The 69,765-nt window shown below is 37.8% G+C and overlaps 9 protein-coding genes and 1 long non-coding RNA gene across 12 annotated transcripts in view; 4 read left to right on the forward strand and 6 right to left on the reverse strand.

Annotated features, from left to right (window-relative positions):
- Positions 1-2,230: 2,230 nt before the first annotated feature.
- Positions 2,231-9,606, reverse strand: LOC128680475 (uncharacterized). The gene is made up of 3 exons (XR_008405867.1): positions 9,347-9,606; positions 8,470-8,521; positions 2,231-4,975 (listed from the first exon to the last, which is right to left on the reverse strand). It is a non-coding gene; the product is annotated as an uncharacterized LOC128680475 (long non-coding RNA).
- A 147-nt stretch (positions 9,607-9,753) lies between these two features.
- VhaAC45RP (VhaAC45-related protein) lies at positions 9,754-14,863 on the forward strand. Its single transcript, XM_053763666.2, has 7 exons — positions 9,754-10,126; positions 11,408-11,513; positions 11,846-11,992; positions 12,425-12,594; positions 13,149-13,358; positions 13,720-13,796; positions 13,962-14,863. Exons 1-7 carry the CDS (start codon positions 9,806-9,808, stop codon positions 14,092-14,094), a joined length of 1,164 nt encoding a protein of 387 aa, XP_053619641.1. The 5' UTR covers positions 9,754-9,805; the 3' UTR covers positions 14,095-14,863.
- Positions 14,864-14,931: 68 nt separating this feature from the next.
- Positions 14,932-26,265, reverse strand: Rsod (Related to Sod). Its single transcript, XM_053763665.1, has 17 exons — positions 26,111-26,265; positions 24,138-25,029; positions 23,123-23,388; positions 21,323-21,509; positions 20,784-20,958; positions 20,344-20,561; positions 19,852-20,025; positions 19,229-19,400; positions 18,881-18,986; positions 18,073-18,224; positions 17,638-17,850; positions 17,118-17,252; positions 16,832-16,916; positions 16,375-16,564; positions 16,064-16,225; positions 15,624-15,745; positions 14,932-15,458 (listed from the first exon to the last, which is right to left on the reverse strand). Exons 1-17 carry the CDS (start codon positions 26,169-26,171, stop codon positions 15,337-15,339), a joined length of 3,432 nt encoding a protein of 1,143 aa, XP_053619640.1. The 5' UTR covers positions 26,172-26,265; the 3' UTR covers positions 14,932-15,336.
- Positions 26,266-27,955: 1,690 nt separating this feature from the next.
- On the forward strand, positions 27,956-30,705 carry Mlc2 (Myosin light chain 2). Its single transcript, XM_053763739.1, has 3 exons — positions 27,956-28,089; positions 29,447-29,647; positions 30,018-30,705. The coding sequence occupies exons 1-3, from the start codon at positions 28,087-28,089 to the stop codon at positions 30,435-30,437; spliced, it is 624 nt and encodes a 207-aa protein (XP_053619714.1). The 5' UTR covers positions 27,956-28,086; the 3' UTR covers positions 30,438-30,705.
- A 1,191-nt stretch (positions 30,706-31,896) lies between these two features.
- LOC128680523 (uncharacterized protein) lies at positions 31,897-41,447 on the forward strand. Of its 2 annotated transcripts, none has more exons than XM_053763736.2 (10): positions 31,897-32,157; positions 32,521-32,711; positions 33,036-33,172; positions 33,466-33,675; positions 33,774-33,965; positions 35,637-35,823; positions 36,184-36,322; positions 37,051-37,178; positions 37,529-37,639; positions 38,768-41,447. In XM_053763736.2, exons 1-10 carry the CDS (start codon positions 31,977-31,979, stop codon positions 38,879-38,881), a joined length of 1,590 nt encoding a protein of 529 aa, XP_053619711.1. In that variant the 5' UTR covers positions 31,897-31,976; the 3' UTR covers positions 38,882-41,447. The 2 variants fall into 2 exon arrangements, with proteins under 2 accessions (XP_053619711.1, XP_053619712.1); XM_053763737.2 differs by having other exon boundaries at positions 33,777-33,965.
- On the reverse strand, positions 39,712-53,515 carry LOC128680522 (serine/arginine repetitive matrix protein 2-like). Its single transcript, XM_064436789.1, has 14 exons — positions 53,273-53,515; positions 51,922-52,091; positions 51,515-51,674; positions 51,002-51,163; positions 50,462-50,610; positions 49,606-49,702; positions 49,299-49,417; positions 48,765-48,896; positions 44,973-48,199; positions 43,491-44,790; positions 42,974-43,138; positions 42,566-42,632; positions 41,624-41,706; positions 39,712-41,328 (listed from the first exon to the last, which is right to left on the reverse strand). The coding sequence occupies exons 2-13, from the start codon at positions 52,087-52,089 to the stop codon at positions 41,675-41,677; spliced, it is 5,778 nt and encodes a 1,925-aa protein (XP_064292859.1). The 5' UTR covers positions 52,090-52,091; positions 53,273-53,515; the 3' UTR covers positions 39,712-41,328; positions 41,624-41,674.
- Positions 53,516-53,816: 301 nt separating this feature from the next.
- Positions 53,817-56,812, forward strand: LOC128680524 (uncharacterized). Its single transcript, XM_053763738.1, has 2 exons — positions 53,817-54,280; positions 54,530-56,812. Exons 1-2 carry the CDS (start codon positions 54,178-54,180, stop codon positions 55,963-55,965), a joined length of 1,539 nt encoding a protein of 512 aa, XP_053619713.1. The 5' UTR covers positions 53,817-54,177; the 3' UTR covers positions 55,966-56,812.
- LOC128680526 (nucleoplasmin-like protein) lies at positions 56,800-61,475 on the reverse strand. Of its 2 annotated transcripts, XM_053763740.1 has the most exons (6): positions 61,282-61,438; positions 60,463-60,602; positions 59,812-59,937; positions 59,257-59,382; positions 58,693-58,743; positions 56,800-57,686 (listed from the first exon to the last, which is right to left on the reverse strand). In XM_053763740.1, exons 1-6 carry the CDS (start codon positions 61,301-61,303, stop codon positions 57,585-57,587), a joined length of 567 nt encoding a protein of 188 aa, XP_053619715.1. In that variant the 5' UTR covers positions 61,304-61,438; the 3' UTR covers positions 56,800-57,584. The 2 variants fall into 2 exon arrangements, with proteins under 2 accessions (XP_053619715.1, XP_053619716.1); XM_053763741.1 differs by lacking the exon at positions 58,693-58,743 and having other exon boundaries at positions 61,282-61,475.
- A 943-nt stretch (positions 61,476-62,418) lies between these two features.
- LOC128680421 (uncharacterized) lies at positions 62,419-64,267 on the reverse strand. Its single transcript, XM_053763562.2, has 4 exons — positions 63,912-64,267; positions 63,701-63,821; positions 63,284-63,430; positions 62,419-63,178 (listed from the first exon to the last, which is right to left on the reverse strand). Exons 1-4 carry the CDS (start codon positions 64,166-64,168, stop codon positions 62,789-62,791), a joined length of 915 nt encoding a protein of 304 aa, XP_053619537.1. The 5' UTR covers positions 64,169-64,267; the 3' UTR covers positions 62,419-62,788.
- Positions 64,268-68,354: 4,087 nt separating this feature from the next.
- LOC128680604 (uncharacterized) overlaps positions 68,355-69,765 on the reverse strand; it is a 1,897-nt gene continuing 486 nt past the window's right edge. Inside the window, exon 1 of the mRNA XM_053763860.1 lies at positions 68,355-69,765. This exon is cut by the window's right edge and continues 486 nt beyond it. Within this exon, the coding sequence (XP_053619835.1) occupies positions 68,643-69,765 (1,123 nt within the window). The 3' untranslated portion in view covers positions 68,355-68,642.

The following is a 69,765-nucleotide window of genomic DNA, read 5'->3' on the forward strand; positions in this document are numbered from 1 at the left end:
TTATTTTGCCGAGGTCACAACCACTCTTACCAACAATAGTTATATCATTAAAATGCTTTAATTTGTAATTTTATTTAACATTTTTATGCGTAATTAATCCGTATAACCTTAGTTAATTTAATTTTACTGTGTAATTACCAGAAAAGAGGAGGTAAAATAAAATTAATAAATAACAAACTATCCCAGCACCCAGTTTGTAAAAGAAAATTGTATAGTCCCATCTGTTTTCTCTTATGAATGTAGATTTTCACAACCATAACATGTAAAACGTATGGTAAACTAAAGCGCAGTATGCATTACGACTGCAGGCGAAAGCGAGCGCTTTCTGCTGATGCACAATGTGCAGCGAAATGCACTTGGAATATGCTAGAATAAATTATCCCAACTAATATTATAAATGCGAAAGTAAGTTGGTTACCTCTTCACGCTTTAACTACTTGAAAAGACACACACATAAACATAACTACTTGAAAAGTTACACAACCAAACTACTTGAAAAGTCTCAAATTCAAATTAAAATACTCACACATATAGTTAACATACGGAGAAGGACATAGGTTACTTTTAATTCCAGGAAAAAGTATATTTACCGTGGACAATTCACGCAGGCGAACTCGCATCTAAAAGCTAGAAAATATAATGTACCTATAACGATCCTTATCCTTTACACAGAACACAAACAAATCACACAGATTGAATCCTTCATTGGCCCCAAAGTAATTTCGAGATTATTGTTATAAAAAATCTATACTAAAAAACGATAACGACGTTGCACAATCAAATTTGACGTTAACTTTTACCGGCGCAGAAAAAAATGGCAAAATACGCCATTCTGTCTATCGTTAGCGGCGCGCCGGTTAAAGTCAAGTTGACAGTGCAACGCACTCTATTTGTCTTTATGAGATCTTTAAAAGCATTACGGTCGAGATATCGGTATGATATACTGAGAAACATAAAACTGGTGCACTATCCTTAGTCGTAAAATTTGTACACAGCATAGACAATGCAAAATGTCTAAAGTTCAAAGTCAGTGAACCCGCGCAGAAATCGGACAGCGCCATCTAGCGCTTCCCACCGTTGCGTAATAAAGCTATCGTGCATCCTGCCATACATGGTAAGAAAGTTTAGGTAATGAATGCGTCTAAAAACATAGTACAACAAAAAAAGTAGGCAATCAATTCTACGTCTTCAGAGGGTAGTGGCGGGAGACGTTGTTGATGAAGTCAACATTCAAAGTCACGATCTAGTAGTATTTTTACATCAGCGATAATTTAAAAGTGACTAAATAAATGTAATAACTTCTTCAAAGAATATATGTATAAAGAGCTAGCCAACCAATGAAATTTCTTTCTTTCTTTTTTTCATGCAAATAAGTAACGTTGTTTCCTATCCGGCAAATAAAAACCAAATTGTAGGTACCTACTTACATTTTGCAAGTGTTTGCGTTATCTAAATTGGTACATACATTTTTCTACCATCAAATGATATGAATTAATTCAACAGTTAAGGTACATTTTTCCCTTATACCATGACAGAATCCCAGACAGTTTTGACGGTCAGAGTAATTGAAAAGAACTTGTTTGATTATATAACCGTGAATGTTATTGACAGTCGATTCTAATTAAAATAAATCTTTATTCGCTAGTAAAAGTTATTGTTGGTTTTATGTTTCATTGTCTTCTATACTTTCACTGAGAACACTGTCGCTTGATAAATTAAACTACAATTTTCTGGTACATATGTACTATTTTTTCATAAATAATAATATAATATACAGCGTTTGTTAAATTGACGTATACGAATTAAAAGCTCCGTTGCGGCACTATATTTTTAACGTCACTACACTAGTGTCGAAAATGAAGAATTTAAACGTTGAAGAACACAGATTTGTGTAAAAAGCTTGTTAGATTGGACATACAAATCTTTGAAACTAGCGGTCATATTTGAAAAAATATTGTATATAACAGCCACATTCAAAGGGAAAGATATAGACTAGTAGAATCCTGAAATTTAAAGAAAGCGAAGCCGAGGACTCCTGCCAGCTATGTTTGTAAAGATAAATAATATTCTGATTTGTCGGACGCTGGGAACCAAGTAACAGGGTAAGTTAAATTAAAAGCTTTTTTTTTCTCAATATAAGTATATACTTTATTTATTTATGTATGTACACAACAATCTTAAAGTAATAATTATTTTACATTAAACTACAACTAAAATAAAAAAGAATTAATCGATCAAAATAACAAACTATTCAAAAAAGGAAAAGAATTATCAAAACTTGAAATATTTTTTCGTTATAGTATAACTATCGCAGCTGATGGCTAGGCTGCACTAGTTTCTAATCGTGGTGTCTGTGTGTCTGGTGTCACGTTACTCGTGAACAGGAAGCTGTCACCTCAGTGTTACTGATCGGGCAACGAACTTTCTTACATTCTTTTTCTTATTAATTATATCATTTATTTCTTACGTTATTGCCACAGTAGCATAGACCTTCCTATCGCCTTCTAAAGATCTCACCTGCAGAATAATTATATTTTGTAAAATTCAAAGGTCGCCCGTCCCACAAATTGTCGAACGTTCGCAAGTTGTAACCTTTGGTAATGTTTTAAGAGCCCGGTAATGTTTTTACACCTGGGAACCATTTGTGTAGATTTTTCTGCTGTGGTTATTTTTGATACGTAAAGATATATTTTCATTGCTTTCTTCCTGTCACGATGCATCACAAAGTTTTAATTCACACTGATTGACTGTTTATCAATCAATCTATCAGTTTTGTTATAACACTTTTATTCCAAAATTCCTATATTAAAATCTTACCATATAAAGTTACTAACAACACTTTCGATAAGAAGAAGAAAGTCCCATCCATCGCTTACCACTAAACTAACCACTTATCTGACCAAAGTAATTATTTTTGTCATCACTGTCAGATCCACTTACAAATATAATCTATTTCCAAACACATTAGCGTCTGTCTGATTGTCTGTCTGTGTGATCATCTTGCGCGCATTATCTCCGGAATGCCAGTGAAGCACGAATTGGCCTGTGTCGGCTTTCTCGACCAAGTTCATGATATCCTAAAACTATCGTTCGTTTTACACATATCCCTCTCTCATTCTCACATGTTCTGGCTTTCATGCGCGATCTGAAAGGCTTCGAAACCCCGAGTCGGCGTTTAAATTTGGAACATGCGACTGTGATTTAATTACTGGCCGCATGTCTGACGTCATCACTCTTTGGGGTTATAGTTATTGCCATAGTCTCAATATATAAGTCTGTGGTTATTGCCTATCAGCTAGTTACTTCAGTCACTTGTTAATTCCTTCTAATTATTATTATGGTAACTGACATAAGCTTCAAGTCAAGGCGCTTGACCTGTCCGCCTCAAGTTATCATCACGAATCAATCAGGCTTTCACCATATTCTAATGAGTGTCGCTTTCTCATTGTTACGTCGATGATGTGTATGTATATTGTGACGTATGTTGAGTAATGACTGGGTCGGTGCCCATGTTAAAATGGATTAAAGGTCGCATAAGTTTACAATGAAGCGGTGGTGGTGTAATGGTTAAGACCCCCGCCTGTGGATCGAAAGGTCCCAGATTCGAATCCTACTCGTGCCACATCAGTTTGTATACCAATCTGACTCATGTATAGTAGTTTTTATCGACAACCACTTGCTTCCGGTGAAGGAAAAACATCGTGAGGAAACCTGCACACTTTTTGATTATAAACTTGTGTGTGAAATGGCAATGGCAAACCACTCCATTAATAATGCCAAGAAATTTGTTACGTATGTTTCATTCCATGTAATGACCACGACCCTATGAGGAATACGACTTTGAAGAAGAGAAGTTTACAATTAAGAAGTGGAGAAGAAAAATAATGAAAGGGGTCTCTTGGCTCAGACACTTAAGTTAGTGAGAGAATTCATGTATGAGGTAATAACCATGAAGAGTTCAGTCCCGAGATCCACTCTTGCTGGGAAATTAGGCATATATTTTTATATATACGTAATTTCCCACAACAGGATCTCGTGGTTTATAAATATTACAACCTTTTATTTCACTTGCAATATATGTTAATGTATGTTTGAAAAACAGCTATTTTCGGGTGCAATATCGCAATCAACTTTTGAAGCAGACATCTTTAACCGATTGAACAGAAATGTTGTAAGCATGCACGTCTATAGACAAACAGTTCATTACTGGCGATGGGCATAAAACTTAAACAGAAATTGACTGAGTGGCAATCGGTATAAGTAGGTTACTGTAATATTTCGCTCAGTTCTCAAATCGCACCTGTTCAAGCGACAAAAGGTCGCAATCAACACATCACAGTGCCGATAGCCGTCAATTACAGCTTCAACGACATAATGGCACTTTCTCAGCAGATAATTGCCGATAAATGCCGATCTTCGCCGATGGCCGAGACGATACCATTTCGAGTTCGCACGCACTTTCTTAATGACATATTTGTCATTAGTAATAGATAGGTACCTGTCAGATTTTACCGTATGGTCAACAGAAAAATCACCATCCTCGCGAGTCTTTTTAGCTGCAAGTCCGGGTTACCGTAAGACATAAATCTTACAATTTTAGCCTGACATCAACCCTAAGTACATAAATTATATAAATTATATTAACTAAGTCCCATTAATGTTAGTTATGTGTTCAAAGCGCTTTATTTGTCTTGCGTTTAATGCAACAATTACGTTTTCGCTTATGAAGTTAAACAGACTGGCTATTTAAATAGATTGATCATCACAAAAACACGTCTCCGAACCACAAGCCGCTACTCCGTGCTGTTATGTATGATGACCACACATGTCCAGCAATCGCATACATTTCGATGATGCAGCATAATTTGCCGCAGGTCCGTTGGTCAATCATTGGGACACATTCGATGACACGCTATTTGTGGGATCGTGACTGTATTCAGTCTTGACATCAATACATAATGGTTTTGCGTTTAGTCTGTAAACACGAAATTGTATTAATATTAGTTAAAATGTTCGCTTTATGTCAGTGGTCTACCTCTAAGCATCATCTCCCTTCTAACGGGTCTACTGGAAGAGATCTCTTGTGATATAAGAAGCACCCTAGTAATTTTATCATGTAATCTAAAAAATATATAAGTTTCATCTGTACATAAATAAATAATACTGTACGATTGATGGTACGTCATTAATACAATTTTAAAAAATACAAACAATTCAACATAACTTTTTGTTCGCGATGTAGTACCATTGATCATTATTGAAGTTTGTTGCGCCGCTTCTTCTTCACGTATGTGCCTTGGAGTCCGCAGTTACTCCATACAACGAAAATTTCTCCCAAAGAAACAAGTTACACTCAAAATCATATGACGAGAAGAAGGACAAGGATAAAGAGAAAGAAAAATAACGGAAGAATACGGAAGGAAATTTTATTATGTGACCAAGACCTGGATGAGTTTGATGAATTATCGTAATGGACTTCAAAATCAATGATTATTTCCTGCACGGATATGATTTATGAATGAGCGAACTCAAGAGCGTTGGAAAGCTCGACGTTCTACCTGTTACCTTTCGGACGCCACCCTTTCACGTTGCGTCAGCGGTCAACAGATTAACATCTGGGTATAATTTAATTTGCTGTCAATTATATTTTATTTTGCGTTGCGTTTATATTAGGTACTGTACCTAAATACTGATTATGCTTGGTTTAAAATGGCCGTTTTTATATCACTGTTACACCCAAGTACGTTAACGTTATCGTACGATACACAGTTTCTTATTATTATTGTTATTCGTCCAGCTCTTCTCCTAGTTTATTCAGGGTTGAACACACACACTGTATGCCGTAGGACACACGGTTGACAACTATAGTTAGTTATAGTTCTAGGGTCGTGGTTATTGCGTGGAATGAAACACACACAACAACTTTCTTGGCATTATTAATGGAGTGGTTTGCCATTGCTATCTCCATTTCACACACAAGGTTATAAGAATCAACCAGTGTGCAGGTTTCCTCACGATGTTTTCCTTCACCGGAAGCAAGTGGTGGACGATGAAAACTACTATACATGAATCAGATTGGTATACAAACTCATGTGGCACGAGTAGGATTCGAACCTGGGACCTTTCGATCCACAGGCGGGCGTCTTAACCATTACACCACCACGACTAGTTATATTGATGTACTAGCTATCCCCAGCGGTATCTAAATGCAAAAATTATTTATGTGTTCTTTCTAGTCACAAGTGAACAAAAGAAAGACATTTATTTGCAAAAGATGATACCATAAAACTTTACGACAATTTACCATCACATAATGCAGCAACTAATATATCTAATGTTAAACAATTTTATAGAGCGTGTTAGTAAGGCACTTTAGAAAACGAAACTCGACAACAGACGACATTGTGAACTATGGAAATGACTATATACGGCATACACTTGACCGCCGCGCCGGTCGGATGTGCCACAAGCCCAGAAAGCCCACGCCCAGAAGTGGGCTAACCAATAAAATTTAAATAATCGCCATCTTAACTATTGATAATAAATAAGTGAAAGTCTATCGCTTGGTGGAAACAGGAGATTGTGTCGCACAAGGCATAAGCGGAGCTGGAAATAGACAATCCATACTTCCATACTTATATTATAAATATAAAAGTGTGTTCGTTTGTTTATGTATTTGTTTGTCCTTTAAAACGTATTAACATTGTCACGTCAAAACAGAGCAATGACTTAATATCATGTTTTCTGTGAATATAGATTGTGGAAAGTGACAGAGTCGCGGTAACTACTAGTAAAATATGAAGTATAAAAATAAAGTACTTTTAAAAGGTCTTTTGTACACCATTATTTTTGCACAGGTTTGTTTTTTAACAAATATTTTGAAACTAAAAATGATTAGTAATCCATATCTAACGTTCGTAAGTACATAAAAAAGTTATAATTATATACTTAATTATTACTTATTTTATATACTTATATTAAATAACAAATCTTAACTTAATTTTCGACTTATATCTCAAGAATTATATCTCAAAAAATGTCATCATAAAAACGCTACCTTACGCCACTCGCGCCACAGTACACTCGTCACAAATTCTATCTCCTAACCCCTCCCCATAAGGTCGACATTACGACCACTTTCGCTTTTGTCTCGACTTCCCAAGTTTTTTACATGCATCTTCGGGTGCCGAAGATAAATCAAACGTTCCAATAGTTTTTATTACTGTTCGTGAATCGATGCTTATCATATCACGATTAAGTGTTTGTTTGTTTTGTGTTTTAGAAGTTAAGATTGTATTTGTAATAACTTTATCTGCATTATTCGATCAACCTTACGTTACTTCATTGAATTTATAAATGTTTCCTCGATTTCACCCCCATTTTTCAGAATGCTGGCTTACGCTTGTATAAGTTTTGTTATAACCACTAACTAAATAAGCAGTATACAATTTCCCGTTCTCAATGTAGGGCAGAAATTGGGATAACGTGTGGTTTCCGCCTTAGAATAGGACCACCCATACTCTATGAATGTCTTACGATATGTCTAAGGTATAAGAACTGCATTACAGCTAATGTGCTACAACACCATTCCCAAACAGGGTTGACGTCAGGCAGGAGACCAGTCGTCGAATCAGAACCAAATCTTAAAATATAAAAACTCATATTCCTCCATTTATTTGCTATTCTTTTACGTATTCAGATTAAGATATTATTCGTAATCGCCTATACCCCCTGGGTTATCGGCGTTACATCCGCGAATGTAACCAGGAGCACGCGGGGATGAGAAAGTAGGATAGAAAATGAGATACAACAACAATTCCTCGTCCCTTTCCGTTGTGGTGTTGTGGTATTGATATAACTTATTGTCTGATATTCTTTAACAAAATGCATTATCTACCATATTTTTTTTTTATTTATATTTAAATCGTCAGTCTTTCAATCACAAAACCATTATCAGAGAATGTGTAGATTTGTTACTCATAAAGACACAAAAGCATTGAGATGAATTGTTGAAATATTATGCCTTTTGTCCAAGATTTCGTTACATCGGATGATTGACAGTGTAATTACGCGAAAGACATCAAAATTGTATGAAATGATTAAAATATTTTATTAGAAAACGCCGTGTCTTTGTATATAATTATATCGTGGGAATAAATATTTATTAGTTTTAATTTAAATAGTGTATCCGCAAAATGCTTCGTCAGAAAGTTTGTTAATCTAACAGGCCACCGCGCATCACACCTGTCTCACTAGTTGCCATCATGCTGGCTGCATTGCCGCGCTGTATGGCGATGAAGATTCTTTGAGACTGATACGATACAGAACGCCTATCATTTAGCCTTTCTGATACCCTGATGACGACCTAATTCTCTTATAAATCGTGGGAATCATAGCTACCGAAGGAGATTCTTTTATATGATGAATAGTCAAGACCACTATCAGCCACATAAGATTCTGAATACTTACCTAATTTCATCTTCTTCCCACGTGTTTATGGAATAACTCTGCCATTGTTTTCCTGAAATTGTACAACATGGTGTTCTTTATAAAGGACGTGAATATTTCAGGATCCTACAGACGTTAGGTATTGTGGGCGTGCCACGCTACGGTGACCACATCCCATCGGGCGGACCGCATGCCTGCATGAATGTTTAGTACTTAGTATAAAAACAACTGATTAGTTGCTGTAAACAATTTGACTTACTTAGACCTCCTATAATGGATGTCTGTTAAACATGGAATTTTCACATGATTATGTAATACTATGAACCCAACATACATACGTACTAAATGAAACTTCATAAGTCACAACTATTAATCATTATCATTATATAGTATAAAACAAAGTCGCTGTCTGTCTGTCCCAATCTGCGCTTAAATCTTTAAAACTACGCAACGGATTTTGGTGCGGGATTAGTGTTTCAAGAGGAAGGTTTATATGTATATAAAATGCATAGTATTGCACGGGGCCAGGACATTTATTATAATGAACTCAACTGCCTTCATGATTAGGTTGTGGGTCCAATGAGATAAAATAAAGCACAGAGCCGTTTACCTGCGGCTAATACAATATAATACAATAATACTTACAGCACAAATGAGATACGTACACTATACATAATGTATAAATTGAAAAACTCCGACGTCACATTACTAAATTAAAATATGCATATTGTCTGTCCAAAACAGGTTGCAATTTAGCAAATATGTTAATTATAATTAGCAACCTAGTTTCCAAATTCTGACGAGATCGAAAGTCAACGACAGTCACTATTTCAGATTAACATCGCCATATGAAACAGTATATTAATTGACTTCTCTATTTAATTCGATAGTTACGTACATTTATAAGAAAGAAGGAGACGCAACATGTCTTGATGATTGCAGAACCGATTTCAATAGAACTAAATATTATTAAGACTTGTTTCACCACTTTCTGAAAAAATATAATATTGTAATCTCACAGATACTCTAGATGCTTGATAAATCTGCCAAAAGTGATTGCCCAGTTAATAACACTTGTGAAAAACAAATTTTAAAGCTATCTATTTGATTTGTTAAATTTGGTGTATCTCGTACTTTATCGCAAGCAGTAAAACAGGCGCTTACAATTTTAATCAAATGGATATTCTTTTTTTGGACTGTAATAATATAAAGATCGCAAAAATGCTTAACAATAATAATAACAATAACTATGCATTGAAATAAGAACCTTCCATTTTTGAAGTCGGTTAAACGACTTGACGCCGCGCATGCGCGTCCCAAATCAATACACGCCGCCATTGGTCACACAGTATCCAAAATGCAGGCCAAAATGCATGTTTTTCTCCTGTTTGTCTGCTTTTACCATGTACAAGCGAATTTGGAAGGTCCATTTTTATTTTTCGGTCCGAAATCTTTGGAGAAGTACAAGCGTCCAGCCCTTAGTCCTCTAGAGCAGGATGACTTGATGAAAGTGTACGGGGAACAGGCCGCGATTGTGGTGTTCAATAACCAGGATGCCGTGCCGCTGTCCAGTGGATACTTCCCACGGCTGAGGAAGATGCTGGAAGGCCAGACAATGCTGGTCCTGCCACAGGACTTCTTGGACGTGCATCCGGATTATATTAGCAATGAGACTCAGGTAAGGATTTTCGCTTCTTATTGAATTACAAGCTTTACCTTTAAGCTTCACCTTTCCTATCCCGTCTCTCTGTCGTTCTGTTTGTTATCAAATTTACTTACCGCTTGTCTTACAGAGGAGTTGAAATGTTTACTGTCGCTTCAGTTTCCATGGCAATAACGCATTACAATAATGTTAAACGTGACTTGAGGGAGCATCGGTCCCAACGCGAGAAATCCTCAACGGTTTACAATACGGACACGTTTTTTTTATGCTTAACGACAATGAAAGCTTTTTAATTATAACATTATCATAAAGTTTATTATTCAATCGTTATATTCATTGAAAGTCAGGAGATCGCATTATGTTATATCTAACCCAACTAAAAACTCAAAAATTGTCGTCATCTCATTTCTGATTTGCATATAAATCAGAAAGAAGTATTTGCAATTGGAACATAGATTTTTAATTAAAGGTTTAATCACAAAAATAATCTGTCGTCCGAAGATTAATGAACTGCATTCACAAAAAAAATTACTCTTGTGTTTATGAGTTTGATTACATTTATTGTTATTGGTTTATTCTCTACTATCAGCCTGTCCCGGTTTCGCTCGGGTATTTTATAGGCATATCCTACCCTATATAATCTAAGATCCTACCATAAATAGAATTATTATAATACAATGTTTATTATTTATTTTGATTTGTTCTAATTGTTATTGATTGATTCTGCTCTCTAGCTATTGTCTTCCTTGTTTTCCTAGGTAAAAAATTGTTCAATTCCATTGTCAATTTATAAAAATAAAAATATTTTTAATTACCTATTGTAATCGCCCCGCAATGTTAGCGAGTATGTTGTGTAAATATGAAACGATCAATGGACTACCTATTATTATAAACGGCCAAGAAATTAAGATACTGTGTTTGAAACTTTGTGTACTATGTGGTTTTCATACATCACTTGGTTGATACAACTAAACGTAGCCTTCGTGGTTTGTAACTCTTGGTTCACTTCTCTATCTACCCCTGAAGGTATAAAGACGTGACATCAATGTATGCTTCTGGTCTCTGGTCAAGGACATCTGTATAAAACATGTAAGTACTCCAAGTCGTAAAATCATAACTGAACCGTCGAAATATGCAATGTGTATAAATTTTCGTGAAACCTGGGCTTGGGTACGTGAAGCTCCGTGAAGACGTGAAGACGCGGAAATGAGAGAAAGGTATAGCGAAAATTGCATAAAATCTGACATCAGTGTAAGCATAACACACTCGATATGACGATGATAATTGTGATTCCAGGTGCTGACGCTACAAGGGCCGTGGTCGGAGCGAGACGCGCAGATGACCGAGACTTTCGCGCGGCTCCAGGACATTTATGGACCTGGGAAAGTGCTTGGGATATTAGGTGATTCCATTTCTCAGTAACTAGCTACGCTCCGCGGTGTTTCTCGCAGTATATCATTCATTGTAATTATTTAAATGTTATTTATTAATTTTATAAAAATACTTGATGTTTCGTACGGCCTACATAAGATTGCCTGACGTAATATGCTTGGCAATGCAGAGGATCAACTGTTTGCTATACACAAACAACGAAACACAAATGGCATTTTGTTTAATATTACCTCTTGTTGTTTTATCTACTTAACTAATCTAAGTTAATTAATCTAAATTATGATTTCCTTTGGGAAACGCTTTCGTCGAAGATATGTAATGTTTTCTTTTTCTTCAATAAAGGGAACTCAATGTCACATAGCCAAGCCTACGACGAGCCGTGGGCCCGGGTGAAGCGACAGCTGACTGAGAGCTCCAGCCCCTCTACGACCACGGAAGATGATAGGCCAGCCAAGTCACTGCCTACATTCGCTCTCTACAACGCAACTGGTGAGAATAAAATTATGTTTCAAATCGACTAGACACATTTACAGTAGCTTTATGTCGGTTGGCGTACCGCAGGGTCGCGTTCTAGGCCCAACACCATTTATGCATCTGAGCATAGGCATAAGAGTAGTAGTAAATATTATCATTGACTTTCTCGAAAAACCTAGAAATATATAATACAACACAACCCTGCACATATAACAAAACATTCAGTTACCAACATCAACAATAAGTTGTACGCGCAAAAGGCGGTCTTATCGCTGTGAACATTTTCTTCCAGGCCTTTGCAGATAAAAGAATAAGAGCAACCATATTACAATATTACTTACTTCTGTAGTTCAATTTTCTTCTCCGTGTGGAGGTGAATGTGCAACAACATTTGGTCTCACACAGTTATTACTTGTTAGAACGTGAAATACTAATTTGTGCCTTCAGGTCAGCCGGGGAAAAACGCCCTTCTGTATTCCTCGTCTTGGCCCGAGCTGCGCTGGAAGAACGGCTCGGTGATGGTGTTCGACACGCCGGTGGGAGTCGCCACCGTCAAGCCCACCAGGTTATACACCAATCTGGTGGTAAGATTCGCTGATGGAGACTCTAGGGATAAGGTGAGGTTTTACTACTATCCATAGAATTTAATAAAAGTATTACTTAGTTTACATTATCCAAGGTGAAAGTTACCGGAAAGCGTTTGTATGGATAATGAGGTGCTGTTATGCCGTCTTAACTCAGTGCGAAATCAATGCCCACGTAAGAAGAACATTTTTCTAAAAAAAATTACCCATCATCCAACTCCAACACGTATAATCGTGAAATAAATGAGTAACGAACGTGCTACCTACCTGCTACCTTGTTCCTTTACCTGCTTAAAAAATATTAAGCCTTATTGTAACTGCTTTTAAACTGCCGATTTCAAACCGCTGCCGCTACAGCTACAAATATTAGTTTATACATAAAGTTAAATATAGAAAATACCTTTAAAAATAATTATATTGGCTGAAGACCTTGTGTAAACCAACCTTATTTATTTATGTTCAAGTTCATAATCCGAAATATGACACATAGCAATTATTCATGGAATATCAGTACATCGATGCTGCTTAGATCTAAAGAAACCTTCGGATAGTAATGAAGAAATTACAGAAACGATCACATCTTCCAGATCACCCTCGAGTTCAGCTTCAAAGAAGCAGCTGGTTGGTGGACGGCCGTCGGGGTGGACGTCAAGTTCGGGCTGGAGAGTACCGGCATCAGCCTCAAGGCGCCGGCTGCTCCGGACGCGCCCACTGCTGTTCTCGGCAGGTCGTATCACTGTTCACTGCCGCTGGTGTATACCTCTGAAGAAGCCACGCTCACTTTGTCTGATGTTAAAGTAAGTAACGTTGAAGTAAGCCCAGAAAGGTACTTTTATTTTGTTGACATGGTTCATCACCATTAAACTTTGTGGATGCCATAAAATACTAAGTATTAAATACAAGCTTTATTTACTTTCCTCAAATCTGTTAAGAAGTTGGATAGCAACGACGTCAGTAACGTCTGTGGAATGTCTGAAAGAGTTGAGAGTGCGTTGAGAGTTCTATTTTCTTTCTTTATTTCATTTGTCTATTGCTGACAAATGAAATAAAGAAAGAAAATAGAAATATTCTCTTGTGGTCGAGAATAGAAAATCTCGACAACACGAGAGTTTTATCATTTGGTGCATCATAATTAAATTAAAGAACTTTAACTTTCAGATGCAGCCGTATATGGACAGCACCAATGAGTTTGATGATTCCTTCGACTGCATAGGATTCACCACCGTACCTATTTGGTAAGTCTGAACTATAAATTGTTCTCTATACTGTATTACTTGTATAACTATTCCTATTTTACATAACAAATAAACCTTAAAAGTAAAGTATATCACCTGAACTGTCACAAAGAATATTTTTTTTCTAAAACATTATCTTCTAACTGAAAATGTGACTACTTTCAGGTCTGGCCTAATGGTTTCCTTCATAATGCTGATCGGTTTGGGCATCTCAATCTCCATGATCTGGGACATCAAGACCATGGACCGCTTCGAGAACACCCGCGGCAAGCAGCTCACTATCACCGTCAATGAGTGAAACAACATTACCATCCATATTATTTGGTTCAACTTGTTTACATTCATGAGAAACGTCATCATTTCTTTATTTTTTTACCTTTATCGTCGTTTAGTGTTTTTTGTATTCATTCAACTCGAATCATTAACTAGGAAAGAAATAAATATGTCTACAATGCTGTATTTGAAATGATAGATGGATTGGTAATGAATGATAACGGCATTAGATTAATTGTAGGTTTTGGAACACGCGGAGACTTTCCAAATTAATCAATAACGACATATCATCAATAGTATTCTGATATGACAGATAAAAATATTATTATATACAAGGTTATTTGTACAACACCATTTATCTAGCAAAACTGGGTACCTATCATATAGTTTGCCAATATCAGCTATTTAAATCGGTGCTGGTGTTTTACAAGTAATAATGAATCAATCAACAGCACATTGAGCTATCCAAAACCATACAACGGTTTAATTTTTTCAAATTTCAATTCGTAGATATTTCCATTGCACAGTTTTCATGCAGGGACTTGAGGTGCGGTTCTACATCATGAGCTAGCCCTCAATAATTATACGAATAATGAAATCCAAGATCCAAGACAATATGAAAAGAATCATTTGCAATCTGACTGATGGGGGAATCCCAAACCATGCTCAGAAGGCATTGATATTTATTTATCGTTGTAAATAAGTGATGATATTGTGTATGATATATTCAGTTAAAGGTGTAGATATTTAAGACCTGTTTAGATCGGATGTTCAAAATAAAAAAATACATATCACTGAGCTTTATTTTATCTCGAAAAGATCCAAGCCCCGGGGCGTAGCTAGTTAAAATTAAAACAAACTATTATAACAAACATAATTTATTGTACATTTGGTATAATAACAGCACCTAAATGGAATGAGTATTGCTTACATTACTAAAATGGACATTTACAATGAAAGCTATTTTTCACAATTTCATTAATCAGTCTTTGCATCTTTCTAAATGCACTTGCATTCTATGTTTTTGTGAGAAGCACACATATGTATGAACAAACAAGAATACAATAATTCAGACAATTTTAGCCTAAGGGTATGACAGAATACCTATATGCGTAGAAGTGTTTATAACTTCGCATAGAATTTAACTAAGGCACCATCTTACCACTTTTTGTGTATATAGTTATTTTGTAACACTCTGTATAGCGGAATCATTCATAATTCATTGATTCTCAAAAGCTAAACTTACATAGAACATTTTTAGCCTGCTTCAATTTATTTGTCGAGGTATTATTAACATTGGTATGCTTAACAACACTACTATTATCGTAGCAGTAGCTGACATCCGCACACTTGAAGATGGGTTCAGAGACCGGGAGAAGAAGGAAGTTTCTGAAATAAATATAATGATCATTTTAATTAACAAAACATAAATGGCCCATTAATAACAAATATGGACGTCTTTGCAACCCTTTGCGACTAATGAAGAAACAAAAATACACACAGATGAAAGAAAGAGAGAGGAGTAGATAAATTGTTCATTCAAAAAGTACTTACTTTTCGTTTCGTTGGGGTCGGTGACCCCACACTGTCTGTACGAGGTGGTCTTCTTGCGCTTGGTGTCAACGAACCCTGGGATGAAGATGCTGGGGGATTCCAGACGACCTGATGCCAACAACCTGAAAAACAAATTAGATGAAAAATGCTTCAATGAGCTTAATGCAACCCCAGCTTCGTACGAGTGCAATATTATGCATACATATAAACCTTCCTTTTGAAATATCGCAAATATACCGCAAAGTGCAAAAGTGCCATTTAAAGCTGTTATAAATTTTAAATATCTAAGTAATCAAAAACAACAGAAAGTTTACAAATTCACTTGACGGAACAGCCTCTTTAATATCCATTCTAGGATGTTCTGTAGATTTTTTTCTTCGCGATTCGCCTCTGGTGTTACAATTTGTGAGGACCAGCATATGAAAAGTAACAAAACTTACTTAGTGAAATCCAGTTCTAGCCGGTTCGCCTGCGGTCCGCTGAAGTGCAACAACACTTGGAGACATGCGCCGGAGTGTAATGCTTTAGTTCTTCTTGAGTCCACTCCCACCATCCACTCGGGCACGCCCATCACGCGACGGACTTCTGACAAGAACTGGCCCCTGAAATAATCAGACTTTGTTAAGTGTTTCTTCGATATCGTTCAAGTCGAAGCTTTATAAATTATACAATATATCTTAACGAACGGTTTTTGATGTTGAAGGAGGAAGATCTGACCGATTAAAAGAAGATAATAAGACAGATCTCTTACAAAACGAATCTGGGCGGCTTGTTGATGTTAAAAGTCTTGACAATGTCCTTGTCGGGCTCGATGTTGGCGCACGCGAAGCGCTCGGCGCTGCGCTCGGGCCCGAAGATAACGACCGCGCGCCCCATCGCCGACACCCGGCCCTCCAGCGGCAGGTTGCTGTCCACGAACATCTGTCGGTCGCCGCCGATGTCTGCATTGGAAACATTTATTTAATTTCTACTGTCCTAATGTTTGTTTGTAATAAAATCTGCAAGTTAAAATTCACTTGCATTAAACAACACAGAAACGGACACAACACAAGCAGACAAACATTTATAATCACAAGTTTGCCTACGCTGGAAATTTAACCCAGATAGCGGACTGGCGTAGTGACCATTACGCCACGGAGGTCGTCAATATGTTTCAGTCTTGATGCTAGAATTATATAAATTTACATTTTGTGTAATATTTAACTTACTTATGGTCCCTAATCTTGCAGTGAGGTCTCCTACATCACATCGTAGGGGATTGTCCGCACCACACTCTTGGTTGTAAAGGTCATGCTAGAAAACAAAACATTGTAATTAATCATGATATACTCGTAATGATGACCATATTCTGACGTAATCAACGAAATAGTTGAACAAATTTTTGTCATAGATGCGAGTGAAGAATCCATGCAAACGATCTTGTACTAAAATCTACCTATGGCAAAATGTGATATCCGTTATTTCACTTTAACTTTCTAGAGTTTATACACTCACATTTAGCGGATCAGCCAATTGTGTAAAGTAGGGGTTCCACCGGTAACCGGCCGCTACGCATCGCGTGTTGGTCACCTTCACTGCAGCGTCCACGCCGACCGGGTTGACGAAGACGTTCCAATTGTGGTTCATTGTCTGGAAATTGATGAACATCTCTCAGTTTATTAAGTATTCCAAATTATCAATGACAAAAAACTGAACTATAATTAGAAAGAAGAATGGGTACCTTACTTATATTACAGGTACCATGCGCAGTCAAAATTCTGATTTAATTGACTGGCATAGAATTTCTTATGGCATTAAGTTCATCTTTTGTTAAATTAAAGTTGTGCAATATAGTTTACATACTTCAATAATTTCCTAAACAAAGACAGATATATAAATTCATTTATATATTGGTTACATAATGGAGACAATCGATTACTAAGCACTAGTCTTCTAAAGTTCAATTACACGAACTAAAATGCAAAGCTTTGAGAGACGTAGGAAGACTTTTTATGGTTTAAATGAAGATACTCACAAGATTTCGATCCCTAACTCCAGGGTGCCTCAATTTGACTTCAATAACAGTGTCACTGGCGCTGCCGTCATTGTGTATCAGCTGAGTCATTCTGATGTACCCATACGCAAAGCCGCCAGGGTGGTGGAATGACGCGATGCCTCGGATCTCCCGGGCTTCTGAGGGGCTGTAGCCGCGCTCGACGGAGGAGCAGGCGAAGCGACGATCTTTGCTCTAGAAACGAAAAAGAATGTGCCTACTAATATTATTATTTATAACACATAACGTACAGTATTAATACAGATCTTATGTACCTATCCATACGTGCGTGTTTAATGCGTTAATGAATTGCGAATGTTTAAAATGACAGATTGAGAATGTTTGCAATGTGGTCTAACGGCAGATGAACTTTGCCATACCACATTGCAAACATTTTGAAATCAATTCACGACTAACCTTCTTATGCAACACAACAGAGCGCCCTATAATGCTGTAGGGCCCGTACAGGGAGACCTGTGTCTCGTTGTAAGCAGCCTCGTAACTCTTGAAGTCGTCCAGTAGACCGTACTTGCTGCCGAGGTCGCCGAGCTCGTACTGGTCTGCTGTTCCTAAAATAGTCACACGAATATTTATTTTGTTCTCTTCCCTTCTTTTGAGCGCTTCGCGTGCGCCAACATCTAGCCCGACAAGGACATCGTCAAGACTTTTAACATCAACAAGCCGCCCAGATTCGATATTTGGGAAGGTGTGCTAAGAGCATACTTAATTCTCTCAAGGCCTGGTTAGGTCCCTTGATTGGGCCATTTTTGCGTGAGGAATCTGCACTGCTGCTTAGTTTCGCCAGCCCAGCTCCTTTAGGAAGCGGAGCACCGCACTGGTGACCTCACTCATGTCCCTAAGTTTCTTGGGAATTCTTTCTTGTTGATGTATGGCCATGACACTTCAGAAGGAGGTGGCTTGCAGTTTCATCAACCTCCATGTTTGCTCTGCATAGTAGAAGCCTACAGCAGTTCTGTATAGTACATCGCCTTTTTTCTAAGCTAAGAAATAGCAAATAAGTCTCGTAGATGGCACTACACTGTCACTGACACTACAACATGGCCGATATGTTATTGATTGTCACACATATTGCCTCATATATCGAGAAAGCAAGAGCAGAAAATTAACCAAAGATAGATGGGAGCCAAGACCTTAGATATAGGAATATGTATATAGGATATAGGAATCTAGAATTCTTCTAACATTAGAATGTCGTTTGACCTACCTTTAGTTGGCAGTGGACTGAGCAACTTATTAACATTGAAAGGATTGAAAGCGTCATAAAGTGTAGTCTTCTCGCAAGGAAACTCCAATTCTCTTTCAACTGGCACCTGTAACAATGACAAATATTTTAGATTGTGGATACAGACATTTTATTACAAAATTCATCTACTTACACTATAAAGATCAAGGCACTAGTTATCCGTTCTCAAATGATTAACTACCCTTTTTTTTTTCCACGAGGACTATGTTCTGCCGTAAACCTATATGGACATTACTAAACAGCCTGCACTAAGCAGCTTCTTAATTATCGTATTTCCTCTTCACGGAACTTGTCACAATATTCACTTACCACATGTATCTTATAGTTCTTGACGTCATTCAGGCCGTCGAGCATGACCTGGACGTTGGTGAGGTCGTACTCGGACTGCTGCGTCAGCTCCAGTCTGCCGGAGAGCGCCGTCGGCTCGCCGTTACCGAACCAGTCGCGGACCACGGCTTTGCGGCGGTTGAGGCTGCCCACGCTGAAAATGTTTATTTATTTATTAAACAATTGTTATTGTTATTTTTGACAAATCATCATCGTTTTAATGAAGCGAGTTGCGAAGTTAGGTATTATTTTTATAGTACTTAACGATTTTTTTTTCTATTGTACTGTAAAAACAATACATACTTATAAAAAAATGGTGAACAGAATGCTAAAAGTATTAATACTCGTCTTGGCGGGTGCACTACTGCCCCAGATCTCCCAGTTAATAAGAAAAATAAAGTACAAAAAGCAATTTGTCAATGCTGGTGTCATTTCAGATTGAATTTGAAAATTGTAGCAATATAGTAACAAGTCTAGCCAAAATTTATTATCAAATGTAACTTTAATTTCCAACGTGAATGTCATAAAAATGGTCATCGATAAACTGAAAACGACATAATTTTAAAATTAAGTGTTCTCTCTCACAAGTGCCTAAAAGAACTTACACAGAACAAGCCATCCTCTCTCCCCTGGCGACCGGCCCGTGGTCATCATAAATGACCAGCGACTTCCTCATGATGGAGAACTTTCCCGCCAGAGCTATGACGGTATCCGTGAACAGTCTGCGCGTGAGTCGAGCGCTGTTTGCCTTCTTACCGGCCACGGCCAGCATGCCGTGTCTGTAGCATATGAAAGATCAAAATAAGATCAAAATATATTTAGCACGACCGAGATAGTTAATATACCTTCACAATATATTTTAAAGAGAGACATGTAAAGATTATTTATATGGATCAGGTAGCCCAGTACTGACTGCTCTATCAAATTTATTGTTAAAAAACCCACAGCGAAATGACATTTGGAAATCTTCAGTACAAATCTTAATATTTGTATGGATAGTATGAATGGTGTACGCTAATATAAACCGCATTCCAGAAACTTGTCAGCACCGAGGCAGCAAGCAGTCAGAAATAAAATCCGTACAAAAATTATCGAACCTTGTGGTAAAATCCCCAACTCTGCAAAGACCTTCCAATCCCGGCTTGCAGTAATCATCAGGATGCCTAGTATCAATGTCTATGCCATGTGGCTCGTACACCTTGCCAGCGCTGAGGCACCTTGCCGTCCAATTGTAGAAGTCAGCGCCTGGAGGTTTGTCGTGGATGGCCCAGCGGTGTTCGAAGGTGTTGTTCACATTTGAACCGTCGGCGTGGATCTGTTGACAATTAACGACAAGTAAGAAAAAATAAATACTCAATACTCAATACTCAATACTCAATACTTTATTGCGAACCATAAAGTACATAAGATCACAACAATACATTTTAGAACATTTATGGAAATTAGTGAAGGTTGCAAGGTCAACCCTAAAATGGAAGGTATTAAATAAAGGTAAGTATGAATGCCCAGCTAATTAACATGATCGAATATTACAAACCATGCTCTCGATGATAATCGTGGTGTCTTCCCAGTGCTTGTTCATGGGCTGCCTTAATATGACCCTGCTGACGATGGGGTACCGGAAGATGACCTCAGCTGAGGTTAGCTGCACCTGGTAGTCGGTGCCGTACTGGTAGGGGAGGATCGTGCCGCACAGCTCACGTTTCGATCGCCTGAAAATATGCATATAACAAACAATTGTAAACATTGTAGTAGCTTTCTTTCTTTGTATTAATCTTTGTCGACAATTTTTGTTTCACTTTGATTTGATTGCCTTTTAGTAGTAACTTTTGGATGCCCGTAAGCGGTGTAATGATTTCTTGGGCGTCCATTCAGCCACACCTCTTTTGTAGTTTCATAGATAGCGTTTTACTAAATTGATTCAACCTTGGCACAGTTACAATTGTCAATCGGCTTTCCTACATCTTCTAAAAACAAATAATGTACCAGACAAGGAATGTGGCGGAGACTGACAAGCTGTACTGACCCCACATAGAATGGGATATGGGTAGGCGTATTATGATGATGGGTCCATACCTAACCAACGCTAGTCCCCGATGCACCACACTATGTACCCCCTGAAGAGGCAGGAAGACGTCCCAGTAGGACCCGCTCAGTTCGTTAGCCAACCCTGGCAGCAAGTACTTGTGATTGAGGTACTCTGTCCGGTCCTTGTACTTCCCCAGGAGGTCTCCCACGGGATACTGGTCTTGGGTTCCAAGGCCTGAAAGACAAATTGTATTACATTACACTCCATAACATGACGTAAGGTTTCGTCTAGAATTGGACCAACCCATATCCGTGGATGTCGTACGAGGCGACTAAGGGACATATAACGCTGTCGACTGTAATCGTAAACCACATTGTAAGTGATGGACAGCAATAGCGTTAACCCAGGGAGGGTTGACGGCAAGCTGGTGGCTGGTTGTAAAATCACAGCCGCATCTTCATAATTTTAAATACTACTACATACTATCCATACAAATAATGACGACACAAACACATCCCCGAACGAAAACGAGATACACGAAAATGAGAGATAAATAAAACTCTCCATTCTTTTGAAAATAAACGCCTTTTGAAGTATGATTTCATTTGATGAAATAGAGTTCGCGCTTTTTATAATTTGGTTGTTCAAAAGCTGTAGTTGTTGGTTGTATTTTGTTACAATAAAGTTTATTTTCCTTTGAATATGAGTTTGTAAACCTTATTTATGACTTACTACGCTAAGTTTATGTTTCCGTTTTTTATAAATTTAAACAACATCACTCCTTCAAAACTTCTAAATTTGATAAAGAGTTTACTATAACCGATAAATAAACTAAAAAACTCGAGTAGATAAATTTAAATGTATGAAACACTCCTAAAAAATCGGTTATTCTTCACCAACTAATGAGCCCCGAATAAGATAAAATTAGTGCTACTTTATTTTAGCGATTTGAATTTTGTGTAACTGTTTAGTACATAAGGGTAAGATATAATCATGCAATACGTGTAATAAGTATGCACGTTTCCATCTACGACAATGGTGTCGAGTATCGCTGGCGCACGGCCAGCGATCAAGGCTGAGTTGTGAGATGCGTCATGATGAGAGTTCCGATTGAGGTGTGATGTCGGCCAGAAGCGGACCCTGGCACGCTCTAGTAGTATTCATAAAATGATAAGTATGACAGAAAGGAGGTCTGTATACCATTCTCTGTGGACATGTTCACATATATTTTCCTGCGGTTCTGAGTACGAGCATGAGAATATGTTCTGTAAATAAAACAATTTTAAATAAAATCTCGTTACACATAGATCAACAAAAATTATTTTTCCAAACCTTTAAAAAACCAAAAAACCAACATTTTATTCTTATAAATTATATAGCTACATCTACGTACGATAGTTCCACACACAAATTTTCCGCTATCATAAACTACAATGTTTACGCCAATGCAAGAATAGGCAACTATTTTCTCTTGGCCCTCGTCACAGCGTCCGGAATTTTGTTTGTTGCCGGTTGTTAGTAGTAGTAGTGTCAGTCTTCAAACCTACTGTAACCATATTTACTAATACTGAGTTCCGATGTCGGAATGTAATTCCAGTTTAATGCTCGGTTTAGTTAATACTTTTTTTTAGACATTTTCATAGTAAGTACGTAAATAATACATGAATGACATGCTCAAGTGATGAATCACTTGAGCATTTTGATTTCACATTAGTCTTTTGAAGAATCTTACCTGAAGGTGACCGATTAAAAGTTTAATCTTAGTAGTACTTAGTAAAGCTCACGAAACCCAGATCATCTCTCTCATTTCCTCTTATTCCCTCTCTTTCGAATAAGGAATCTCTTACCTGGAGGTGGCACATTTTGAAGCTCAATCTTCGTTGGGTTATACAAGTCTCCCGTTGTATTACAGATGTCGTTGATACGACTGGCGTCCAGAAGCCTCGGGGGTAGTTCTCTGATGTTGTACTGGAGCATGGAGCTGACAAACCGCAGGTTGGACTCGTAGTCCTCGTCAGAGGAGCCCAGTTTGAAGTCAGCCCAGGTCGGGTCGAATGGGGAACGCTGGGAGAAGTCGATTGTGCCTTTGATTCCGTCCATGTTTATAATCGTCCTAATGAAAAATGATAGTTATGACTATTTTCGAGACAATTAAGTGCATCTGGATCTATATAGAAAGCGGTGGTGGTGTAATGGTTAAGACTAATGGTATGGGAAGATCGAAAGGTCCCTGGTTCGAATCCTACTCGTGCCACATGAGTTTGTATACCAATCTGACTCATGTATAGTAGTTTTCATAGACCACCACTTGCTTCCGGTGAAGGAAAACATCGTGAGGAAACCTGCACAATGGTTGATTATTATTAACTTGTGTGTGAAATGGAGAAGGCAATGGCAAACCACCCCATTAATAATGCCAAGAAAGTTGTTGTGTGTGTTTCATTCCACGTAATGACCACGACCCTCAGCCATGAGGAATACGACTATGAAGAAGTGGAACATAGCAAAATTAAAATTTGGTTTGATGGTTGGAAGTATAGGGAACACTTAAGGTAATTTCCGGAAATTCAAATAAAGATTTTTTACGTTGAACTTTCGCGAACGCGATTGTTAATTTTTAAAAGAAAAAGAATGACAATTTTATCAATTTGCATAGTTCTTTAGAACTATTATTTAATGATCGCTTATTTCGATACATGTGAATCATTTTATCTACACGACCGCTACAAATACACACCGCGTATCAAACTGTACCACATTGATTGAACACGAATAAGATTACAATTATCTACATCTACCAATTCCTTAGAAACAAATCAAACAGATGTTAAAATGACTAGTTATACTTAGTTTTCCACTTACTTTGTACTCCTTGGATCCATCGGCCTCAACTTGGCACAAGCTAGGAAGCTATCAGAATGCCGATGATCATATATCACAACATACAAACTACGCTTCGTCACCTCCATGTCACTTCTCAACACGTTCAACACTTCATTCTTGTACAACGTCTTCACTTTTTTTATTTTTCCATCAGTTGCTACCTTCACAAGCCCAAGACGAGCATCTAAATCGCCTACACTCATTCCATCTCCACTATTATCAGGATCAAAAACTAATTGTAGAATATTGCAATTATCTTCATGGTTGCCTCTGTCCGAATCGAAAATATCCGTCACAAATAGCTTCCATTTATGCTCAGTCAGTTGCACTTTATCGGGTATAGCTTTAATATGATATAAATCTGCTTGAATATAAGAATCGGCTTCATCAAATTCAGGAGCTATCAACCACCTAAAGTGTAAAGTTCCTGCTATAGGCGACGTAAATTTAACCATAGCATGTTTCTCATACTGCATTTCTGTTGACAGAATAGAAGCGCATATAACTCTATCTCTTTCTGCAGTTTCGAATACTATACTTTTCCCCCAGAGTCCATTTATTCCAGTTAGGCTATTTCTGCTTTCAAATTCCGCATGGTCTTTTCCTGGGATTATGAGATAACCTAATTCTTCTGTGAGATCTATCAGTTCCCTTCCAAGATTGGCTTCAGAGCATCGTGTTTCAGAGATATCCCTGTAGTCGACTGGAAACTCGTGTACGGTCCATCGCCAGACGCCGTCAGGGTACTGCAGGGTCGGCTTCAGGTTGGTTCTGATGCTGATGAGGGTCTCGTTCTTCTGCGAGAACTCGATCTCTCCATGGAGCCCATGTTGGGATATGTACGCTCGCAGTACTAGACAGTTTGTCGCCTCTGCGCAATAGAGAAACAAATTGGATATTATTTACTTACAGGAGAAACATTATATACTACTCTTAGATTTATCACTATCAGCCATTTGGGCTAGTATCTGAAGGTAAAGATATCAGAATGGCTAAGTAACACAAATACATATATCAAAGAGACTACGTATCTAGATCGTCTTTATATCAATATAACTAAGTAGCAAAATGATTAAACTTCAAAATGCATTAGTAGAAAAATGTCCCATGTTACTTTGACTTAATGTTAATTTCTTAACTGGCCCTAAGTACTTATATTTGGTTAAATTAAGTATTCTTATTTTCTTACATCATAAATTTTAAGTAGAAGATAAAACCTTGAAGCAACATTTTGAAAACATTATAAAATGGCCCACCTACTTCATTGAGATTTTAGATATATAATATTTTATATTAAAATAGAATATAATTCAGATATGATGTTGATAAAATATCAAATCACATCACTTATTTCGGACTAAAATAAACCAGTACAGATACACATACGTACGTTTTGCATTGGATTTTATTCCCGATTTGAAAATAAATATGTATCTAATCATAACTTTGTTTTTCTTTCATAAACAATATAATTATCATTATGATTACTTAGTATAAAACAAAGTCGCTTCCCGTTCTGTTCCTATGTATGCTTAGATCTTTAAAACTGCGATTAAAATTCCTTAGGTTGAAGTGTTTTTACACTGTATTATTGGTTTCAGCTGAGTGAAGCCGGGACAAACCGCTAGTCGAATCATAAGAGAAACTTTATACTTTTGACTATTATTTAATATACCACAGATTAAAAACTTAACAGTGCTCTTTTTACTAATAAACAAATATAAACAATACTATTTTATGAATATTGAAACCGAAAGTTACAACACTACTTCTTTAAGGAAGTTCAGTATATGACCTTGAAATAAGTTTCACTTTGGCTTAACTATAACTTAGCTCATTGAAAATATCCAATGTCACATAATCACTGTTCAAGTCATACTTTTAGAAACCCGTAATGAAGTTACGACACTTTAAGTAACACTTATAACTTAAATATAACTTGAAGAACTCACCAGTTAACAAAACTAATAGAAGAATAAACTTTGGTATAACGTGACTAAATTTGATGTTCATTTTTACAATTTATCTTCATTTATTTAAGTTATATTTCGATAAGTCGTGTTCGACTCATGTTGGTTGAAGTTTCACTGTTGGAACAAAGTGAAAGGCTCGAGAACTTAGCGAGTGAGACGGCGATAGTGTATGAAAGAGATAGAAGAGTGACGTCATAAGGTTACACCGGTTTGAATACGCGAATTTGTGATTGTAGTTATTATTATTCCAATTTAGCTTTTATTTTGATGATTCATTCTCTATCAGACGACGTGATACCCAAAATACTATAACAAGCACCATGGTGAACTATATAAGGTTCCTCAACCCATAAATCGGTCTCCTTCATCCTCACGTTTTCATGGTTGTATTCAGGGTTGTAACACCGCGAAGCTCGGACTTCGGTCATTAGAAATACTCGTACCTAAACGACCGTTTTACAAAATCTATTTCTTCATGGCTTAGTATGACATCCACGGCAGGATTTATTTATTTATCTTTATTGAGGCAAAAAACAGTCAGGTACATAATAGTGAAGAATAGGAGAATATGGAGTGGTCCTGTTCTAGGGCGGAACCACACACCCAGACATTAGACACGTGAAACTTCCTGTCTAACTGGTTAACCGATGATTGCTCCTTATTTACAACAAAAGATTGTTATGAGTTTCACAACTTTTTTGCTGAAAATGAGGAAAAGTCAACTCGTTTAAGTTTAATCGGCAAACCATATTCTGTATATTGTCCACTGTGAACGTGCCTTGGTGTGGATTACTCGACCTATTTCAGCGGTCAGCTGAGTCAGAAGACAAAAATAATCGTAACGAGGCGGGTGGTGTTAGCTATGTCGTTATCCCGATTTAGATAATGTTTTGGCACAGAATTCTTGTTTTAAAGGCAAAAGCCGGAGAGTTGAGGATGAACTCGAATAGGAATCGAACTTTGCCAAATTCTGTACAAATGTTGGACTTACCGCCACATGGCATTCCCTACCAATAAACCATTAGACCAAACAGATATATACCATTTTCATTACTTTTCAATTTAGTTAAAAAGTTTGTAATATTACCAACTTTTTAAAACTAAACTGAAAAGTAATGAAAAAGGATACAAGAAACAATATAAATAAAAGCCGTTAATATTTATCCGATTCTGTGACTTTACATCATTAGGAAGCTGTGGTATAATGGTGGGATAATAGTACTAGTTAACCATCCTCGTAGTTGATAATAGACTTTACGTTATTAAGTAATTTGTATCTGCTATTTTGATTTTGTTTAATTTATTCTACAGTCATACAGATTTCAAGCTAAACACTGATCGAGATGAATATATCCCTAGTTAGTTGATAGTTTCTGGAAAAGAAGTAAGTAGTCCAAGACGCATTTAAAACAAATAACTCAAAGTTATTGATGAAGATGAATCATAAAATAAAACCTGTTGATGAAATAAATGTTTGAAAATCTATTTTAAAAAAGTTGTTATAATTGTATCGACATCAACCCAACTGTTTTTTTAACTACGCCCAATAATAACTTGAGCATTTCAAAAACCAAAATAAATGGCCGCAGAATTTTTTATAGTCTGTATTTTGTGTCCCCTGAGCCATTTGTTGCCGACCACGCCGAAACCTGTCTAAATCATCCCGCGATATCCGCGGATATCAGCTAAAAACTAAAACTGTCCAGGTGAGCGAGCTATTTTTATCACACAGAAGAAACGGCTGAGTCCACTAGCAGACCATTTCGTACTGCTACGAATTCCTCGGGAAGATATCTTATTTGTCGAACTAAATATGGAATCGTGTGCAGTGACCAGTGGGGGGAAGAGGAGGGGAGAAACTCCTGGATGTTCGGGAGGGAAAGCAACGTCGGAGTCAGGGTGGGACTGCCGAGCGGTACAGTCTCGTCTTCGTCGATCGTCCAACACAGAACACAATGGTAAGTGAAGTGAAGTGACAGTGATCTGAGGAAGTGAAGTGGCGGTTTTGATGAAGAACAATGAGACGGTTCCGATCGAAACGCGTCAGACTTAGGATATGGTGGAGAAAGTGGTGATTAGTGAAGAAATCGCTATGATGATGCAAATACGTTTGATTTTGTGGACGGTGGTCATTACAATCGTGATGTAAAAGAACAGAAAATCAGTCATACTAGTCCCGATTTGAAATCTTTTACCGAAGTGGTCCCGATGTCGCTCTCATTAATGGAATCAAATCAAACTGCATACAAAAGTGAAGTAAAGTTGCAACTAAATCTAATTCGAAAATCTAAAAATCATACATTAAATGAAACGAAAATAAGTTATTCCAAACAAATTTCAGGTATTAGCAACAACGAAGACAAACCAGAATTACTTTTTGAAAATTTCAACTAAAAATAACTTGCTGTGTTATTTATTACTTATTATTGGTAAAAATAATGAATTCATTTAAGAGAATCAATAATAAAATTTTAAAAAATACAAAATAAACATACCAGCGATGGAATGGAATCCTTACCACAATCAGTAACATATAAACAAGTTAATAAATAATTTGTCTTTGATAATAAAGACAAATCGTTGGCTGAAGAAATGGGGGCACAAAATGAAGATCTATAAATAAATAAATCACGTAACAGTTGGCGGGATGTAAACGAACGCCGGATTGTGCGCTAAAAATAGTGGCGCCTGCGCAGGCTGCCACGCCTTAGCTGGAAACAAGTGATGAAATGCTCCAAATTGGAGAGACTGAAATAGAATGGGTGTTCGATAATGTGAAACGATTTGCTGAAAAAACTTTTTGTTAATTTGCTGTGATGTAGTTAAATAAACGATGAAACAATTAGTATAGACGCAGGAGTAGGCTACATAGATAACAATAAAGTAAATCCGGAAACTAGTACTTTAAATAACATCATTAATTAAATAACATAAATAATCTTGAAGATTAATCTTGAAGATCAAAACACGTAAGATCAATTTTCATTCCAACAAATAAAGCAAGAAAAAATACTTCAATGGAAACTTCCATACTTTCAGAAAACAAAAATTAATGTTTCCATAACTAAAACCTATCGAATATAGAACGTCTATCCAGTGAAATGGAAATACGAGAAAGTCAATCTAATTCATAATACGGTGATGATCATAAAATATCAAGAATTAAAAAATAAACACATTGTACAATAGTAACAGGAACAAGAATCGATAACAAGCGCTCAGTATTTAGAGAATGTACGCCTAAAACAATTTATTAAACAAAATTTTTAGAACCCCGATCACGCTGGTCCTAACCTCAACCCTTTTGTCTTCCAGGCGGATAAGGACAAGAAGGTAAAGAAGAAGAAGGCGAAGGAAGACGCACCAGCAGAAGAGGCCCCGGCTGCGGCGCCCGCTGCGCCCGCGTCTGGTGGTGGAAGCGAGAGGCAGTCCTCTCGTGGAAGCCGCAAGGCCAAGCGCACCGGCTCCAATGTCTTCTCTATGTTCTCACAGAAACAGGTCGCCGAATTCAAGGAGGTGAGAGATTTAATGGTTTAAAAGTTTTTAAAAGTTATCAATAACCAAAATCTCGTAAAAAATACTTTTATGGAATACTCACTTATCTCTAAAAATAAGGTGTAGTGTTACCATACTGTAGAATGTTAGTTAATTTGTTTACATAATCCGACAACAAATATTATATCTTTCAATAGGAAATTATTCAAACTCCTCTGACATGTCATCTTGAGATCAAAGCTATTCTTCGATCACAGAATTGGGTTAATAATTGCCCCATTGTTCATACTTCACGGAACGGTGTTATTGTGTCACTGTTTAGCTCGTGGCCATCCGATGTTTTGTAAACTTGGCTTGTTTTCTGAATACTGACGGTTGCAATGTGTCGCAGGCCTTCCAACTGATGGATCACGACAAGGACGGCATCATCGGCAAGAACGACCTGCGCGCCACCTTCGACTCGCTCGGCAGGCTCGCCTCCGAGAAGGAGCTCGACGAGATGGTGAACGAGGCCCCCGGCCCCATCAACTTCACGCAGCTCCTCACTCTGTTCGCGGGCCGCATGTCCGGCGGCTCCGACGAGGATGACGTCGTCATCAGCGCCTTCAAGACCTTCGACGACGAAGGCAAGATCGACTCCGAGAGGCTGAGGCACGCGCTCATGACCTGGGGAGACAAGTTCTCCGCCGAGGAGGTCGACGAGGCGTACGACCAGATGGACATCGACGACAAAGGCTTCATCGACACCACCAAGCTCATCACCATGCTCACGGCCAGCGGCGAAGAAGAAGAAGGCGGTGAAGCCGCGTAAATTCCACCGTTTACTTTAAGGTCTGAAGCAATGAAGTCACCAGCAGTCGCCCCCCGACCAGGGTCCACGGTCTCAACACCAAAACCGTTTTTATTTTAATTTATATAATTTATTGTTTCCATTTTTTAATTTATATATAATGAAAATATAGTTCTACTATTACCAACTCGTGTAGTACTATCCCCGACAACGTGAAATGTGACCCGCAAGACATAATATATTTTGTAAAGAATACTATGTATTCACTTTTAATAAAGGTTAAATCAAGTCTGATTATACTTAAATGTGGCGCTGAGGCCATCACAACATGATTTTTTTACACATAACTACATCAATCACCTTGTTATACAAACCCCTGTTACATAATATTCTTAGATTTCAAGAAAATGTGAGGCGAGAAATTCTAACTCTTACGTCACAACATAACATTTATCTAAAACTTATGTAGTTACTATCAATTTTGATAGATCTGTGAAACCTACGACTTTCTGAGCACACATCATAATGCCACACCGTTTTCGTTTAGATATTAGATGTTGATAACAACATGAGTAAGTCACAATATTAACAAACTCACTTTACCCATAGCGATCATATCTCATCAATTTAAGGGATGACATTGTAGCGAATAAATCTCACATAAATAATTTATGTGATCTCATCTCAGACTCATAAACAGATGAACACATTCGGCACGATGTGCCATATCTTGGCACATCGTGCCGAATTCTTTCGTTGATATTTGATATCCGGTTCTTAAAATAAGTCGAATTTTCACACACACATCGGCTATTTGGACACACGCCACGAAATTCAAAACTGGCAAAAGCTTTGATTTTTTTCAATAAATAAATAGAACATCTAATAATATCTATTCTTGTGGAGTGTAGTTCCGCCCTTGAATATGACCACTCCTTCATATGCTCTGGATGTCGTATGAGGCGACTAAGGGATACACGAACTTAGGAGTTGAAAGTCAATAACAGCATTCCCAAGGGATCACTGCAGAATCTTCAAAATTTCAAAGTTTACTTTTGCAAACTCTAGGCCTGTAAAGATAATATCTATTCCAACACTACTAGGTACGTTTAATAAATGATTTCACTACAATCTACTAAAGGCTAGCTGTGCCCAATGGCATCAATCATGGAATATTGGAATTCTCGATAACCTTCCTCATGAACAGGGCAAATTATATGTATGTGTGACAAACAGACTGAAAAGTGAACCGTCAGAGAAAATATAAATTGAAAAGGAACATCGAAATTCAAAATTGATCCCTGTAGTAAGTAAGAAATGGAGTCTTTGTAATGATTGCCGATAGAACCACCCTAAGGACTAAGCAAGCACTACAGCCTCTGGGCTGTTGATTGTACATTTTATTTTTCTTTGCTGAAATGAAAAAAAAAATCATTCATGTCATTTCGACAGTGACGTTTATTTGGCATTTGACTTGACATACTACCTACCTACTTAGTAAATGTAAACTTTGTGAAAAAGTACTATTCGACTGATTCTGATTGTTATTTTCTCGTAAAAATGAGCGCCGAAGTCGCTCAGAATCCTAGTAGAAACTTTAAATACTCCTTTCCAACATGTAGCAACGAGGATATCCTGTTCAAACTGGAAATACCTGTAGAAATCCCTTACGCCGGCTGTACAAGAGAGCTGGTACAGAGGGTCATCAATATGTTCCATATTCCTGTATATTTGGAAGATGGTAAGGCATAATTAGGGTTTGAAAGCATTCTGGAACATGCGAATATCTCTATATTTATGTAAATTGCTTCAGGAGTGACTAGAAATAAAAAGTTAATAAAAAGTGCCTTTAATAAAAAGTTGGAATGCTTATTACCTCCCCCTTGTTACATTAATTATTTAGCCTTGTATTAGCTAGAATAGTATCACATTCTAATTAGTGTGCGTCCGAATGTTCGACTTCGACATTAAAATCCAGTTTCTTTAAAAAGTCAGCTGAAACTTGCAGACAATCAAAACTAGTTTTATTTATGCATTTATAGTCTCTAACATTTTCATAGTTTCGGTAAAACACTAATTTGAATGACTCAAGTATAAATTTCAGACTTAAATGAAAAACTAGCAGATTTTGTAACATCAGAAACAAAAAACTTCCACAATGAAAGAGATGCAAAACTGATCAACCAGTTGAAGAATAGTGAGCTGAATGTGGACGGGATTGTCAAGAACTGGGAGAGGATGTTTAAGGAGAATGTCATGGAGTTTGCAGAACAGAAGGGGACCTCCGATGAAGAGGTACTTATTTTATAAAACATTTAACACTTTAACTTCTTAAATGCATGAATTCCTAAGAATGAAAACACACAGGTGTTTTCATTCTTAGGAATTCATTTATTGTTAATGAGAATATAAGTTCTTCTTCATCTGCAACTTAGTTTTAAGTAAATTTTTGATGTCCATAAGTGATGTATATGTATGTCATTCATCTATTTTATAATAAATGCATTGACTCATCAACATATGCTATTTATATAAATTCTGACACCCAACACTTACAAGAAACATAAAGATTTACATTTCCAGTTAATATTGAGTTCATATTACGCATCTTAATTTCAGGTATTTGCAGCAGCGTATCACAAACTGGTCCACTCGCCTGCTCTGGAGACCATACTGCAAGTGGAGAATTCATACGCCAAGACAGTGTCCAGCATGCTGAAGAACATGGATGAGGATGTCCAGAAGATTACTGAGAGGTGATGCTGCTCTCATTCAACACATTGAATGTTGCCATAAATACCTAAAAATGAAAAACACATACAGTACATTTTCAGCAGTTGAAATGTCTGCAGATTTATCCTGCGAATGTTATTAATAAAATTATCTCATTATCCGCCTATAGTATAACAATTGTTGATCCATTGTCTTGATTCTCTGCTATCAACTGGGAGAATAGTAGGATGTGAATCTGGAAACCTTTGATCACAGGCCAGCACTGGGCCTTCACTGCTTCTTTATTTCTACTTAGTGAAATACTTTGCCCAACTAGACAGCAAGCGGAAATGGAAGAGAATATGCGTCTGCTGAACAGCACAGTGACAGAAGATGACATCAACGAGCTGGCGGCGCGGCACTTCGAGGAGCAGTCGCTGGTGAGCGGCCGCTGGGGCTCGCAGCTCGACGCGCTGCGGCAGACGCAGCGCAGCCAACACCGCGCCTGGCTCATGGCCAGCCTCGACCACTACTCCAACACCACCGGGTATACCAATACATTTCTTTCCATTATGCCATCATATTGTTTAATGCAATAAAAATCATTATTCTATGAAATGAGGAATGCTAAAAGTATATTCTCAGCAGCAACTCCCCGCTGAGCCCGCTGGATGCGCGGCAGCTGCAGCCGGCCGCGGCCGCGCGTCCGCCGCCGCCGCCGCCGCCGCGGCTGGAGGAGAGCTTCACCATCCACCTCGGCTCGCAGCTGAAGCAGACGCACAACGTCAGGATCGTCGCCATGGACCTGCTGGACCTCTGCAGGCTGCAGCCCGACAAGTCACTCATTTATTTATTATAAAAACTTCACACACAACTTTGCACTAGTCGCTTAAAATAAAAATCGAAAAGCCAATTATAGGTTCCCACTAATAAAAGCAAGCAATGGAAGTAAACAGTTTTTGAACATCTACAAATTTAGCACAAACTTCACCATATCCGCATTAGAGCCAAGATCCGCGGTTACATTTATATATTTTGCAATTTAAAAAACGATAATTATCTTAAAAAGAATGAATTAGATAATCGACGTCTAATGGATACAGCGCTTGAGTTTATTCTATCAAAGTCAGGATCCCTCACCAATGCAGTGCACTGCTCGCACGCAAGGGGTAGGTATTTTTGCAGTATTTTGTGGAAACAACAGGAAAATGAATAAGCGCAGTAGATCTGTACATTTTCGTAGGTACTTTAAATGAGTTAAGACCCAAGATCGACAATCAATAGTGCCTATAATAACTTTGTGCAGATAGACGATTTCAGCAATTTTACGTCGCTTTTCAAGAGGCAATAAGTGTTGCTTAATGCAAAGATCATTATAAATACTACTGTCATAAACATCTCCCGTCCGATTACACAGAAAACGAATAAATTTCTTCTGTATGCCCTCAATTCGGGATTTATATGTTTCATATTGGGGACTCCAAATTTGGGAAGCATATTCCAGATTACTCAGAACAAATATGCAATAAAGTATTTTAAGAGTTTTAATTGCGGAAAACTCTCTGGAGATTTATTATTTATTTATTATTATTTATACGCTTTATGAAGCCCAATGCGTGCATTGGGCTTCATAAAGCGTATAAATTGTAGCTAAAGCGTACCGTGGTACGCTTTAGCTACAATACTGTCAATATGTTGATTGAATATTAGCTTAGAATCGTGAAGCACTCCCAAATCTCGAATCCCTCTTTAAGTTTTTATCCTAATAATTGATAGTCGTAGATGATTGATTTACGTTTACGACTAAAAGTGACTACACTACATTTTGATGGGTTAAGGTATAGAAGATTTAATGAGCAGTTTTCTTGTAGTCTCAAAAGATCAGACTGTAAAGACTCAACATCAGTTAATGATGATGCAGTAGTAAATATTTTCATATCATCTGCAAAACACAGGATTTTTGAGTGTTTAAGGTGATGATCGATGTCGTTTATGAAGATTACAAATAACAAGGGGCCAAGAAGAGAACCTTGGGGTACGCCGCTGGGTATAGGAACCCAGCTAGATATATAGTTATTCACTACTACAGCTTGTGAGCGGTTATCAACATAAGACGCGAACCATCTTAAAGGTCACCACTAATGGCGATATCAAGAAGTTTTTGCAATAATAGTTTATGTTGAATTCTATCAAACGCTTTGCTGTAATCAGTTTAAACGACATCAACCTGATTTCCTTTATCCATTGCATCAGTAAGGTAAAAATTTAATAGCGACAAGTTGGAAACTGTGGAGCGTCTACTCAAAAACCCATGCTGTGCGGGAGTGAAAGATTGTTTAAGGGCAAGATCCTTACACGTAACATTAAAATCTCCTCTTGTCTGTCTGTATGTACGTGATCGACTAAAAAACTACATACCGGACGGATTTTTGTACGGTTTGGACTAATAGATAACTTGATTCGTGTGGAAGGTTTAGGTGTAGGATTGATCCTGACGTGCCCCCGCAGCCCCGCAGAAGACATGCGCCGCCTGCAGACCTCGCTGGGGCTGTACTCGTCGCAGCTGTCGGGCGCCGTGCTGCTGAGCGCGGGGCCGCCGGCCGCGCTGCAGCGCGCCGCCGCCGCCGCGCCCGAACACCACTTCGCGTCGCTCGATCTACAGCTCAAGGAAATCGCCGAGAAGGTTAAGGAGCCGGTCAGTCATTTTTTTTCAGCTGTAATATTATGTTAAAACGAAGACCTTTTTCATCACTTTCAGATTGTAATCTGACAGATAAAATAACTTCCTAAACAGCTTTTTTATTCTCCTCCTCTACCCCAAATTGAATTTTGATTTTTTTTATTGCTCGATAAATCTACCTTGCACAAGCACAATTTTTAACGCTATCTGCTCGATGTGTTATAAATAGACATTATTGATGTCAAAAAATTACTTAAAACTAAGTCCACCTTCAAATTCATTAATTGTATCAACCTAGTATAAGTATGGATATAAAATATAGATATAAAAAAAATCCCGTTTTCAATGTTAATTTTATTTTACATTGCACGTCAGGCGGAAAAACGCAACGAGCAGCGTTCGAAAGACGCCCGTCGCTCGCGGCACGCGCTGCAGACGGGCGACGTATTCGTGACGCGCCACAGCAACCTCGCAGACGTCCATGTCGTGTTCCACCTCGTGGCTGATGAAGACGGTAATACCTCGGCTTCAGCCCACTAAATATTAAAACTATGAATGATATTAAAATTATTTATGGAACACAACTGTTGATTACTAATTTTTTTTTTAATTTTTCATACATTAAATAATAAAGTAATTTTACAATTGTTGTAAAACTATTTGACAGCCGCCAGCGGCGACGTCAGAGTTTTCACAAAATAAATATAAATATATTAGGACAAATCACACAGATTGAGCTAGCCCCAAAGTAAGTTCGAGACTTGTGTTATGGGATACTAACTCAACGATACTATATTTTATAACAAATACATATATAGATTAACATCCAAGACCCGGGCCAATCAGAAAAAGATCATTTTTCCATCATGACCCGACCGGGGATCGAACCCGGGACCTCTCGGTTCAGTCGCTAGAACCTTACCACTGCGCCACCGAGGTCGTCAAAATAAATGAAACACGTCTTTCTTTTTTTCTTATCGAGTCATTTAGCAATGAATTGACACACAATGGTGTCAGATTTTATTCAAGTCGCTTAACCCGTCGATCCTGAGGAATCGAAACACCAAAGTCAAAAAGCGTGCCTAATAATCTTTAATCAGAACAAAGAATTGAGTAATTGATAAAACTGATGAATTAAAGTGTCACTTGAATATTTAGATACTTTTATACATTTTATTGTTTACAAAGTCGAGTACTCAACATTATTGCATTGAAAATAAATGAATATGTGTATTCTGTCAGCGCTGGCGGGCGACATCTCGTCCCGGCACGCGGTGATCCTGGGGCTGCGCAACATCCTGAAGGCGGCCTGCGCACACGACGTCACCACCATCTCCCTGCCGCTGCTGCTCAGGCACGACCTGTCGGAGGTCAGTTATTGTATTTGTAGCCGAGTTTTCTAGGCATCCGGGGCTGCGAAGCCGCGAAATCTGCGGTCGGCGAAAACATTAATTACCGTCCGCCTGACTTCCTTGGGAATACTATTGATGTCAGGACGGACAAGGTTATGTGTCCCTTAGTGGACATACAGAGTTTAATTTCATTTATTTATGTCCATAAATAATTGTGTTGAAATGTGTGTAACGCATATATTCTAGATATTTAATAAATACACGCTTTTTCTTCAACACCAAATTATATGATTTACGACATGATTTGATTTAACGCAGAATCGGATAGAAACAAAGGATATAAAAGGTATACAAACACAATTTCCCAGGAAACCACAGCGGCGTGGTGCGCGCGACGCGCGGAGCTCGTGCTGAAGTGCGTGAAGGGGTTCGTGCTCGAGGCCTTCGGGTGGGGCGGCGCTAGACCCGCCACGCTGCAGGTAATCAGGCGGCGCTAGACCCGCCACGCTGCAGGTAATCAGGCGGCGCTAGACCCGCCACGCTGCAGGTAATCAGGCGGCGCTAGACCCGCCACGCTGCAGGTAATCAGGCGGCGCTAGACCCGCCACGCTGCAGGTAATCAGGCGGCGCTAGACCCGCCACGCTGCAGGTAATCAGGCGGCGCTAGACCCGCCACGCTGCAGGTAATCAGGCGGCGCTAGACCCGCCACGCTGCAGGTAATCAGGCGGCGCTAGACCCGCCACGCTGCAGGTAATCAGGCGGCGCTAGACCCGCCACGCTGCAGGTAATCAGGCGGCGCTAGACCCGCCACGCTGCAGGTAATCAGGCGGCGCTAGACCCGCCACGCTGCAGGTAATCAGGCGGCGCTAGACCCGCCACGCTGCAGGTAATCAGGCGGCGCTAGACCCGCCACGCTGCAGGTAATCAGGCGGCGCTAGACCCGCCACGCTGCAGGTAATCAGGCGGCGCTAGACCCGCCACGCTGCAGGTAATCAGGCGGCGCTAGACCCGCCACGCTGCAGGTAATCAGGCGGCGCTAGACCCGCCACGCTGCAGGTAATCAGGCGGCGCTAGACCCGCCACGCTGCAGGTAATCAGGCGGCGCTAGACCCGCCACGCTGCAGGTAATCAGGCGGCGCTAGACCCGCCACGCTGCAGGTAATCAGGCGGCGCTAGACCCGCCACGCTGCAGGTAATCAGGCGGCGCTAGACCCGCCACGCTGCAGGTAATCAGGCGGCGCTAGACCCGCCACGCTGCAGGTAATCAGGCGGCGCTAGACCCGCCACGCTGCAGGTAATCAGGCGGCGCTAGACCCGCCACGCTGCAGGTAATCAGCCGGCGCTAGACCCGCCACGCTGCAGGTAATCAGCCGGCGCTAGACCCGCCACGCTGCAGGTAATCAGCCGGCGCTAGACCCGCCACGCTGCAGGTAATCAGCCGGCGCTAGACCCGCCACGCTGCAGGTAATCAGCCGGCGCTAGACCCGCCACGCTGCAGGTAATCACAACGGCTTCCATCCACAAGCGATATACGACAATGATTGATTCCATCCATCATCATCATCTTGATATCGGCCAAGTGTCGGTAACCGGCCATAATGTGCAGGTGGCGGCGCCCCCCAACACGCAGCCGCAGGTGTTCGCGCAGCTGGCGCAGCTGCTGCCCACCATCTTCAGAGTCTCCGCTCCGGTCAAGGCCAAACAACCCGCGGCTCAATGACGTTATTGTCGACCGTCGATGACTAAGACGAAGAGAGCTATATAAACGGCGGACGAGTGTAACCAAATGAGATAAGATTTCCAAACAACTTTCTGTCTGGCTTCTTGTGTTTGTACATCTCTTTCTTGTATGTGCGAAATGGAAGATATAACGGGGTCCATAGCATTCTTTGTCTACTGTTAGATGAGATACTAGACATAAATCTACATACCCCCGTCGTATCTTTCACGCTCATTATTTTACTAATACATAGAATTAACACATAGAAGTGTGTTGTCGTCGCGTCGCAATACCGCCTTGTGATTGGCTGACTGGCTCTCACTGCGTTTTGCAACCTCACGTTACGGCCTCTATTAGTATTTCTGAGGGATTTCAACGAGAATAAAATGTAGGTTGGTCTATTAAATATAGGATCAAAATGAAATAACTGAAATTCTATCACATATTTATTTAAAAAATTAAAACTAATCATATAATCAAAATAGCGAATTCAAACCTTATCTATATTCATTCATTTGATGCCTGTCAATATTTATATCTAAAATACGTTAAAATTGTTGCAACAACATTATTTGTCTTTTGTTCCCATTCACTAAAATATATCATCGCAATACTTGTGCTATTTGCACCACAAGGTAAAACATAATATGTACTCTATACATTATTATAATAAACATAGGAAACGTCAGACAGAATTACAAAATAATAAATTGTAAGAATAATTAAAAAATATAAACCACGACGGCCACGCACTCAAATACCCGAGACTTGTGAGACATTCGTGTTATAATTAATAAGCGATTGAAACACAACATGCTTAATATAATGAAATTGTGTACGATTTTATACCAACTGCCCAATAAGATAGTAGTTTCTGTGTGTGACTATCAAATATATTTAATCGTCTTCGCAGACTTGCGAAATCTATCCATTTTGCTTGGCAATTGGTCACAGATCCAATAACTAATACACGAATTGGCAAATTTGGGCGCACAGTGACGAAGTCATGGAATAATAACCTCAAAAAACTGAAAATGAATGAATCATAAAGAAACATATTGCCCTTCGCCTGATGTTATTATTCCAAGACCATCTCAATATTAAAATATTTTTAAGAGCCTCTGTTATGATATTATACACCAATAAGCGTCATACATTTGCTAAGTAATAAGACTAAACAAGTCAATTAATGCAAAAATATTTCAATATCATGATATCGTAATTGTTCTAAGATATGAGTCTGTTCATCATTGGAGAAATCATCACATGATTGTCTCTTATTGCACGATGAACCATAGATAAGTTACATTAAAATTGGGTATATTAAAAATTTTGGAAAATATATCCATAAAAGTTATCTTATTACAAAACAATAAACACTCCGGGAGCCCTTCACCCACGCAAAATTATAAGTTACTGACAACTAGAAAATGCCATTCAAGCACCATGAAGCACATCTTAATATGGGAGGGTAATCATTTTAGCAAATGTTAAGCTAAACACTTAGACATCGTTTTGTAGTAAGACAAGTTTATTGCGAAGCTTAAGAAAAATCTGTTATAAAATATGAATTGTTAAATTCCATTTTTATAAACATTGCTTTATGCTTTAAAGTACTTCATAAAGTTACTTTTGTACTGATAAACTAATGCTTACGCGTCAAATATAAGTTGGCATGAAGAAAATGAAATCAATAAAGAAGATTCAAAAATATCTAACTTCGAATGTAGTGTACAAGTACAGTTATAATGTTATTAGGTCCTAAACACATCAAAATCTAAAATTTTGATGCAATGCAAAGTCATCCATGTTTATTTCATACAGAAATCCGATATCAAGACTTGTCTATGTAGGAGAGAGAACATTTTGAATGCCAACTTATATTTGATAAGTAATACATTCCAATACTTAAAACAAAAAAGCGCTGAGTTGCATAAACTGTATTTGTAATGAATGCAACATAATTAGTTTTGACACTACGAACGAGTTTCTGCAACTAAGCGCAAGAAAAAAATTAATTAAATCATGATAATAATAAGAACTAAAATGGAACACAAGCTAAAGCTATCTAAAAACGATTGTACTAAAATACTTCAGTGTATTCGTGATATTTGGGAACTAAAAAATGAGAACTATAGGCTATTTGACTAAGATTTGTAAATATTTCTGTAATAGCAAATATAATAAATGAAACATGAAAATAGTAGCCAACGACAGGCTTGTAGCAAGAACTTTGTTCGTCACTACATTCCATAAATGCCAAAGGATAATAATTACATATTTTTATAATGTTCTAAACTTTAAATCTTTATACAAAGAATTCAAACCTTTATTTTCAAACATGTATCTATTTTAACATGATTTTGTGTTTAAGACCTTGTCAAGTAGCCTATTGTCTCTACCAGTAGTATGAATTTATTATCAATCTCGATAGCGCCTTTATGCACCTGAAAACAAAATGGCGGATGTTGAAATTCGAAGCGTATTTTTTTGTTTTATTTAGGTAGTATATTAATTTATATCCCACAGACAAACTATACTAATTGAATATGTATATATAAGTGAACCGTCTTTTATTTATCTACTTGCTTGCCTTCTCGGAATGATATGTGCTTTATGGAAATTTCAAGAAGATTGTTTGAACAGATACAGCGTAAAGAGGTAACAAACAAACTTACTTTCTTATTTATAATATGAGATTTATTAACATTCGCCTTAGCAGCTTCAAAATTTTCTACGCACCTTATAAAATAATTTGTACTTTGTACTGAACCAAGCGCGCCTCGGCACCTTTTACCTCTTGCCTCGTGCGTTTCTCTTCGTTTCTGAAAATTACTATTTATCAGATATATGTAGGATATTTTTATCTGAATAATTTACTATCTGATATACTGATCATAAATTAGGTACGTTAGGAAACACATTCATAATGTTAAAGAACAAATATTCAATTGCTATCATTGTTTCTGAATTTTGTCTGTTTTTTATGCAATAAAACAATATCTTCATAATTCATAAGGAAACTAGCAGGCTGGCCATGTTTCGCTCGGGTAAAAATATTATACACCTAACCCTTCTTCAGGAATCACACTATATATTGGTGAAAATCGCATGAAAATTGGAGCAGTAGTTTTTGAGTGTATCGCGAACGACAGAGAGACGTGGCAGAGCAGATAGAACCTATAAATTAATTAAATTTATTTCGCCGTTACTTAGAGGTTGTCATTTTCAAAAATAAAGAAACCACAGTCAATTTCTGAACTTATGGAAATATGTCTAAGGACGTGTCGTCGTGCATTACCGTAGATTGGCCGCGCTCGCTTGCCCAGCTCTGTGGGACATTACCAACATTACCAAACATTACTTCAGTACTGTTGTTTTATATACGGTATACAAGATAAATCCTGCATACTGGCACTGGCCTTCTTTATAGTTGATTGTTTGAAATTATTGCATAAGAAAACAAGAGACAGAAAAACGCTAGCAACGACAGACTTATCCCATGGAGGGATCTCTCCCAGATGTATTCTATAATTTATTCTCAATTCATTCAATAAGCCCAACATCTAAACTTGGCCTTCGAGTTTTACACCTGTAGGTTCCGTCACCTCCTAAAGCACGAAGACGTGATACACAGATCAAAACCTCGAAACTCGACCGAAGCAAAGCGAACAATAAACTCACCCTTGACCGGGCTCACTGCAGCCGTCTTCCTCTTGCGAGAAGCGGGCGCGGCTGCTGCACTCGCGGACTGCAACATACGTTTTAAAACAATTAGTTTATTGAGATTAATTCATACTTCGTAAATATGAAAGATGTGTGATCTCTGATCTGTATTAATTATTCACAAAAGTCACAGCCCTCGATTTAGCTCCCAATGAGTATGGTGTGTGTGATTTCAGGTGGCTTTATTCTCTTCTTCACGTTTTAATTTTTATTTATTTCGTGGTGGTAATAAATAAGTTTGAATAATATTTGGTTTATTTTCATCAAAATTCAACAATGTACTGTGAAGATTGTTTACTTATTAGAACTCGTAAGAAAATTAACTTCTTTACACTGCTACATGTGTAGACTTTTTGACAAAGTTACCTGCTTCCCGCTAGCTGACGTCCTGCCCTTCTGGTTCTTCGTTTCCTTAGCGGCAGCCACGTCACCGTTCCTCGTCTTCCTCACTTTACTGGGAACTTCTTCCTCGGACGTAGACTTCCTTTTCCTCTTCACTTCTGCTTTGCTAGCGCCGCGAGTTGGTCTTGACTATAAAAAACAAGTCTTTTAATTTATTTATTTTCTTGTAAGCCCGAATTGATTGAGTGATCGGAAAATAGTACATATAACATGTTATAGAGATCAATATTGTTAAATGAGATGGTTTCTTTAAGCGTTTCTACTCAGCAGTAGTCGTACCGAAATGCTAATAGTTTATAACTTACTCATAATTTTGAAAATTGACGTAATTTATTACGTCAATTTTCAAAAATGTCTAAGTTGTATTACTGCCGCTAGATGGTGGTAGTCGTAAGTCATGGAAAGTACAACTAAATATAAAATCTAACGCCAGTGTAACTATCAGTACATAATCTTTAAGAAATAAATATGTGTAAATTACCTCGACCTCGGGCTCAGCTTTCCTCCCCCTAGTTTTCTTCTCCTGCGCCGGTTCACTCGCTTTCCCCCTCTTTCCTCTCGGCGAGACGCTCGTATTACTCACTTGTACTTCACTCTTGTCCGCCTTTTGTCCTCTCTTTTGTGCAACTTTTTCTTTTTGTGCTGTTTCAATTTTCCTTCCCCTAGTTTGCGCAGGTTTCTGTTCCTTATCTTCGGTTTTTCGACCCCTTTTTGGAGATTCTTCATCCTCCGTCTTAGTATTTCGTCCCTTTCTTGTAGGTTTGGACTGAGATTCTTGAGTATTTCGGCCCCTTTTTGGCGACACTATATTTTCATCAGTTTTTGTATTTCGCCCCCTCCTAGTAGCAACAGATTTTTGTTCTACAACTTCAGCTTTTTTACCCCTCTTTTGTGCTACCGGTTTCACATCTTCTACTTGTTTACCCCTTCTTTGCGGTGTAACCTTTTCTTCAACAACTTTTTCTGTTTTCTTTCCCCGTTTTGGCGCTTCAGTTTCCTCTTCAACCGTATCGCTCTTTTTGCCGCGTGTGAGTCTTGCGCCTGTCTTCTTAATTTCAGCATTGACTTCAGCCTTTTTACCTCTAGTTTTGACTGGTTTGTCTTTAACACTTTCCTGTTTTTTACTTGTCTTTGGTACTTTAGTCTTTTCTACTGCGACTTCAGCAGTCTTACGATTTCTAGTCGCGCGAATAGATTCTTTAGGTGATTCAGTCTTTTGCTCAACAGATTCAGTAGGAGCCGTAGTTTTTCTTGAACGTCTTTGTTTTACCGGGATTTCCTCGGCGGTTTTTGTAGTAGAAACTTTAGCTTTGGCTGCCGGCTTCATTTTCGGCGAAGGTTTGCTCACGACTAAACTGACTTTCTTCCCTCTCGTCCTTTTTGGTGACTTGGGTTTTTCAACATCAGCCACCGACTCTATTTCAGCAAGTTTTTTTCTACGAGTGGTCCTTCTTTCTTCTTTCTTAGGACTTGGGGATTTCACTTGGTCTTTGTTAGGTTTTGGGCTCAGAACTGGGCTCTTTTTAGTGATGACTAAAGTCGCACGTTTCTTCGATGCAAAGTCGTTTTTGTTGCGAGTAGCTCTTGTGTGCTTTGGTGATATAATTATTGTTTTCTTTGGTGAAACTTGTGCTTTTTTCGGTGATACCAGAGCAGACACCTTGCCGCGTGTCTTTTTGGGTGACGTAACAACTATTTTCACTTGCGGTGTATCTGCCTTCGCCTTTGTACTACGTCTTGATGTTTGTAATATTGGTGCTTCGACTACTGTTGTCGTGAACCTAAAATAGATGAGAAATATGATTATTGTGTGTACAATTTCTAATGAAGATAAGATGCGACACGTCGCTGGATTGTAAAGGGTAATTTTTAAAACGATATGCATTTATTTATGCAATAAGTTAACACTAAAACAAATTGAACAACGAAGAAAAGATGTAAGGAAACAGTGTAGCATACTAACCCTTGTGAATTATCCAGAGCTATGGGCGATACTCTGCCTAACTCCGCCATCACGACTGTAGCCTTCCCCTTCACCGGTGTAGAATGAACCAACGCACGTTTCTTTATCGGCAACAATCTTCCAGAGTTTATGCCACTAGTGCTTGCCGCATTTGAACCACGAGAAACTCGAGAATTTTCCCTTGAATCCACCAACGAACGCTTTTTTATAGGCAAAGTATGCGCACTATAATTCTCAGCGGTGGACCTTTTCCTTGGATTATCTGCTATAGTGCTGTTCCGAACGCGAGAAGTACGAATAGGAGCATGCCCTTCCACAGTGTCTGTGGCCAATTTCAACAATTCGCGATTTTTTTTCTGGATACGTTTCTCCAACTCTTTTTGAATCCATTCTTCTGGTTTTGCTATTATCTCATCTATGGAAACGTGTAAGGAGCGCCGACGAATTTTACGTGGCTTCGCGTTCTTTTTAGTGAAAGTTCTAGAATATACTGCTTTGATGGACGGCTTGCCGATTAGCCGATCGAATAGGACTTCGCTGTCCCTATAAGAATGATTGGATTCGTTGAATAACTCCTCGATTCCGCTGACATCAGCCGCATTTTCTCGCTGTTTCTCTTGTCTGAACATTTTCTTCACGCCCCGCACATCGCTCAAGTCATTTCGCGGCGAATTCTTTCGTAAAAGCTTTTTAACGCCCGATACATTACGCAGATCATTCACGGGACTGCTCGGTACGAATAGCTGTTTCACGCCTCTAACATCTCTCAGATCATTTTTAAGAGATTTCCTCTTCTTCTGCGATTGAAACAGGGACTTCACTCCAGTCACCCGCCGCAAATCATTCTTAGGCGACGCCACAAATACTTCTTTAACTCTGACATCACTCAGTCGATTCTTCGGAGACCTCGCGAATACATTTTTTACCCCGGACACGCGAGTCAAATCATTCTTAACAGAGCGTCGCGCGCGCGGTGTTCTTAACAACCCTTTAACGCCTTTGACGTTACGCAAATCATTTTCTGGAGTGTCTTTTCTGAATAATCTTTTGATGCCTGTCAAATTGGGACTGTTATTGGGAGTTCCCAGAGGACTGACGAACACTTCAGGCGTATAAGAATCACTTTCATTCAATATAGAGTTGTCAGGCGTCCGTCCTAACGCGACTGTGTTTCTCGTCGGCCTCTTAACTGACACCATGTCATCATCATCAAATAATTGCTTGCGCGAGAATTCTGTCATGCTTTGTGACAATTTTCGCTTCACTGGACTGTTGAATAGCTGTTTGACAATATCAGATTCGTTCAAATCGTCAATTATGGATCGTTTCGACTGCGGTTTCTTAGCCGTTGAGTGTTTATTTTTAACCGCTTCTTGCACTAACTTCACGCCACTTTTCGGCGTGACAATGTCCTCTTCTGGCGGTGGCGCGCTTTCCACAGTCTCATCGGATTCTCTGCTCAATCTCGAAGCAGTTTTTCTCGCGCCAAAGTTAAAAGATTTAGATTTGAGCGACACGCGACCTTTCTTAGACTTCGGAAGTATTCCTCCAATCGTCTTTCTTTTCAGCAACGCTTTTCCTTTTTTCGTTGACCTTAGCGAGGTCAATGAACTCTGGCTAGAATTTAGAAGACTCTGTATACTCAAAACTGGAGTACCAACTTCCACTGGGCTGTGTCTATTCTCAGGGGTACTAAATCCATCATTTGTGGGACTAATAGATAATTTACTACGAGTTGGACGGACACTTGTGCTAGCTTTGGGGCTTATTGTAGGAGACTTGAAGCTTTGAGATTTGGTCTTGCGAGTCCTATTAGCAGAAGTCGACTTCGGACTTAATATAGGTGAATTTGGACTCCCTAAGGATCTGGTCCTACGATTCGAAGTCTTTGACTTTTGGCTTGGTACAGGCGACCTCGAACCCATAGATTTAGTCTTGCGAGTTACACTTATATTAGTCTTAGGGCTTAGTATCGGTGATTTAGGGCTTACAGACTTAGTCTTGCGTGTTTCTAGGCTTACATTAGACTTGGGGCTTGTAATAGGCGATTTAGTAGACTTGGACCCGCCAGAATTGTTCGACTTCGGACTTGAGTCACTCGATGGAGATTTCCTCATAGATACGCTTATAGTCTTTGGACTTATTATAGGAGATTTCGAAATCGAAGTAGATTTTGTAGCCCTGCTAGCTCGTTTAGAAGATTTCGGGGAATCGTCGTCAGAAACGGTTGAAATAAGCAGTAAATCACTATCATTTATTCTCGAGCGACTGCGCGAAGCGCGGGATACTCTCGTACTATTAACCGATATATGTCTCTGAGTATTTTCTGGTGTAGACAAAGATTTAGATCTTCTAGAAGAGCCACGTGATACTTGAGAAGTGTTTTTAGAGTTATTAGTGGATATATTAGGGCTGGACAGAGATCTTTTCGAACCCCTTGTTTTCTTAGCGATGTAAGGAGTACTGGAAGTGAGCAATGATGGATCTATAGTGGATCTAGTTTTTCTCCCAGTACTGTTCTGTGGCGTGCCAAATGTGTCAGTGCTTTTCGTTGACCTCATAGAGTTGTACACGGAACTTCCCGATTGATTCGAATCGACTGATACTAAATCGACTATGGAATAAGATTCAATGTTATTCTGAAGCGATTGCGGACTCAATGTGCGAGTTTTGTACGCAGATGCGATTGTGTTGTAACTGTCGTCTGATAGAGATTTTGTCGTTCTTTGGGAATAGCGGGAATTCCCAGGAGATTCCAAAGCCTTTTGGACGATCTCGCTCACTCTTGACGATTTTCTCGGCTTTGATGTCTCAGGGGTCAACGTCCGAATGGAAGTTTGAGGTTCAGATATGGAAGTGCCCAATGTTCTTTCGAGTATTTTGCTGCTTCGAGAATGAATGGATTTTCTTGGGGACGGCGATGGGGAGTTTACACTAGAGTCGTAGTGTAGAGTAACGTCTGTGTCTGATTGGCTGTTTTTTGTGACGTCACTGAGTAAGAACACGTCTTGAGATTGCTCGCTCTCGAGATTGCTGAGGTCAAATTTGATGGACTCTGTCTTGCGAGCTGATTTCTTTGGGTCTTTGAGCGCGGATTTTTTGGGGGAAGGTAAAAGCGGGGAGCGCTGGGAGGAGCGTTGGGAGGAGCGGGAGGAGAGGGCGGGGGAGTAGTATGTGTTGTCGGAGGACTGAGAGAGATTACAATCGCTCAGTTCTACTAGCGCCACCTGAAACAATGATATCTTGAGTAATATTGAAATCTTATGTTTTTATGTAATAAAATAAAAAATTACATCACATCAGACTAGAAACTAGGTGATGCCCGCTACTTCGTTTACGTGGCCGAACAATTTTTGGTAAGGATTTCCTATAGTTTAGCTGTACCATCATTATTTTCCATCCGGTGTTCCAGATCTTCGATTTTTATATCTTAACAGAAAATGCTCATCAGGCTAAACAACTTTTGTTATGGCGTAATTTCTATATTTGCTATATTTTAGATATACCATCATTGCCCAGGCTTAATAGCTATATAACAAAAAAGTTTCATTCAAATCCGTCCAGTAGTTCCGAAGATTAGCGTGTACAAACAGACATACAAATAGTTTTTTTTTCATATTCTTTCTCTGTTACTATGACTCTATCTCCTAATTTCGTTTTTATGTAAATATATTCAATGTACAGGATTCTTTTTCTACTGTTTTATTATATGTATTGATGTTCGCCACGTGATCGAACAAAACAAGAGCGAAAAGCAGAGATAAAATATCTCCTTGATAAATTGAAACTCACGTCATTGGTGACATTCTGCGCACGAGACGGTCTTCCCCTGGATCTTCTTCCCGAATTGGAGAGTGATGTCAGCGACGTGGCCGGGGTGGATTGTGACGTCACAGTCGAAGTGCGAGACAGCGGCCGCGGCGTCTGGATTAAAAATAAATGTTGAGGCTTAAGGTCTGTTTCACCACTTTTTGATTAAACATCATAAGTAGCCTGTCACACTTCAGCTCTCCATCTCCACAACAAATAGAAAATAGGAAAAAACATGTAAAATAATAGTATGGATTGGAAGAACATATTGCTGAAAATTAAGTATTATTTATCTCTAATCTTTGTGTGTTCCTGGCTGCGTTCGGCGCTGTGACGCCACGAAGCGATGGGTCAGAGTAGATAATAGTCTTAAAATTTGGTTTTACAACCGGCCGCCTGCCTGACGTCAACCATCCTTAGAAATGTTATTATTACAGCTACTTAGGCTATGATTCCCTTGGCTGCCTTACAATGCAATATGACTTAAAATGAAGTATTCAATATTGCAACAATTACGGTAGCGGGTGACACACGAGGCGTGCGCTTCTTGACGACGAGAGTGGGCTGACCCGGACTCGCGCACTTCTTGGGCGTGTGCCGCGTCATCAGCAAGATGGCGGCTTGCTTCGTGTGGTCTGCGGGGATACGACACAAATATTACTAATGACGAACTAGCTTGTTAGTATCCAATAATAGAACAAGGTTGAGAATAGGGTGGAACAGAATAAAATAGAACGCTTTAAATATTGAAATTTGACAAACATTGGGACAGGAGAAACCAAATAAAAACTAGTATAATGTTAATTGATTGGTAGATACTGACCGACGAGGGCGGGCGCGGGCAGCTTGCGCGGTCGCTTGCGGGACTCGATCCACAGAATGGCCTTGGTGGCGCTCGGCCGCGGCTGCTCCGGGGCTAGCTGTTGTTATTGTTCATTGTGACTATACTGATTCACTCATGTTCAAAACGATTGCCGCGACCATCTATTCCGACTTCCAAAAGAAAAAAACTAAAACAGCACTACTATTGATTTGAAATTTTCGATATGTTTTATTTAATGTCTTTAAACGAAAATAAACATTCATTCGATAGTTTTCATTCCTTGACTTTCCAGAAAATCTCCGGAAACTCTCTGGGGAAAAATACATGGGATGAAATCCAGAATCCAGAGGACGTCGTCCCATGATCCGACCTGATTCGCTCGACACTGAAAATCAAAGTCGACGCCATTCGACCGACAGAATATAGATCCGAATGATACAAAACGTAGTGCATAAGGAGTCCCATAAAGGTCACGACCCTCAGCAATGAGGATACTATGCGAACAGGACACTACACTGCAAGTATTTTTTGACGCAAAGTAGTAAGTAGTAATTTTTTTCTCATGAGTCGTAACATGTAACTATCTTCACAATTCTTATAGCTAAATTTTGTTATAAAAAATCTTAAAGTGTGATTTAAACCAATATTGGAATTATTACAGGATACTTCCTAACTAAAGTAAAAGAACACACTAATTAGGCCACCGTCTTTGGTTTAGTCAACTGTGAATCCATTGTGTAATGGAAAGCTATCTAGTGTCTTCTTTATTTATCATAATATTTCTTCTTTTGTACTAAGAATTAACAGAAATTGATAAAATGTGGTGTTATAAAATGGTGGAGTTAGTGTGAATTACCTGTAAACTAGCATTCCTCTGGCTAGGTCTCCCTCCGGACTTGCGAATGGACTCAGGTTCACTACTCACAGACGAGTCCAGCTCGCTGTCATTGTTGGAAGACCGGGAACGTTTGTTGGATGCATTCTGTCGGACTGGTGTTGCTTGACCTGGTAATAATAACTCGTAATTCTTAATATCGATTAGTCATTTCTGACAGCATAGTTATATTTTTTGTAATTAATGTGCCTATATCAGATTACTAATTTCTTGTGTGATAATTAAGTAGTAACATGATTTTTATACAAACCTTAATACTTCATTAGTCATTTAGGGAGGTAGATTTTTCAACAAAAAAGTAGTCTATATTTGAACAGGGTTTTTAACGACATGCGTTTTAAATTTCAACAAAATCAGTCCAGCGATTTAACTACAGACAGACTTTCGTATTTAAAATTTTAGTATAGATGTATGGATATAAGTAGTAGGAATGTGGAGGCAATTCAATGTTTCTTTCTGTATAGGTCGTGGAGTAGAGAGAGATAGTAGAGAGTGTCAGACCGTGTTCGGGGCGTCGCTGCGGCTGCACGACGGCCACCTGTCGCGCGGGCGCAGTCGCGGGCGCGGACACGCGCGCATGCGCGAGGTTGCGTCGCGCGCACGCGGCGCTGCGTCGGCGCGGGCTGCGCGTGCGCGTGCGCGTGCGCTCCGGCAGCCACAGGGCTGCGGACGGACACTGTTACTAACTCTCATTCGCGACTCATGTAGCACTTTTCGTGTCATATTCCACATTGAATCTACGAAATTTCGTTTCGGAACGACCGCTGCTTAAAAAAATACTAAAAAAACTCATTTGAACAATGTCAGGCCTAAGAGCGAGTAAAATGGTCAACGATAACAAAAAACTGAGTTAAATCATAACCAAGATTTTATAGATCTTTCTTCTCAAAACTCAAAAACAGCACAAATTTAAACCAAATTTCTTAAGGGTAATCTGAAACTATACTGAGTATGCCCAATACGCATCTATGTCACAACTAGTAACAGGTTGGTGTGTAACATAGGCCAACCCACCAGGCTGCGGTGCGAGGGGCCTGTCAGCGTGCGGGTCGCTGTAGTCCCAGCGCAGCGCGCGGCCGCCGATGCCGATGGTGTCGCCGTGTCTCAGCGCAGCCACGCTCACCGCACTGCCGTTCACCAACGTCTCGCCGGTACTCACATTACGGACTACCGTCTGTAAAGATATCTTCATGTAAAAAGCTCAACTTATAAAATATCAAGCTTTTGTAGAGGTTATTTATTTATTTTATTTCACACTAAGTAGTTAACTAAACTGAGTTTGCCTCTAACATTGTTCACAAAACTGTTAAAGAATTACTTATGTAGCAATTTATTTTTTGGTGTAGAAATGAATAACCTATCTGTGATAAAATGATACAAAAACAATAACTTTCAATTATTTTTCAAGGTAGGTAGCCTACCTGATTAGCATGAACCACAACTGTGGCATGATGTGGGCTGACAGTAGGCAGCATGATACGGATGTCGCATGCGGGGTCGCTGCCCAGCGTCGCGAGTCCCTCTGGCAGCGGGTAGCGCTTCACGTCGCGCCCCAGACGGTCCAGCACCACTAGCTGGCCGCCTGACATTGCTGATGAGATAAAATTATTTTTAAAAAATAATAGATAAAAATTTGCTGTTTGCTCAATGAAGAATTATGTAGAATTTAATGTGCTATATTTAAACAATTCTAAAATATTCATATGCATATACCTATAAACATTTTGCAGTAAAAAAACAAGGGGAAAAGACAAGACCAAACTAATGCTAACTACATCCATTCTATGATATTCCTACCGGATTTATTTCGTGTGTAACAACTTGGTTCAACATATTGCATCATTCTACAGATTCTAGTTAACTCACAAGATACCAAAAAATATTATTGACTGAGCGAGCAAAGCGAGTGAGGTCTCCGTTTCAGCTTGGCCAAAAGTGCTTTAGTATGGCTGTGTGTTCTCCTCTAGAGGTCGCATCTCTAAACCGATTCCCGTGAATTTTTCGGAGCAGGTTCGAAAAACTTATGCACTTTTAGAATTTTTTTGAAAATGACGGAGTTGGCACAAATGGCCTAAGCGCCTTTGGAATTGATGGCTCTTACGACTATTTTGTGTTTGTAGTTACAACGAAATAACAAAGGAATTTCATTTTCTATTATGACATACACATAAGACATAATAGACGGATATTTTCATCAGCGTTGTCAAAAGATGTCCAGTTCGTTTACAAAGAGATAATGTAATGACTGATTGACTTGAGCGTCTAGAGTTCGAATCCCGCTGGAAGGCGACCTCTTTTTAGTTCACAATAGGTATTTTTATTTTTACGAACGCCATTTCGAAGTTATTTTAAAAATTTTTTTCTTACTTTTTACTCGAGGCAAAAATACATTTTTTGTATGTATGTTTGTTTGTTTGTGACGTAATAACTTTCTAACCGTTGGTCTGATTTTGATGAAATTTAAACGGTCAATAGATTTTTAAGTTCGTGGGGTATCAAAATCGGTTAAGTCGTTTTCGAAATATTCACAATTTTGAAAAATCTCATCAAAATTTATTGTATTCGCGAGATCTACGTTCGCGGCGACACTAGTCATTTCCCGCCACTTTGTGAAACAAGGTTATGTTGTTTTGATCGAGTTCTGATATACGATATGTGACGATGCTATCAGCCTGTTATCAACTTTTACACAAATAACATACATAACATTGTAAATTTATCTACATAAATTATCAATAATGCTAAAGTTATAAAAAAAATGCTTTTACTCACTGTTGTCAAGTCTTCCTTCAAGGTTCGAAAATTAATGTCCAAAACATACTCAGAAATATACTGAAATATTACAGAATCTCACTTCCATAAAATAGCACAACACATAATGATTAAGTACATAAAAATAATTTTTACTATAACATTAATTAAATCACAAATTCACAAACAAGATCTTAATCAATCAAACGAAAACGAACGAACAAAAAATATCATGGCGTCGCTATTTTTGGCAGTGTATCCAACATTATAAAAAAACCATACAAACAAAATGGCAGCGATAGGGAGAGAGGTAGGTATAGTCGACTCAACTCAAATCGAGCAAGAACCATAGATTATAATCATATTAGTGTAAGAACTACAGACTATCTATGCTCTGCCTAGCTCAGTTGGACATATAGTAGTAGTTTCTTTTTTTTTTTTAATTTCATGGCTCCATCGTTCGCCAAAACGATGATATTGCCAACGTCAAGGTTGATATTGACACTCAATACAAAAGACTTGGCTGTATGGGCTAGTACCCTTTGCCTCCTCAATAAAATGAGGGAATAAACAAAAAAAAATTGAGATTGACACGGTATATAATATGTTATAATGATATATGAAACTTAGTGCATTGCATTTGCATGGTGGCTCATACTCAACTCATGGTGCATGTGCATTTGACTTTTGATTAATTGATGATAGATACATGTAACAATGACCAAATCATCGTTTTGGCGAACGATGGAGCCATGAAATTAAAAAAAAGATTTATTTATTGCACTGCACTTGTTTGATATAGGTAAACTAATATATTTTTTGTATATTCTACATACAATATGAAATGCATGACATAATTTGCTGCACAATCAAAGAAAAGAAACAAACAAAAGATACCGAGCCGGTCCTGTCCTGTGGGAATTAAGATGGACTTAAATAATTCTCAGAACCAAAGTTATTGGTTTGTTGTTCGTGAGGACCAGAGCAATGTCATTTTTAGTACGAATAATGTCATACAGAATCCACAAAGTAAGTATATTTGTTAAGTGTGCAAAAAGCTAATAGGTTTAAGTTGGTCGATTTTCGATGATTTATTTGTTTCCAAAACCTGCTTTCCGTGATCACTAGCTCCTGGTGTGTGTTTAGCCCCCATATAATTTTCGGAATAAAAAGTACCTTATAATTGTGTATTATTCCAAGATAAAAAATAATCATTCTTGCTCTCACATATTGTTTACTTGTTCTCTTTTTATTTATATAATATTTTTATTACTTCAGTTGCAGGACATGAAACCAGGTATATTGTTGATACAAGTGATAACCACCAGTACATACAACTACACAAGCCTGAAATAGTTGAGCCCAATGTAGAGCCCGAAGAAACTCCTGCTCCAGTTGACATTGACAACTTTTGGGACAGACACAAGGTCCAGTTGTTACTCTCCTTGTGGCGAGATGACCGTTTCAAAGATACCAACAACAAGGACAAGACTATGTGGGACCAGGTGGCTGCAGTAGTGGGTATCAATGAAGTTGAATGTATAAGAAAATATAAAAGCTTGAGGCGCACCTATGCAAGATTGTTGAAGAAAGCAAGATTAGGTGAAAATGTCAAATGGATTCACTATAACATCTGTGATGAAATTTTTAAAGATTGCAAAACATTGTCTCCATCTGCCCTTGGGCCCTGGGAAGACAAAAAGATAAGGAGGCTGCTTGCACTCTATATAGAAAATCTCCACAGATTTCGGGACAGAGATTGCTTCCAAAGGGACATATGGAAGGAGATAGCATCTGCATTAAACACAAGTGAATATAATTGTTACCAAAAGTTTAGAAACCTAAAGAGAAGGTATTTTTCTTGGTTGGACAAGAAAGGGAATACTGGAAGGCAAATTAAATGGCCTTACCTCCAATACTTTGAGAGAATATTTTATGATTATGAACCTTCTATATATTCCTGGGATAGCAACAAGATCAAGCAGTTAATTGACACTTACTGCCAGATTGCATATAAATTTAGGAGTCCTAACTTCAGGAAAAAAGAACTATGGAAGGAAATAGGAGAAATAGTTGGAAAGAAAGCTAGTGATTGTGATAGAAAGTTCCGAAACCTGAAGCAAACTTATTTTCGATTGAAGATGAGGGCTGACACTGGCAGACCTGTGACAAAATGGAAGTACTATAAGGATTTCGAAACATTATACAATATGAAAAGTAGTAGAAATGGTGCACCATTCACCAGATTTCAAGATGAAGATTATGTGATACAAATGTTGACATTTATAATTGATAATATAGAAAAGTTTAAATGTTCAAAGAGGAAACGGAAGTACTTTTGGAGGCTCATAGGCCCAAAACTGGGATTGACAGCAGATGAGTGCGACCGTAAATTTAGAAACCTCAAGCAAACCTACATCAGACTGCGAGAACAAAAAGACCAGAGTGGAAAGTTAAATAAATGGCCATATTATTCTTACTTTGATAAGATATTTGAAGATTGGTCAGCAGAGCAACCAATCTATAATACCGTGGATGGTAGAAGTGGGGATTTTGATAACCACACCATATCAGAAATAAGAAAGGTGATGCGTGATATGCAGGACAGACATAATGGAGACAAGTTTAACAAGCTGGTTCAAGCTATGCAAGACTCCAATGATATTCAAAGAGAGAGGAATATAATTCTGAAAGCTCTTCTGGACAGAAGATGAAAGAAATGTGTTCAGTTTATGATTATTTTTTAATATAAAAGTGGCAGAACAGATTTTTTTATATTCTCGCCATAGAAACTAGACTTTGACCCGATTTGACTTTGGATCCCCAGACCATTTAGCTCAGATCAGATCATCCACAAAATCAATCACCAAACTAAGATGTACAACTAAGTCGCGCGAGGTCCTGTGACGGTGTTCAAAGGCGCGCGCGACATTTTTAGCCGGGGAGGTATAACGGAGTCTAGCCGAAGATATGAAACGATTTGCTACCTAATAGGCTGTACCTAGATCTAGCCGAAGATAAGCTACACCTACATGTAATGTGGACCGGCTGCACTGGGTATAGCCAAAAATAAATAGGCTACAACTAGGTCTACCCGGAATGATAACTGCTATAGGTAGGCATAGCAAGTTTAGCCATAGTAACATTGGTACCTACTTAAACTCATTCGTTCGACAGACCCGTGAGTTGGGGTTGGTCCCGCCGTCTTGACGCTTACGTTTTTGGTGTATCTCAGTCGTTCCACTAAAATATCCCGTTCCCAATATTTAATCAGAGATTAGTACCTACGTAATAAAGATCGGGTCTAAAAAACAAAGGGCGCGTAATGTGGAACGAGTGAACATAATTTACGCGCTCTTGATCCCTGTCCTCTTTTCTTCATCTTTGAGATCCATTGATGGATGTTTTTGCACTTATGTCCACGTCATGTAATCCATGATCCCTGACTTTATGAAATATCAATGGGCGACACATGCAATCTCCTGACATAGCAGCATTATAATAAGTGTTGTGTCGGGGGTGGTTATAAGTATGAAATAAAAATAGTATGAAGTTTAGAAATGTTTTATTACCGTTCTTATGCTTTTAAATGTATATGTACAAACAAACTATATTAGATTATCAGTTTTCATTCTGAAATGAGAAATCATTAGCAAATTCAATTATATGTCGACCGGCTACTGCTACAAAAGTGATCAATGTCTTAAAAGTACACTGATTATGCTTAGTCTTAACTTAAAAATACGTCTGTATGAATTTACTTAAATATTACATTTGACATCCATAACACTATACCACAGTAAGGAATGGAAAAAAAATTTTAGACAAAAAAAATAGTGAAATATTCACGCGATCTCACTAACCACATAGGATTAAGTCTGAAAAATACCTCGACCGTGGGTCGTACAAAACGTAAGACCGGATATCACGAAAAGTCACTCGTTCACGCTCTCAATCACTCGATCGATATAACGCTAACCTAGGCTGAATTACCACACTATGTAGTTACGACTAAGTGCTCGGGGCCGACCGCCGCCGGGAGCCCACCCGCGTCATGTCTCCAAATGTCACACCATTTGTATACGAAACTACCTTTGATTATTAATTTTTAACTTCGAGATCATAAAAACAATGTTCGCTTGACATAGAAATAGATGATATATTCACTATTTGTAACGAGTTTTCGAAGCCTCTTTTGTAAAAACAAATCGACTTAGAAAAGAGTAAATTTGAAAATAGAGATAGAAATTTGGAGAATAGGACACGCGTGAGAAATAGATGTTGTTCTCCCGGAGTCAGTCTTGAAGAGGTCGGCCGGCGGGCGGCAGGCGGCTCACTTCTTGGCGTTCTTCTTCGGCGACGGGGCTTTGCCTTTGGCGTTGTTTGACATTTTCGCCTTCTTGCCCTTGGGCTCGCCTTCCTCGTCATCCTCATCCTGTCAATATTAACATTTTTATTGTCATTTATATGATGTGATATTTCCTGAAAATTATACAGAGAAATATAACTTTATAGATGCATAATCTGTATATACTAAATAAACCATAAAAACTGAATGTCACAAATACACGCAAGCCACAACAAGCAAAAAATTATATATACAAAATAATAAGTTCTTTACATACATGCGCTGTTGCTTGCAAACATGTGACTAGCAGACAATATAACAATAAAAGTATAAAAATATAAGGTAAGACAATATCTCCATTCTACATGAATAACTAGGAATTAATTTATAGATTTACTCTATTTAACGTAAATATATACGTGAATGATTTATCTATGATTTTTAGAGAATCAATATGGACACATGGACGGACAGTCCATGTACTTATTCAACATTTTGGTAAAATTGTTGTGAATTTAACATTTTTCAAATTCAACATTATAAATTCAGGATGCTAAATTCAGTAACTTTAGGTCTCTCTTCAGTAAGTTTGTCACGTCTTATAGAAAACATGATAGCTATCAGAAGGTAAAGGGCGAAATGAAATACAGAAAACCAACAGCCAATGTTTTTTGAACTATCATCAATTTGGAAAAATAAATTTTGGTTTTACATCTCAGCCCAGTTTAACAAATATGACAGTTATTGTGAAGTTATCGCTAAGAACACTTACAACGATATTTTTGCAGGAGTTGATGGAAATGCTATTTTTGAACTGCAATTTAATAGGTACTGAAAAATGGGGACAGACCAACTTTCACTATGCTGACATATAAACTAAGATTTATAAAATCTGTGGTCAACTGAGAACTGTCATATTTTATGGCAAAACTGGGTATTTAGGTCCTTTTCCCTCTGTTGAGCGTCATCGGAAGGAACCCTGCGCTTTGCATACATAACAATCATGTTACTCCAATTAGGAGTCTATTTCACACATGACATGAAAAGCGCGAAAGTTTCGAAAAATACTTTATTAGTTGAAGGTTTTCAGTACCTCATTCGTCTTGCGCTTGCCTGCAGACGGTTTCCTTTTATTTTCATCGTCCTGCAAATTATTATCTACTGTATCACAAGGGCATTAACCTATATTCAAATAGTCGCCTTAGTTCATGGCTTTAATCCTTGTCTTCTAAGACCAGCCTAGCTCAGATATAAAGTTTCCAGAACACACATTTCCATAGAGTAAATTCACATAGATTAATAGAAGTCATTTAGTACATAAAGTCTGTTCATTATTCCTGCTTATGATATTTGCCAACTCTCATTAGATATACAAATCATGCTCGTCTTAAATTCAAAAAATATTATTATGCTAACAAATGTATGTACTGAAATGAACATATGAAAATACTTAATTAGGAAAAATGTCTAGTGACCCACAAGTTTCCTGTGCATTGCGGTGCCCTGATGTCACTATTGTTGCCTATCAGCTGCTTAGACTTTGTGTCCCTTAGTGGCCTCGTATGACTTTCATGGGAAAAAATGGTTGTTTTATTCTAGGGCAGACCATACGCCACTATTCGTTATTTTACAGTAAACAAGCCTTAATAAAACTGACCTTGAACTGAGAGTCATCACCTTCTTCCTCATCCAACATTTCCTCTTCCATTTCCTCCATTTCTTCAAACTCATCGACCAGAGCCCCCAGCAGGTGCTGGCCAATCAGATGCACTGGTCCTGATCCCTATATAAATCATCTCATGTAGTCATATAATATCACTAGTTTGTGAGGTATACCACAGTAGACATACGGTCAGACAAATGCCTCATACGCATCATAAGCGAGCAGAGAGACGTCAAAACGACGTCACTCACCCGTCAAATGTGTAAAACACATGGTAAGAATTTATCATCATTAGATAAAAATATCGACAGCCCAATGATGGCTTGCATACTAATATTACAAATGATGCAAGAATAATATTCAATAATGTTCGTAAATTTGCCATCAACATCTAAAGAAGTTTCCTCATACTCCATTGGATGATATGGAGTGATCCTATAATAGGGTGGAAAGCACTCACTGGGTGATCCTTTTCAATACACATATTATTTTGAAATGCTGAGTCTAAATAATAGTTACTAGCAGCAACTATAAGTAGATAATTCTTACCTGTACAAGTGTGAAAGTGACTGGTGCATCGGGGAATTCAATATCAAGGCGCGCGTGCCTCGTCTCGCCGACCTTGAGGACGGCTACTGGGATCTTCACTGAGTCCTGTAGAGACATTGTCTCTACCTGCAAAACATTAAAAGGATTACTAATTAATGTTTAAATCATAAATTGTAATTTGCTATACAAAGTGGAACTCTATACTTTATTATTATAGATAAATTTAGGGTTTGTTCGAGGGCACACACCTGTCAATGTGTTCACATGGTATTTATTTATCATCATTCAAATAATGCAAGTAGCCATTCTATTAGTGTTGCTACAATATTGTATTGAGACAAAACAAAGACTGATATACTTTCCTTAAAAATAAAGTTGTTACTCATCACTATTATTATGTTTGTAGATAAGAATCAAAGATCCATTGTTTCTTTTCATAAGTATAAAAATAAAGCCTACCATCACCACAATATTGCCATCAATGATCCCTACTTTGCTATATTGAAAATTTGCTAACTTGTCTTTTTATGATGGATTGATTTGATTGGGTTGATATACTACTATGACTGCTGTACATTATAATGTTTTAGCACAACTACTGCCAATATAGAAGAAAATGTGTTACGATTCCCGCAATTAGCAATGACTGACCTGTACGACATTGAGTTCATCGGGCTTGGCCTCTGGTCCTAATAACGCTTGGCGTATGAGGAGTTTGTTGGTGCGCGGGTACTCCGCTTTCGCCTCGGGGTCCCATGTCTCGGATTGGTGTGACGCCGACAAGGTAGCACCTGAAACACCACAATATTACGAATCAATGCCCGGCCGGCAACACCCAATGCGTTCGTTATTTGTCACTCATCATAACCTCAAATTTATGAACTTAGCAACACTTTGCACAAGGTTTGAAGTATTTAGCACTATTAGGTATCCTAGTTTTAATCTTAACGCTGAAGATTACTCGAGATAAACAGATACATGTATCACAATGATAATAAAAAAAACAACTTCGGACGCTTGACGCCTTACATTCGAATTACGCGCCCTTGCGCCATACTTTCGCACGTTTCCTTTTCGACCACATTTTTGCAAAATCAATAGCTACCCACGCTGTAACTTAGGACTATTTTTAGGTACTTTCACGGTAATATTCGATAAGCAAAATTGTCGAATTAGCTTGAACATAGATGAAAATGGCGGCAAGTGTAATACAAACTCGAGATAATATTTACACTATTGGCAATTTACGTTATAAGAATTAAGTACAAGGATCCAAAATCTTAAACAGGTAAAGTTAATTTAACTTACACCAAGGAAAATAGTAAATATGCCGCAACGCAAATGAAAATGGCGAGTGCCGGGTGTCAAAGCTGACGCTAATTCAATATTGTTTTCGGGAACAAAGTACAATTCACTTTACACAAATAAAAGCAAACTAAAAATATTCATTAAATAAAGTTTCGTACTAACCATAAAAATATTCGTCAGACATGATGATTTCACTAATTTATTGAGATTGAGGCGACACGTTCACATGCGATGCCGGTGCACACAAATCTGGAGATGAGTATTGCCAACAACAGATTTGAAGTTGCAATGCAAATAAACTAATTTTTGCTTGACATTGACACTATGACCCACTTGTGTATATAAAAATTATTTATTTCTCTTTGAAAAATACTGGGACATTTTGGGGTAAAAGAACAATAAAACGTTTTTGAATTTTTTGAGAATGCAAGGAAATAGTGAAAACATATGCACTAAACAAAATAAACCGAAAACGATAGCCATCAAAATTTTCTTAGTAGACTGTGACTACCTGTGTAATGGAAAACTATAATATTTTGTGTAAAATAATTTGGAAAGAGCATTTTTTTGTTTTCCCTTATAAATAAAAGGAATTCGTAAAAATGTGATGGTGGCGCTAGTGTGCAGTAATATATAACCATAGATATAAAAGAAATATCACCATTAAAATGGCCTGCATTGTCTGTGCATCTCCTAAATTCGAGGGAAATGAAATAAAGTGGCGCATGGAAACATTATACAGAGTATAGACAATCGACTTTTATTTTCTTAGGAATCTTACACATTTGTCAAAATTTTTATCACGTTGTGTTTAAGAGGATGCATGATCGTCGGCAAGCGCCACCGCCATGAGTGCATTGTTATCATTTTTTTTTCACTAACATAATGTTCTTATATCTGTTTTTTTTATTAGCGAAAACTTAAAATTTATCTTACAAATTATTCTAACTGGATAAAGGATTTTATTAGACAGTACCTATTATAGTTATTTATGGGTTCAGTCACCACATAAAATATATCTATAAAAATCGCAGTAAGGAAAGACTTGGCTTGGTTATACCTAGATAGAGATTTTATCACTTTTTATAGAGCTTAATCGAAACTTGGCTAGTGTTATACAAATTTTTTTGTCGGGATATCACTTCTTTTTTCAGAAAGCAGTTTCAGTAGATGATTTCATTTCATCTCAAACTTTGACCTTGACCTTGACTTTCGACTTTTATTTTATTTCATTTATTTTTTTGATTTTTTCATTTAAATTCATACTCATTTATTTTATTTGTTAAATAAGTGTACATGTACAAGAGGTCCATCACACTGAATAACTTTTGTTAAGGCGACGTTTCCATCAGAGGAAGTATCATCCCACATCACGCTGAATAAATTTTGCAAAGGCAGTATGTTGATATATATAATTGCACGGCTTTCGCTTTCTCATCAAGATCACCAAATAGTCTAGATCTTCGATATTCCTATATTAGACATTATACCCTATCCCTGTACCAAATTTCGTCTTAGCTACTGAGAATTACCAGATCTATTTTGATGATCAGTGAGCGAGTGAATCATGGATTATATCATGCATAAATCTATGAAAAATTTCTTAAATCACGATCATCTTGTTTTGTAAATAAATAGTAAGTTATCGATATGTTTCAATGATTTATTATTATTTTAAACCTAAACAAGTATCTGACTTTGATGGAAATAAATAGTCACAGTTTATACTTCCACGGTTTTTCATTTTGAGTACTTTTAGATCATGTTTAAATTTTAAAACCTCCTCAGACTTAGAATAATCAGTAAAATATATAGATGAAAAATAATCTGGGGTGGATGTTTTGCCTATAGATTTACTAATAACATTATCTTTTGCTTCATATGAGAGAATTGAAATTTTAAGTTGCATGTTCTCATAGTGGAGCTGCCCATAAGACTTAATATCTTTAAGATTTTTTTTTCTATTTTGAGATATTTTTGATAATGCGAGTAACTTATTTATCAATCTATCTAGAGTTTCTTGATTTTCTTGTAGCAAGGAGATAATATTTTCACACATCTGTAACATTTCGGAAAATCAATGAAGTATTATTGTTAAGCTTTACTTTTGTTGTAATTATATCAGAATAATAAATGGTACTAGTTAGTGAATTATATTACTAACTTTTTCAGTTTGTGACTGTAACAGGCATATTTTATTTTTTAAACATTTCTTAGCATAACTTATCTTCATGTATTTCCTACAAATATTGAAGATCACTTCATCCTTAATCTTCACTTGTTGATACAAATCTAAATTATTAACTTCTGGCTAGAATAAAACAGACGACATTAAGGAGAGTAAAGCGCTCACTTTATAATTTGTCATGCAGCTAGACAGCAGATGTACAAAAGAAATAAAAATAATAAAGACACACATGATTTTTTAACAAATTGGAATAACTACTACTTACTAAAATACAGCCACATTGAAAAATAAGTAGACGCCTTTAGGTAGGTTTGTAGGAGTAATCATAAAATTCTAACTAATTAAAAACGGATATTTCATGTTAGGTATGTTTATACATAGTTAGATAAATACCTTTTTGATATGGTAAATACTGATGTTCTTTGGCGTTAAATCTCCATTTGGTAAAAATGGTTTGGTGGAATACTTCTTCAATTCTCGAAGTAGGTATTCCTTTTCTTTAAAATGTATTTCTCTAAAAGCAACAAAATTATCAAAAATACTTATATGTGACCATAATTATGTAACTTTTTTAATTTTTTTAAACTTATATATTTGTAACCACCTTTCATCGTCGATTTCTTGTTTCAAGTTTCTGTTCGTTAATTGCACAGATTTTAATTCTAAATTCAGTTTTTCTTTCTCATCGGAAATAATTTTTATTGCCACATCCTGATTTTCTAAACGTTTATTTAGATATTCGACGTTTTCTCTAAGAAGTTGAACCTCAAAAATTAATTTTGATTTCTCGTCCAAATATTGTTCTTTATATTTCAAAGAGGATTTCAGTGAAGTTTTAGATACGATACGTCTCAAATTCATTTAAAATTATTAAAATATATAGAATAAAATTACGAATAAAAATAGTTAAAAATATTACATGAAAAATACGTCCCAAAATATATGTCATATTGTCATGAAAGCTTCATGCTATGTTTATGATTGATTGGGTGTCATTCAAATAAGGTTTTAATATTTTAATAATAGATTAATAGATTATATTTAGAAGGGCCCCACGCGCGCTATCTCTGATAACCCCATAGTTATATGAACATAAAGTTCACACATGTAAAGTTATTATATTTGTGCATGTTCATATATCTGTGGATAAACCCCATGACAAACCCACATATATAAAAATATTACATTGTAATCTTCTTATATCTATGGGCAAATCCGAGCAGAGATCTTCGATGCATATGTAGGTAATGTTCTTATGAATGTGGATGACATGGATTTAGTAAATAATTCGTACAACGGAGTACCTACTAATTCCATGGTGGACGCAAGTACACGAGGAGACCGACTCCAAGTAAGTAGACACGTTAATTTTGTCACCGTTCCCACCTGACATAAGCCACGACTTTGAAGTCGTTTTCATTAATATATTCTAGTTGGTATGTAATCTCCGCTAGGAGTAATATCCCAGATATAAAGAAAGAAAGAAAGAAAGAAATCATTTATTCGGCAAACACATAAAATCCAAACATACAAAAGAGTAACAAATAAATATCGAATAAAATATGTAAGCCGAAATGGCGACCAGCTCAGCATGGTGCCAAGGTATCAAGCCAAGGCGCTGATTTTCAGCTGGAACCAAGTACAAAAGTAGGTATGGTGGCAAAATAAACAAGTTAATATGTACGGAAACAGAAACAAACAAAAACAAACAACAGCAAAACAATAGGATTAAACATATGACTTAGGAAAAAATGTAAAAAAAGGAATAAGGATAAATTACATGGAAGTTATGGAAAATATATATATATATAAAGTATAAATATGAACCTAAAAATAATTCAATGTATTGCCCTCAATTTGCCGCAATAAAGTAAACTCTTTGATGCGCTTACGGAATATTGTGACAGATGACAAATTACGAAGAGGGGGAGGTAAATTGTTCCAGATTTTGGCTGCGGCATACTTGAAACTACCTTTAAAAGCTGTTAATTTGTGACTCTGAACAATGAGAAGGCCAAGACGAGATCTAGAAGACCAGTTTAGCTTTTCTAATAAATATAGGGGTTTACGGTATTTAACAATTCCAAAGAGGAGAGTAGATAGATGAATGTAGCGGCGTGACGACATGTTTAGCATTTTTGCAGAATTGATGAAGGGTGATACATGTTGTCGCGGTGGAATGTTAAAGCAATATCTTGCACAAGCATTTTGAACTTTTTGAATGAGTGCCTTAGTTTTTGCTAAAAGTCGCGGTCCATAAACAGAGTCAACGTAATTAAATTTTGACAAAATTAATGATTCAGTAAGATTTATACGAAGTTTGAGGCAAAGATAATCTCTTATTTTGTATAAAAGTTTTAAACGGTAAAAGCAGTTACGGGAAATTTCTACTATGTATGAATGAAAACGAAGTTCAGAGTCCATCAACAGACCTAGATTACGAGCTTCTGAAGTAGAAGTAATAGACTGTCCATTTATGTATAATTGTGGCGATTGAGATTGAATTTCATTTAATTGGTGCTGAGTGCCTAGTATCATATACTTGGATTTATTTGGGTTTAAGTGGAGGAAATTCAGTTTAGACCATTGGTTCAACCGGTCAAGATCATTGTTTAATTTTGTAACGGCTGAGTTAACACTATCTGGTTTGCATGATATATATAATTGAAGATCGTCAGCATACATATGAAATTTAGCATGTTTTATAGAGTAAGATATGTCTAACATGTAAAGAATGAACAACACAGGTCCAAGGATGGAGCCTTGCGGGACTCCCCTTTTTACTGGGGATGAAGACGAAACCATGGGAGATCCGTTACTTTTGTAGATTTTGACATATTGAGAACGGTCACACAGGTAGCTTCGAAACCACTCGAGAGTAGACGCTTCGAAACCATAAGAAGATAGCTTGTGAAGTAAGAGAGGTATATCAATGCTATCAAAGGCACGAGAAAAGTCAAGAAGAACAAGAAAAGTGCCCATTCCATTATCTTGGGCTTCTAAGATATTACTCGTAACGTCGAGCAAGGCTGTGGCTGTACTATGTTTCTTTCTGAATCCTGACTGTGCTTCTGGGAGAATTTGATTGGTCTCCAGAAATTCAGTTAATTGTAAATGCACTACCTTTTCTAGTATTTTAGAAAGAATTGAAAGGATACTTATTGGGCGAAGATCATTTACGGTGAGAGGGTTTGAATTTTTTGGTAGAGGTCTGACAATTGCAGTTTTCCAGGTATCCGGAAAGATAGAAGTAGATATAGATTCATTGATGATGAGGGTAATAGATTCAAGAGAATAGGGTAGGGTTAGTAAGATCATGTCTAGGGAAATCTGATCAACTCCTTGAGCATTTGATTTAAGATTATGTACTATTTGAGAGATGATTTCAGAACTAACAGATTTAAGTTTGAAAGTAGCGTCTGTTTTAGGTATGTTATTATAAGACGAAGGATTCGATGGATGCAAAACAATATTAGGAGAGGGGTTAAGAAAGTGTTTGTTTATTTCTTCAGGAGAGGAAATGTGATTGGGTAAATCGTTTTCATGTTTGGGTGGCAAGACATTGGATTTAAGGTTTTTCCACAAAATTTTAGGATTATCTAGGTTCTTGTTGATATAAAACTCAAAATATGCTTTTTTTTCCCTTTCAATAGCAGAAGTCACATAGTTTCTTAGTTTTTTGTAATATTCAAGATGGTTATCTTTCCTAGTTTTATAATATCTTTTGTGGGCTTCATTTCTAAGTTTAAACATTAACTTTATATTGTCGGTTATCCAAGGATAATAACGATCTCTAATAACAATTGATTTTAATGGTGCATGTTTATCAAATAGTTGAAGTATAGTGTTATTGAAAGTAGATACCATCTCATTAACGTTATCTGCATCTTTAATAGAATCCCAAGGAACAAGTTTCAAGTCTTGTTCAAATAAGGTAGTATCTATGTCTTTTATAGGTCTATAGGAAATATGTTTGGGACATGGTTTATCTTTTTTAAAATTTAACTCACATGTTATCAGAGCATGGTTGCTCAATTTGCTGCCAATAACGTCAATTGTCACATCTCTAACTCGAGCGTCAGTGCAGATGACGTCAATAAGAGTGGCACTATGATCGGTAAAATGGGTTGGTGATTTCACAACTTGTTCTAGATTGAGAAGCTCAATTAATTCTAACAATTTTGCAGATTCAGGAGATGTTTTATCCAAAAGGTTTATGTTAAAGTCCCCGAGGAGGATAATGTTATCATAATTTACGAAATACTGAAGCGATTCTGTTAAAGCCTCTAAGAACACCCCATAATTGGACCGAGGCGGTCTATAGGCAGTGCCAATAACTACCTTTTTACCTTTGATATTCAATTTTATCCACATTTGTTCTACTTGAGGACATGCAGGAAAATCACAATTCCTAACATATATTCCCTTACGGATATAGAAAGCAAGGCCACCACCGACCCCATTACATATATTTTTAGGACGAGGGACACTGCGAAGCGTATAACCTGGGATAATAGGAGCCTTACTATTATCATCAATGTGTAACCACGTTTCATTTATTGCAAGAATGTCAATTTGATGTTGAGTAGCTGCCAATATTAATTCATCATGGTGAGTGCCTAAAGTGCCTGGATTGTAGAGACCAACTTTAAAGTATTTGTTGTACATCATAAACTTAAGTATATCGCGTGAATATAATTATTGTTATAAGAACAATATTGATTAAGTTTGTGAGTAAGAAAATTCAACGGCGGATTAAAAACTCCAGGCAGTTTTGAGATGTATGAGTAGTATGAAAAGTGGCTAGACATTGCGATTGCTGTATAAATTATACGTACAAAACATCGAGTATATGGAAATACATATATAAGTAAGATTATAAAGGTAGTCAAAGAATATAATATTATGTTGAGAGACATCAGACTAAGGGATATAGGGAGAGAGAGTAAATTGACATAATAATGAGATATACAAGAAAAATACATAGTGCCTTTGCCATACAAATCAATAAGAAATTGACTTTTGCTTATATGTACGACTAAAAAAGAAATAATAATTTTTTGATATATAGGGCGTAATGTAATGTTACACTTATGTACTAGATAACATATTAAAAAAATTATAATAAGAAAATAAGTAAAATTCACAGTAATTGACTTAACATTGAATATTGCACAAAAGTTAAATGTGTGAAACAATATGTCTGTATATGCATGGATTGACAGTTTAGAGATGGGATTAAGGTGTAAATAGTAATTTAAAGATTTTAATGTATTTTTGAACGCTACCTTAATTGATAATTTTATACTGACACAAATCTGGCGAGCTAACAAAATTAAGAACAAAAAATTTTTGTTATGTCAGTTTCAGTACGTATACGATAGCGAGAAGATCCGTGTTCCTTGCGCACGAAGATATTTCCGTCCCGAGTCCATACGTATTTCCACTGTAAACGTGAAGCTTCTGCACGGGCCTGATAGAAGAGTTGTCGGTTGGTGCGGGTAAGTCGCTCGTTGATATAGATGGGAGAAGTGGTCGAGAAGTCTAAAGCTGCCGTAGAGAGCCCTCGGCGTACTCGTGCTGCATTCAACAGCTGATCGCGGAGGACACGGCGTGCCAGCTTCACGACGAGAGGCCGTGGACGCTTGCTGTCACTGTCCTGCTGTAGGGGCCTCGCCGGCTTAACGGGTCCCGCGCGTTCGACGCTTACTATGTCTCGCTCTTCCAGAGAGATGCCCAGTTTTGATGATAAAGTAATGGCCATGTGAATACCTAGTTCGTTCGGATATTCAGGTATACCTGCTATTTCTATATCGTTGTTTAAGAGCTGCTGATCGCGATCATTGATGTCTAGTTTCAAGGTAGCAATTGTTTGTTCTAAATTTAAAATTTCACTGGATGTAGGGGCTGGCATGTCGGCTGGGGATTCTCGCTGCAACCGCGCACCGGCTTCGATAGCTTCCACACGCAAGAAGAGCTCGTCGATACGCTGGTTGCAGTTTCCAATTGCAGCAGTGAAGGCACTTCTCAATTCGCGGATTTCAGTACGAGTGGCCTGCATTTCTTCCCGATTTAGACGTATCTCAGATAATATCGTTTCTAATGTGTGTTGCTCAGTAGGTATAGGGGGCGCCATAGGTGGTGTAATTTGTTGATTTTTATTGCTCTTAAATTGGGTAGTATTAGCTATGGGCCTGTTGATGTTTCGAGTAGGTACTATAGGAGAATGAATCGATCCATCATGCTCATCTGTAAGGGTTTGTGGCGTCGCAGGTGAATTACCAGACTTAAGACCTTTATTGTTAATACATTTAATACATTTCCAGTTCTTTTTATGCTCAGATGACATGGTATTGAAAAATCGTTTTTCGCTTACATTAGCACAAGTTAAGTCATAGTATTTAGAACAGAAAAAACATTTAAGATATTGTCTACTTTCAATTTTAAATAAGCAACTT

This window comes from Plodia interpunctella, chromosome 24 (genome assembly GCF_027563975.2).
Source record: "Plodia interpunctella isolate USDA-ARS_2022_Savannah chromosome 24, ilPloInte3.2, whole genome shotgun sequence".
NCBI lineage: Eukaryota > Metazoa > Arthropoda > Insecta > Lepidoptera > Pyralidae > Plodia > Plodia interpunctella.

Coding starts and splice junctions, on each gene's coding strand:
- LOC128680523 (XM_053763736.2), top strand. CDS start 31,977: ATGAGCGCCGAAGTCGCTCAGAATCCTAGTAGAAACTTTAAATACTCC. Junction 33,676..33,773: donor CACTACTCCAACACCACCGG/GTATACCAATAC, acceptor GTATATTCTCAG/CAGCAACTCCCCGCTGAGCC. Junction 35,824..36,183: donor CCGAGAAGGTTAAGGAGCCG/GTCAGTCATTTT, acceptor ATTGCACGTCAG/GCGGAAAAACGCAACGAGCA.
- LOC128680524 (XM_053763738.1), top strand. CDS start 54,178: ATGGACTTAAATAATTCTCAGAACCAAAGTTATTGGTTTGTTGTTCGT. Junction 54,281..54,529: donor TGTCATACAGAATCCACAAA/GTAAGTATATTT, acceptor TTATTACTTCAG/TTGCAGGACATGAAACCAGG.
- VhaAC45RP (XM_053763666.2), top strand. CDS start 9,806: ATGCAGGCCAAAATGCATGTTTTTCTCCTGTTTGTCTGCTTTTACCAT. Junction 10,127..11,407: donor ATATTAGCAATGAGACTCAG/GTAAGGATTTTC, acceptor TTGTGATTCCAG/GTGCTGACGCTACAAGGGCC. Junction 11,993..12,424: donor CGCTCTCTACAACGCAACTG/GTGAGAATAAAA, acceptor TTGTGCCTTCAG/GTCAGCCGGGGAAAAACGCC.
- LOC128680526 (XM_053763740.1), bottom strand. CDS start 61,303: ATGTCTGACGAATATTTTTATG. Junction 60,603..61,281: donor GTCTGACGAATATTTTTATG/GTTAGTACGAAA, acceptor GTGGTGTTTCAG/GTGCTACCTTGTCGGCGTCA. Junction 59,938..60,462: donor ATGAACTCAATGTCGTACAG/GTCAGTCATTGC, acceptor AATGTTTTGCAG/GTAGAGACAATGTCTCTACA.
- LOC128680522 (XM_064436789.1), bottom strand. CDS start 52,089: ATGTCAGGCGGCCAGCTAGTGGTGCTGGACCGTCTGGGGCGCGACGTG. Junction 49,418..49,605: donor GCCCGCGCCCGCCCTCGTCG/GTCAGTATCTAC, acceptor GTATCCCCGCAG/ACCACACGAAGCAAGCCGCC. Junction 42,633..42,973: donor CGTCAGCTAGCGGGAAGCAG/GTAACTTTGTCA, acceptor CGTATGTTGCAG/TCCGCGAGTGCAGCAGCCGC.
- LOC128680421 (XM_053763562.2), bottom strand. CDS start 64,168: ATGAATTTGAGACGTATCGTATCTAAAACTTCACTGAAATCCTCTTTG. Junction 63,822..63,911: donor CAAGAAATCGACGATGAAAG/GTGGTTACAAAT, acceptor TGTTGCTTTTAG/AGAAATACATTTTAAAGAAA. Junction 63,431..63,700: donor GTATTTACCATATCAAAAAG/GTATTTATCTAA, acceptor GTTTTATTCTAG/CCAGAAGTTAATAATTTAGA.
- Mlc2 (XM_053763739.1), top strand. Junction 29,648..30,017: donor AGGTCGCCGAATTCAAGGAG/GTGAGAGATTTA, acceptor AATGTGTCGCAG/GCCTTCCAACTGATGGATCA.
- Rsod (XM_053763665.1), bottom strand. CDS start 26,171: ATGAACATCAAATTTAGTCACGTTATACCAAAGTTTATTCTTCTATTA. Junction 20,562..20,783: donor CGATTATCATCGAGAGCATG/GTTTGTAATATT, acceptor AATTGTCAACAG/ATCCACGCCGACGGTTCAAA. Junction 16,226..16,374: donor AAGCCGCCCAGATTCGTTTT/GTAAGAGATCTG, acceptor TGATTATTTCAG/GGGCCAGTTCTTGTCAGAAG.